The sequence below is a fragment of the Cavia porcellus genome, unplaced genomic scaffold (genome assembly GCF_034190915.1).
Source record: "Cavia porcellus strain 051 isolate PalLab524CR breed Dunkin Hartley unplaced genomic scaffold, mCavPor4.1 scaffold_32, whole genome shotgun sequence".
Lineage (NCBI taxonomy): Eukaryota > Metazoa > Chordata > Mammalia > Rodentia > Caviidae > Cavia > Cavia porcellus.
The window spans coordinates 36,496,824-36,567,261 of NW_026947515.1; the positions used below are offsets into that span (position 1 = coordinate 36,496,824).

At 46.4% G+C, this 70,438-nt stretch overlaps 2 protein-coding genes and 2 long non-coding RNA genes across 9 annotated transcripts in view; 1 reads left to right on the top strand and 3 right to left on the bottom strand.

The window, feature by feature from the left end:
• Nucleotides 1-13,493, bottom strand: part of LOC134474297 (uncharacterized) — a 13,553-nt gene extending 60 nt beyond the window's left edge. Inside the window, exons 1-6 of one of the 4 annotated variants that reach the window (XR_010045040.1) lie at nt 13,187-13,493; nt 11,288-11,505; nt 10,372-11,209; nt 10,176-10,259; nt 2,471-2,706; nt 1-1,852 (exon numbers count right to left, since the gene is read on the bottom strand). The exon at nt 1-1,852 is cut by the window's left edge and continues 60 nt beyond it. This is a non-coding gene — a long non-coding RNA (uncharacterized LOC134474297). Of the gene's footprint in view, nt 1,853-2,470; nt 2,717-10,175; nt 10,260-10,371; nt 11,506-13,186 lie in introns of all 4 variants that reach the window. The other 3 variants (XR_010045041.1, XR_010045039.1, XR_010045042.1) reach the window with 3 other exon arrangements.
• A 1,275-nt stretch (nt 13,494-14,768) lies between these two features.
• On the bottom strand, nt 14,769-18,952 carry LOC100714742 (C-type lectin domain family 10 member A). 2 transcript variants are annotated; one of them, XM_003466186.3, is made up of 10 exons: nt 18,783-18,952; nt 17,925-18,026; nt 17,216-17,329; nt 16,692-16,787; nt 16,533-16,604; nt 16,381-16,452; nt 16,145-16,231; nt 15,900-16,048; nt 15,717-15,823; nt 14,769-15,573 (listed from the first exon to the last, which is right to left on the bottom strand). In XM_003466186.3, the coding sequence occupies exons 2-10, from the start codon at nt 17,989-17,991 to the stop codon at nt 15,420-15,422; spliced, it is 918 nt and encodes a 305-aa protein (XP_003466234.1). In that variant the 5' UTR covers nt 17,992-18,026; nt 18,783-18,952; the 3' UTR covers nt 14,769-15,419. The 2 variants fall into 2 exon arrangements, with proteins under 2 accessions (XP_003466234.1, XP_013004219.1); XM_013148765.3 differs by lacking the exon at nt 18,783-18,952 and adding an exon at nt 18,232-18,662.
• A 9,617-nt stretch (nt 18,953-28,569) lies between these two features.
• Nucleotides 28,570-37,794, top strand: LOC106026852 (uncharacterized). Of its 2 annotated transcripts, none has more exons than XR_010045102.1 (3): nt 28,570-28,788; nt 37,061-37,195; nt 37,613-37,794. It is a non-coding gene; the product is annotated as an uncharacterized LOC106026852 (long non-coding RNA). The 2 variants fall into 2 exon arrangements; XR_010045103.1 differs by lacking the exon at nt 28,570-28,788 and adding an exon at nt 32,648-32,731.
• Nucleotides 37,795-39,304: 1,510 nt separating this feature from the next.
• On the bottom strand, nt 39,305-49,977 carry Asgr2 (asialoglycoprotein receptor 2). Its single transcript, XM_013148764.3, has 9 exons — nt 49,777-49,977; nt 49,211-49,362; nt 43,610-43,726; nt 43,289-43,384; nt 43,050-43,121; nt 42,597-42,683; nt 42,367-42,512; nt 39,877-39,983; nt 39,305-39,673 (listed from the first exon to the last, which is right to left on the bottom strand). Exons 2-9 carry the CDS (start codon nt 49,335-49,337, stop codon nt 39,517-39,519), a joined length of 909 nt encoding a protein of 302 aa, XP_013004218.1. The 5' UTR covers nt 49,338-49,362; nt 49,777-49,977; the 3' UTR covers nt 39,305-39,516.
• Nucleotides 49,978-70,438: the final 20,461 nt, after the last annotated feature.

The window sequence follows — 70,438 nt, forward strand, 5'->3', positions numbered from 1 at the left end:
CTGGCCTTGGGCTCACTTTATAGCCCAGACTGGTCTCAAACTTCCAAGTGATTCTCTTGCCTCAGCCTCCCGAAGGTTGGGACCACAAGAGTACCACCATGCCCGGCTTTTAAGCCAGCTTTGCTCTTACTAAAAGCACAAACCATGAAAGAATAATTTATAAATTGAGTTTTGTCAAAATTAAAACTTTTACTCTGGATAAATTAATTGTGTAATCAAGATCATGCTAGGTGTGTCACATTTGAAAAAAATTTTTCTTTGATCAGATACAAGAAATTCACCATGAATGATTAAAAGTTATGTTTATGGTGAAAAGCATTTTTCAGCCCTGGTAGTTTTATAATGCCACACGGCTTAGATTTTCTGACAAAACTACAGGAAAAGGAACACGGATGGTGGCACACACCTGTAATTCCAACGTGTGGGAGGCTGAAGCAGGAGGATCACTATGAGTTCAAGGCCAGTCAAAGCTACATAATGAGTTCAAGCACAGTCTGAACTACACAGACCTTGTCGCAAAAAGAATCTACAAGTAGATTATATAGGCTTATTACTATTTCATGCTGTACCTAGGCAAATGAATTAGAACAACTGCCAGTCTTCTGTAGTGGCCAAGAATAATGTCTTGAAATTATTTCTGATCAAAGGGGGATTGTTTAGAAAAGCTTAAAACTTAGAGACAAGGATTACAAAAAAATGTAAATCTTTAATTATTATTCTGGAATAATTTTGAAAGGCTAAAGACTAAAAGATAATAATCCTGCCTATTTAGTATTATTATATTTTACAAGAGGAAAGACTACAAGTTAGTTATTGTACTAGCTTCTCTTAGTTTGCTAAAAAAAAAAAAAAAAGATTTGTGCTAATATCATTTGGAGAATCTTTTATGCCCATATCTTCTGCTCTGAGTAACTACTTTGAAGATAACAATATGCAATGTATTAACTATTTATTCCCCTATTGTTTTGCTATGAAATTTTACTTTATTTTTTCCATAATATAAAAAGAATAAATTCTCAAATACAAAAGAAATCTATAGAAAAGCTAATAACAAGGCAAATTATTCTTGAACAGTTACACAAAGCATTTTCTCTAGTTAAAAAATACAGCCAAATTATATTATTATTATTATATTATATTATTCTATAGAGCAAGTAAGTTTTGCATTTAATTAAAGTCCTATCCTAGTAACTTTTCAATTCCTATCAATTTTTCTGTCTCTTCTATACTTCTTAACTATCATCATATTTAATGCCTTCATTAATGAGTTAGGTAAATTTTGATTCATTTTAAACACACGGTGTATCAGTTAGAAAAGTGACTTTGTGTGGGAAAATACAAAATAAAATGTTAAAAACAAGATATATAATTTTCTGTAATGCTTTATGTTATATTGAAACCTTAAAATGCAGGAAGCTTAATTTTTTAAAAGCCTGCTAGAATGAAGAAGAGGATTTGTCCATGTGGCTAGATACCAGGTCACTAAACATGATAGTTACTTCACAGCGAGAGTTCAGTGTGCACACCGTCGTCTCCTTCAGGTTCCCGAGACCTTGTCAGGGGTCCAGAAAGTCAAAGACATCTTCGTGATAATGTCATTCATCCAAAATGCCCGCCAAGGTGCTCGTGGAAGGAAAGGTGAGACCAATGTCTGGAGCCACTCCCGTCGGAGACTTGATGCTCCAAGAGTTTGCGCCTCTCCTGTCCCCTCCTGACTCCACGTTCTGGCCTGGAAATTGTATACTCCATCACCTGTTCTCTTCCTCCTGAATGGAGCAGGAGTGTGACGCCACAGCCAGAGAGCCCGACGGCCAAGGTCCTGGGGGACGCTCGGGGCTGGGGCAGGTTAGGCCTAGAGAGAATAAAGGATGGGCCTGCAGGTGCAGCCTCCAACAATTCTTAGAACCCAGAGGCAGGAAGTGAAAGGAGGTGGTGGCAGGCGTGTGCACAGCTGCGCCCCGTCCCTTCCAGCCCAGCTCCCCCACACAGATGTCAGGAATGAGGAAGTCGTGTTGGCAGAGATACAGGGAACACTGCACATTGTCGGTGGGACTGTAACTTACTGCAGCACTACGGGAAACAGAACATTAAAGAGGTAGAGCCGCTATATACCACTGTTACACCCAAAAGAAATAAAGTCAGTATTTTAAAGAAATACACGCACTCCTGAGTTTATTACAGTGCTTATTACCAACAGCCAGGAAATGCAAAGCACCTAACTGGGGCCAGCTGATGCCTAGACAAAGGGAACCAGCGCCAGCACTCAGGAGAATATTGCTCAGCACATAAAAAGGACGAGATCCTGTCACTGTCAACAACGTGAAACAAACCAGAAATCATTAATAAGTGAAAGAAGTCAGTACAAAATAAAAAAAGAAAGTGTCTGGAACAAAAGTTGTATTTGGATTGAAAAAATTCAAAGGGGCTCAGAAGAGAAAAAGTAGACACACATTGGAGGAGGAGAGCCTACCTGAGCCCAGAACGAGGGCCGCTTACGAATGCTGTGTCCAGGCTCTGTCCTTTCTCCCTTTAATTCACCTGCTGATGCCTGCGGATGGGAGACGTCAGGCTAGGGACTCCGGTGCTCCGTGCAGACTCAGGCCAGGCTTCCCGCCTTCTGCGGCCACGATTCTCCCCAGTCCTCCAGAACTGACTCCTTCCCGACCCCGGTGACTGTGCTGCTTGCCATGAAGCCCTGCAGTCTGTCTGCAGGGGACTCGAATAAGGAGACAGGCCGGGGAGAGAAAGCAAGAGGGTGTCAGGGGAAGGGAGCAAGGATGGAGGAAGAGACTTGGGGTTTGGGCTGGATTCTTCTGTTCCTACTTTGTGTCTGTCGCAATCTGTCATGTTGGCAGAAGAATAAAAGAAAGTGCACTCACACAGGTCAGTACAGTAGTCAGAAGGGGAGGAGAACTTCAGGGACATTTCAAGAAAACTGTAGATGTTCTTTTTGATTCTATACCGCCACTTAGGAAGTGATACTTTTTAAAAAGTTGCAACTTTAATGACACATCAAGGTATTTTTTATTTTATTTATTTTTTATTTTAAAGAGGATAAAATCAAGGATAATAAAACCAATCAAAACAAACCAGCATAAGTGATACAGGACTTCAAAACATTATGAAATCAACAATAGTTACCATAATACCTTCCGTTGTCTTCAAAATAGCTGCAGATACCTTTGGACATAGTAAAAACCAAACAGAACAGAACAGAAACAATAAAAACCAAACAAATTTGCAATAAAAGACTTCAGAACAAGCCAATAGTAAATCCCAAATTGCTACCATAATATATGTTGCTGTCTTGGAAATAACAGCTTATGCCATTGGATTTAACATAATCAACCAAAACAAAGAAGAATAAAACCCAACCCAACAAAAAATGAAAATGATATAGGACTTCAAAACAAGACCATAGGGAATCAACAGTGGCTACCCACCCCTCAGGAGAGCCCTGCTAGATGGTACTCTGCCCGTCACCACCCTCTGAACTGATATCGGACCACTGGCCCTAGACCTGCAAGGTCAGTGGCACACTGAAGCACCACAGCCATCCGACTGCATTTCACCTTGGTAGCTATCATCACAGCCTGTGTTTCTCTGAATCAGCCAGTTGCTAACGGGGAGCAGGGTGGGGGGAATTGGTTTTTCTGTTTACCAGCCCGTGTGTCAGAAGGGGTCTGGCTGCTCCCTGTCATGGTTTATGTCGGTGGCCCCCAGGAACTAAGACACTCCCAGTCCAGCAGTGGCCCGCACTTGGCTCTGGTGTGGCTTTGTTCTCTCTCCCCAGTCTATGAATGGTGCTGACATGGGGAAAGGCTTGGGTGACCTGCATATGGCACTGGTTCCCAGACAGGGCCCTCAAGGTATTTTTTAAATAGATAATTTTAGAGCAGTCTTAGGTTCACAGAAAAATTCAGTACAAATAAGAAGAGACTGCTACATACTCCCTGCCCGCACACATACAAAGACACCCACCCCATTATCAATATTCACTACTAGAGTCACACAGTTGATAAACATACATTTTCACATCCCTGTCACACAGATCCATCAGTTTATATTCAGGTGCTCGTGCTGCTGAGCTAAACCCCTGGCCCAAGGTTCATTCTTGGTGCCACATAATCTATGGTGTTGTTATGGCTCATCCCTAGGTGTCCCCCAGAGCCTCATGCAATCCTAGGCGGGGTGTTTTCAGAGGTGGCTGGATGCAGAGTGCATGATCGACTCGGAGTGTGACCACTGAATTTGTCCCCACGCTAAGCCAATAGCCTCCAAAGAATATGAAAGGGGAAGAATTGTTGCTGTAAGTGACTTTTATCAGATTGAGATAAATTCTTTCTACACCTGTCTTGTTCATGGTTTTTTGTTTTATCACGGATGCATTTTGTTGTTTTTGTTCTTCTATATAAAGGATCATGTCATTTTCAAATAATAATTTCACTTCTTCCTTTCCTGTGCTTATCCTTTTATTTATTTCTCTTGCCTGACATCTCTGGTTAATGGTTTGAGTGCCGTCTTGAACAGGAATGATGATATTGAACATCCTCGTCGTGGTCCCGATTTTAAAGGGAAAGGTTTCAGTTTCTCCCTGCTGAATGTGAAGCTGGCAGTGGAATTGTTGTAAGAGACTCTGATGACCATTTACCTTCAGTTCATTTACCTGCTTTGCTCCCTTCTTGTCACCGTGGCCTTCTGCCATGCCACCCTGCCTTGAAGCCCGTCAATTATGGACGGAGACCTCTACAAACTGTGAGCCAAATAAACCTTTCCTCCTCTAACTTTGGGTGTTGGATATTTTGTCAATAAGAAAAATAATTAAGACAAGTATCATAAAGATTGGTTGCATTGTTCTAAAAATCCTCTGTACGCAATCTAAACCCCCACCCTCCCACCCAATCCATGACTACCACTGATCTTTTTACTGGACCTATAGTTCTGTAATTTGGCAGCATATAGTATTGGAAATAAAGGCAGTGATCTTTTCAGGCTAGCTTTTTTTACTTAGCAATGTCCGTTTAAGTTTATCCCATGTTTTGTGGCTTAATAAATTCATGTCCTTGTAGCACTGAATAATATTACAATGTCTGGAGACACCGTGGCTTATCCAATTACCAACTTCATTACCCATTTATCATCCAGGGTTCAACTGTCACAGAGGACATTTGGTTTCTTCTAATTGTGGGCAATTACACATAAACAAGTTTTTATGTTGATGTAGGTCTTTCCATCTTTTGGGTAAGTACCAAGGAGCCTGACTGCTGGATGGTATTATAAACTATCTTCCAAAGTAGCTGTGCCATTTTACGTCCCCATCAACAGTGAACAAGCGTTATTCTTGGTCTATATTCTTGCTAGCTTTCAGCACTACAAAGGTTCCGGACTGTGGCCATTCTAACAGGTAAATAGTGGCTTTTCACCATTGTTTTAATGTGTGTTTCCCGACAACATATGAGGTGGAGTGTTGTCTTTTCATGTTTATTTGCTATCCATGTTTCTTCTTTTATAAGCTGTCTGTTAAGGCCTCTGCCTAATTGTTTTAATCTTTTCTTGGTACATATTAGTAATGCTTTTAGCATACTGGTACATGCACATATCATATCTTGATGATTTTCATACCCGTTACCCCTGTTAGCTTTTCTCTTCCCTCCCCGGACCCTCTTCCCAATTTCTAAAAGTCTAATGTACAGTTTTTTGTCACCTCATTTATTTATTATTGTTAAATTCCCTTCTTAGGTAGCTCATAATTAGGTCTACAGGGTTTCACTACACAGTTCAGGCTGGCCTTGAACTCACTTTATGGCCCAGGCTGGCCTCAAACTTGCAGCTATCCCCTATCTCAGCCTCCTAAAAGCTGAGATTACAGATGGGTGCCATCACACCCAGCCACAACACTATAATCCAGTTAAATTATCAATCTTCGAGGACGCTGGGAAACCAAGCAAGCAGCTCCCCTCCCTGGTAAGCGGCGGTGGTGGGCAGACTGCGGCCCTTCCAGGGGGAGAACCACCAGCAGCTCCTGAGATCCACGCCATGTTGGAACTTAGGACACTGGGACACCAAGCAACCAGCCTGCCTCCCTGCAGTAGTGAGCCTACCGGTGCATGGCCTAGAGTCAAACATCCCACTTCCCCTGCCCCCTTCCCCTGTCCCCCCGTTAGCAAATGGGAGCCAGAAATCTGAGCATCTCCTGGGAGGCTGACCATAGCAAATAAGGGGGATTTCCTTCTACCATCTCCTTGAAGGCAAATATTTTTATTACTGTTTTGCTTTATTCTGATTAGTGGTACTGCTCTATTCAATATTCTGTTTTGATAAGTTCTATAATATTCTGTATTTTATTTTATTTTGATATACATGATTGAAAGAACAACTATTGTGAAGATAACGAAATATACTGTGATACCTATTACTGTTGTCCCGGTAACCTGCTGTGAAGTTCTGTACCAATTTCACTACACGGTCTCAGTTGGCTTTAAAAATAAATAAATAAATAAAATTAAATTATCAGTCTTTTCAGATAACTTAATTTTGCCCTCTCAGCCTCAGACCCTACATTCAGGAAAGTTAAAAAAATTCAAAAATTCTGTAATCTTAAACTGTCTTTGGAGTTCACCGGATGAAATAACTAACCAAAAAATGTTCTTTTTTACTTTAGAGAAAAATATTCTAACAGGGGTATGTTTATTCTTAATTATCTGAGCACTATTTTTTAAATGGCATGGAAAAAGCTATCCACTTGACAGAGGAATTCAGGAAATATTTTATAATCTTCACTATTATATTTTTACTTTCTGAAAGTTCTTTTTTATAATATGTTTTAAAAATAACACATATTTATCATTTCTTTTGTATCTTTGGGGGAAAAAAGAAAGGAATTCAGCTCTAAGTTAATTATACGGGGCAAAGGTTCAGGGGTTACTACTCTATAACACACGACAGATTGGAACGCACTGGAGACTTGCCGGTGCCCTCAATGTCCATAAAATGTTTCTCCTCTTGGGAAACATCACTCAAATCCTCACAGCACAAGTCTGTATTACTCTTCCACAGGCCGCGTACTTTCCTCCATTATGACACTGCTGGTTATAATTCTACAGTGGTCACCCTACCTTGTATACCTGGTTTCCGTTTTCTAATGATGCTGCCTAAAGACCCCACCATCCGGAACCTGGTTCCAAAAGAACTTCTTCAACAAAGGGCAGTTTCTAAGTTTCCCAGAAGGCATTGTAGCATTTTTAAAAACTGTTATTTCAGTGAACCAACTCATGGGTGTGTTCTTCTAAGCAGACAGCTCCTAGAGAACAGTCAATTCTACCATTAGACCAGGTCGGGATTTCCAGTACCACTCCAGATCAGAATCAGACCACTTCATGAAAACCCAGTGCTAACCTAGCATCCAAAAGAACACAAGTTAACAACGGGTGACAAGAGAAATAAATCGCAGAATTGGAGTATAATTGGCATATTTTAACGTTCTAATTTTGTAGTTTTATAATAAAACACTTCACTTTCTTAATCTGGCACTAGTACTTAATTTAGCAAAATAGTCTTTGAGCTCCTGCCAAGTGCCACCGTTCGTGTGGAATCTCTCACATGCTGGGAAGTGCTGCTGGCGTGGTCCCATCGTTTCTGTGTCTCCACTAAGCACTTTCTGCCAAGATCTCTGTCTGTTCCAGCCTAATAATTTTCATGCAGTGCTAGTAGGCAGGGCGAGGCAAAGGGCACGCTACCTCCCAAGAGCTAATTTTGTCCTGACCGTGGAGTCGCCTTTATTTTTAATGAGCACTAAGTGATACGCTTCTATATGCCAGACAGCTTTGTAATTGCAAGAAGTGCGAGAATGAATGAGCCCTACCTTCCCCTAATGAGCTGCCATATAAACTAGTTCTAAGCTGAGTGACTGCTCCTGGCAATCCGGACTCATTCAGAACCTGGCAATCTCTTCTCTATGCCTGTCTTTTATACAGTATGACTTTGTAGTATCTCCCATCAAAAAGTAGAGTCTATTTTTTCATTCCTTTTTATCTGCTTTGGATAATAAGAGGCAGCAGAAATGGCTCTAGAGTCCCTGCATTGTTCCAATTGCTGTCTTGAAATCCTGCCAACCACTATGTCACTAACCTAAAATGGCTCAGCCACCCGCTTTGTCCCACGTGGCTAGCTAAATGTCAGCCGTGGAAGAGAAGCTATTCCAGAGCAGTAAACCCATCACCAGTCAGCCCCAGCTAACCAAGCACATGAGCAAGCACAGCCTGATGATAAAGGAAGACCAGCTGAGTTATAATAAACGTCAGTTGTAAATACTGAGCTTCGAAATGATCACACAGTGGCTAACCAATATCCCTGGGGATCTTAACCACTTCAATAAGTCCAGGTCCTCAGAGAAATGAGACCATTGCCTTTCTTGGTCATCCTAAATTTACACAGTTTTTAAGTGACAGAAAAGATTTCTATATAACTTCCAAGATCTAGCTATTAATAAATTTTGCTGTTATAAAAATTGGTATGTGGGGGCTGGGGATTTAGCTCAGCGGCATAAGCGCCTGCCTTGCAAGCAGGCAGCCGTGGGTTCGATCCCCGGAACCGATAAAAAGGAAAAAAACCAAAAAAAAAAAAAAGGTGTGTGTATGTCCCTGTAATATAACTAACTCTTTGGGGGAGATACCTAGAAGGGGAAGAGTTGGTTCAAGTAAAATTTCTACTTTTAGTTTTTGAGGTGTATTTGCTCATCAACAGACGAAAGGACAAAGGAATGTATATTTATACACGATGGAGTACTACTCTGTCATAAAGAAACACAGACTTAAGGCATTTGTAGGTAAATAGATGCAACTTGAGAACATAATGTTAAGTGAAATAACACACAAGTTTAAATATTGCATATGTATATTTTTATATATGCAATATTTAAACTTGTGAGATATATATATATATATATATATATATATATATATATATGAGCAAGAGAAAAATAGAGGATAGATAAACAAGAGGTCTGGAGATCTTTTTCTTTTTTTTTTTTTTTTTGGTCTTTTTCGTTTTTATCGGTACCAGGGATCGAACTCCCGACTGCCTGCTTGCAAGGCAGGCGCTTATGCCGCTGAGCTAAATCCCCAGCCCCTGGAGATCTTTTTCAAATGAATGAGGAAACAAGAAATAGAGGGAGTAGAGATAGGGAAAGAAAGGGAAAATGGTGATAGAAAAAATGATTTTGCAAATGAGACAAGGATCAATATTTGGAAGGAGGGAGGGAAGGGGTAGAGGATTCAAGAAAAAGAAGAATCAAAATATATTTTGTGCAGATAACAACTCCCCACAATAAAAGGACTCATTAGGTTCTGCAAGCATGTAATAATAAAATTTTTAAATATTTCTATATGAGAAGAAAATGCTCTGTTCATAAAAGGAAGGATTTTAAAGCCCCAGTTAACTTCTCTATTTTTAGGTTGCCGAAAATCAGGCAGCATCGAACATCTAAGGCTCACGAGGGAATATGTGCTGAGCGGTTTCCTTTATGCAAAATTCTAGAATAGGAAAAACAACAGGGTGAGAAAGCAAGTCACTGCGGGGCCGCGGGTACGGAGGCAGTTAGACAGTGATGAGGAACTTGACGGTGACAGAAATGGCCCAGATCTTGACTGGAGTGGATTTTGCACAGGTATTTACATTTGTCAAAAGTCATCACTAATTTTTTTGTCTTTTCAAGACAGGGTCTCACTATGCAGTTCAGGCTGGTCTCGAACTCACAGCAACCCTCCTGCCTCGGCCTCCTGAGTGCTGGGATACAGGTGCGTGCCTCCACACCCGCCTAGCCACCACTACTCTTTAAATAGGCACATTTGATTGTGTAAAAATTATTCCTCAATAAAGTTTATTTTAGAAGGTAAGGAAAAAGAATCTTAGGAACTCTCTATGGTCTTTTTAAAGTTAAGGAAGAAGAAATTCAAAATGATAGCAATGCTTCCAGCCACCAAAGGCTTGTCGCCCCCTGAGAGAGGTCTTGCAGGGGTCTCTAGGAAAGAGCCCGTTCCACCACCCCTTGGCTAGCTGAGCAGGCCAACAGGAGCATTTCAGTGCCCCTAACTGGTCTTACCCAGGCTGGCCTCATTGACCTCTGGAAGACACTGTCGTCCCACTGCCATCTGGGTAGAAGAGGGCACAGTCCTTACCTCCACCCAGCTGATGCCCATGTCAGCTGTCCAGCTAGTTTGGCATCCGTTTCCTCAGGGAGGAGTAACAGCAATCTAGACAATCTAGAAGGACAGATGTCACAGAATTCAGGCCTGGGAAAGAGGTGCTGGCGGTCAGATCCCCGAGGGGAAGATGTGATGGGGGCCCAGAGAGCAGAAAGCCCAGTGCACTCACTTGAAGTTGGTTTTACACCATTTCCAGACTGCATCAGGGTCACTGAGGCCTGTCTGGGCGTAAGAGGAGCCAGTAAGTCCCGGAAAAAAGTCCTGGAGTGAGAGGCAATGGTGACATCTCACCATCCCGACAAAGCCCGTAGCCCAGCAATTGCGAACTAAGCAAGTTGAGGGTCTGCATGTTTATCCCAGGGCCCAGGCCAGTTAGATCTCTGAGGGAGTGGTTCAAATGATAGCACTCTCTAAAGCCCCCAGGGCGAGCCCGACAAACAGGAAAGGTTGAGAACAGTTTCCCTAAATGCTACATTTTGGGGGAACTAAAGAGCAGAGGCTCCCACCTGCTCCATTAGGTGGTGGTCACCAGCTGGCAGCACCTGGCACCCCGGGCCAGGTCATCGTAGACCGACAGACCCAGGAGCAGGCAGTGGAACCTTTCAGAACCCGAAGGCAGGAGAGAAGAAGAAAGGCTGAGAAGCTGCTCGGTGGGCCCTGGACACCAAGTGGAGCCAGCCACACCCAAGGCTTTGCGCACCGTTACTGTTGTGATCGCCCAGCTGGCCAGCTGGGGATTTCAGACACGCTGCAGCCGCTAGACTCACAAGCACACCTCTGATTGATCTGGGACACACAGAGATGGGCAGGGACACGGTGCTCTAGGTGTGGCCACTGCTGGTGAGCTCCTCCAGCTCAGGTGACCTGCACAGGGCCCAGCCAGGACCCTGTGCTCCCAGCACACCATGCCCGGGAGTGAGAAACTAGTCATCCACTCCACTTTTCATTTCTGCTCCTTTTGTCCCAGGTCCTCTGCAGAAAGACCATCTTCTGACCCACGCTGCAGCCTGAAAAGGGGGTACCTCAGCGTGAGGAGACTGCGCCCGAGTACGTACACCCCACACTGTGGAAACGGGGGCTCTGACCTGCTTGAGATTCTTCCACCTCAGCTTTAGTGTCTTGCAATCTGGAGATAATGGGGGCTTGGACTCGGGAGTCAGCTTCCTACCCACGCCTCCTACGGCCAGAATGCTACGCAAGCCCACCGCACTGCTGAGCGTCAGTTCCTGGATGCTGAGCCACAGTCTGGGGCGAAGTCGCTGAATTCATTCTTCAGATGCCTGGTCTTCCTGTACCTTGGAATCTGATGAGGCGGGTGGGATGACCAGAGCTGGGATTTATCAGGTCCCATCTGTGCCCACACTGAGCAGGGCACGTTTATGCGCTCTGGTCCCCCCAGTGACCCCACTGGAGCAGTTACTATGATTATCTGGTATTTAACACAAGTAATCGAGGCTTAGGAGGCGAAGCAATTAGACTCCATGGCCGAACTAATAAGTAACCAGCAGCTGTGCCAATCACGGCTGTTTCTCTGTCCCTGCAGTGCCCCCTGCCCCAGTTCTCATCAAGGGCCTTTTCAGTTCAGCCCTGTGGCCTTCCTGGCTGGTGATAGTGTGTGCTGTTATGACCCTCACTGTCGTCCCATAACCATACCCACTGTCGCTCTGCTCATGATCCTCACCATCACCCCCACATTGCCTTGCCATGGCACCCCGTGATTTCTCTCTGCCTGCCCACCCAGGGCACCCACGTTGTGTCCAATCATACAGACGACCACCGGCAGCAGAGAGCTGAGATCAGAGAAAGAGAGGAGGCAGGACCCACAGCAGACACTCCCCGGGACAGCGTGGGAGGTGGGGCTGGGGGAGAAACTGTCCCCATGAGCGGGCTGTCACAGGGGCAGCTGAGGAGAGGACCCCGGGACCTGCCTGGAGATGAGGGTCGGGCCCTTGTAGTGCTAAAGATGGAGAAGAGATTGGGGGCCTAGGAAATGAGCAGATCTTCCACTCCTGCTGGACCAAAACGAGTCCTCAGTTACACCTCTGTCACATCCCCTGGGAGCCATAGACATACGGAGCCAGGACAATGGTGATGCTGGGGAAGTCAGAGCAGACCGGAAAGACAGACAGACCCTTAGCAGGCTCACACACATCTACAGGCCTGGGTGTTACGGCTCATGCATGTGTCAATTTGAGAAGTCTAGAAGCTGACCGAGCAACTCGGCAGTTCTCCATCCTGGGGTGGACAGCACATGCCTTGCCCTCTCTCTAGGACATTGTCCACTGTGTCAGTTTGAGAAGGTCAGAAGTATAACTAGGTAGGTGCCAGGAAGATAGTTCAGTGGCACAGTGCCTGCCTGGCAAGTGCAATGTCATGAGTTCGATCCCTGGTACCAATAAATAAATAATAAACAACAGGAAGTTTAACTAAGTGATCCAGCAGGGTCCTCACTTTGTAAACATCCTTGGTCTGTGCAAGAGGAGGGCACAGAGACGGGGTGAGTGGTGCACCCCACCTGAGGCACGCCGCCTGCTCACCCCTCCCTTTTTGCTGGTGTTGCCCTGCTGCCCTCTGGCACCTTGAAGTGTCGCCCTGTGCCGTGCCATCCTGCTTTGGAGCCAGCTGGTTAGGGGCCGAAACCTCCACAGACCGTGAGCTAAATAAATGCTTCCTTCTGTCACTTTGGGTGCTGTGTGTTTTGTCCCAGCAACCAGAGAAAAATAACTAAGACCCTGGGTTTTGGAATTAGTGAATTTACTCCCTAAATCCAACTGCTTCAATGCACGCGTCTCACCCAGAGAGGTCTCCCTCTGTTTTTCTGAGGACTTTAAATCTTCGTAATGGTCCCTCCAAGCCCAGAAAAATGATTCACTCAGAACGCAGGGCGTATATCCTGCTGGACAGCTCAGAGGCACTTTGGAAGAGACCTGTCCTCTTTCTCTGGCCTTTTCTACTCTAGGTTTTTCTCCTGGCTTTCCACATACCTGCTGAAACTTTTCACACTTGATGGCCATACTTGGTCGAACGCAGGGTCTCTGAGGTTACAGGTGCTAAAGTCAAGAGACCAGGTCACAGGCTGGGACAAGTTGGGGCCATGCGAAGCGGAACGGGGTGCAGCTCGTGTCGGAGTGCGGTCTGCCGCCTTCCTCATTAGCACCTCCCCGAGCACTGTGGCGCCCACGTTCACGGAAGGGACTGACCTAGTCTCTTTTTCGGTTTTGAAACTAGGGTAATGCTTACTTCCTGAAATGACTTTTGCAGTACTGCTTCCCTTTCGATTTCATTAAAGACTTTGAGAACTTTGAGGAGTCTTTGGTGTTAGATCTTCTGTAATGTTCTTACAGAATTCAGCAGTGAATCTGTTGGGTCCTTGGCTTTTCTTATTTGGTAGTTTTTTGGGGGAGGTTGTTAATTTTTCAATTTCATTGACTGATAATGGATTATTCAGGATTTTTAAATCTCCATTCAGCTTTGGTAGTTGATATGTATCTAGGCAGTGTGTATGTGTCTAGGAATCTATCCACTTCTTTTGAATTTTCCGTGTTATTCAAGTATAGGTTCTTAAGGTAGTTACGAATCGTCTGGATTTCAGCAGAATCCATTCTGGCTTTCACTGTCACCTCTCATCTCCTGGATTTTGATCTTTATCTTGATAAGATTGACTAAAAGTTTATCTATTTTGTGTATTCTTTCAAAGAATCAATTCTTCAATTTAGTAATTCTTTGTCTTTTTGCCTTAATTTCACTAATTTCTGCTCTAGGCTTTATAATTTCCTTTCTTGTGTAATGTTTTTGTTTGAATTATTCTTGTGTTTTCTAGGACTTGACGGGTATCACTATTTCTTTGGGCTCAGCATTATAAACTTCCCCCTCGGGGTGGCTTTCCTTGTGTCAGTATGTCACACTGACCTTATCATTTGATTGTTACAACTCTCTAATAGTCCCTTAACTTCACCTGTGACCCACTGATTATTCGGAAGTACGCTGTTTAATATTCACTTGTTTGTATAGTTTCTGTGGTTTCTTTTGCCCCTGATTTTTTAGTTGCATTGCGCTGTAACATTCATGGAACAGCTAATTCTTTTGTATTTACTTAAGCATGCGTCAAGGGCTGGTGTGTGGTCTGTTTATAACTAGCCTTGTATTTTGTGCTCTTATGTATTTATACTGATCTTTTCCCTCTTTTTTCCTGCCTTCCTCCAGTCCCCTCCCATCCTTTTCCGACTTACCAGTTATGAGATTTGAACTTGCAACTTCTACCAAGAGCCACCTAAGACTCACACCGCTGACGGTAACAGTGCTGCTCCTCCTGATGTTCCTTCTGTGTCTGAACATATGAACCCTTTCTGCAGTATAAATTAGTGTCTGAAGCTCCTTTATTCTCCTGCATATGTATTTTATTCAACTTTTCCAGAGTTAGTAACTTTTTTTACTAGTCCTGTTTATATTTGTGTGCCCTAGCTCGTTATTTCTTGCTTGTATTTCTATAAATTCCTTTCTTCTGCTTGGAAAGATTTATTTCACTATTCTTTTTCCAAGGTGTTGAGTCAAAAAATTTTTATTCCATTTCAGCCATTTTTATCTTTATTTATTTGTTTGTTTTGTACTGTGGATTGCACCTGTGGAATGCTGGGCTGCATCTCCAACTCTTTTGTTTTTCAAATTTTGAGAGAGTCTTGCTGATTGCCCAGGCTGGCCTTGAATCTGTGATCCTCCTGACTCAGCCTCCTAAGCGGCTAGATTTACAGGTGTACTCCACTGTGCCTGGTACTTCCTCTATATTTAATACAAAGTAACTTGCCCAGGCTCCCACACCTGCAAATGACAAACCAGGCTCCTTACCAGGCCATCAGCCCAAAGCCTGTTCTGTTCTCCGGATGTCACTTCCTGCCCACATCTTCCTCTGGCCAGCCAGGCCCCGCCCTGCTCCAAACCCCCAGGACCCAGATGGTGCATAGGACGTTTGACTATTTCTAATCCTTTTACTTTAAGAAAAAAGGCTGCAATAATAAACTGCATGCTACAAAACGTCATGAAATTCATTCTCCTCACCCTGTTAATCTCACAGTGCCTTTCTTAGACACCAGCATTTCCCTCTCCTTTAAATGCTAGGTGAAACTCCCCAAGGAAGTAAAGGCCCCCAGAAAGGAGGGTTCCTATTCGTTGATCTTAGCATCTCGAGGCATTGAGGCAATCGATCGGTCAAGGAGGCTGCTGTCAGACTTGGCTCTGCTCTGTCTCACAGATCCAGTGGAAGGCTCTCTTACACACGTTGTCGTTCCAACTGCCATCACTGTTGAAGTGGGCACAGTCCTCGCCTCCTCCCATCTCGTGCCCAGACCAGTTATCTGGCTGCTCTGGGCTCCAGTTCCTGCAGACAAGAGAAAACCATGCAGACAAGGAAGTCAGTCTCAGCCCCATCCCCGGGAGTCTGTCTGACCCCAAGGCCACAGGCTGCAAAATGGGCACAGTCCCAGACACAGGACACAACGCTCGGCAAACAAGCACACTCACTTAAAGCCTGGGTCAAGGTCAGACCCATCCACCCATTTCCAGGACCCGCTTCGGTCAGTTAGACCCATCCAGGTGTTTATGCTTCTCGTGTTGCTCTGGATAAATATCTGGGGAGAGAAGAATAAGATGATGATCTCTCCCTTAGACCAGCCAGCCTCAAATAAAGGCCAGGTGGGGCCTCACCTGCTCTCCCAAGGAGTTCACCATCACCAGGTGGGCGTTCTCCATCTGGCAATGCTTGTTGGCCTCATCCCAGGGCTTCTTGGATTGAGAAAACCAGTAGCAGCTGCCTTCGTGAGCTATCCAGTTAAGGGGGCAGCAGGTCCTGGAGCCTGGCAGGGGAAGGGAGGATGGAGGAGCTGGGATGATGCCCAGTGGGCCACCGGCTATAAAGAGAGGCGGGTCACACTCTTACTCCTCCTCCTCACCATTGCTCTTGAAATAAGCCAGCTCACAACTCAGGGACCGTAATTCTTTCACCAGCTCCTGGATTCGTAGGAGAATTTGAGATTGATCTGAGACAGAAACAGATGCGAGTGGGAATCATGCTCTGTGTGTGACCTTCAGTGAGCTCCTGCCCCTCAGGCATCCTGCACAGGACACAGCCCAAGAACCTTGTGCCCCTTGAGGCCTGTGCCCAGAGGCAAGGGAACAGCCATCTGACCTGCTTTGAATGCCGCCTCCTTTTGCTGCAGAGTGCTCTCCAGAGAAGTCACCTTCTGGCTCAAGCTGCGGCCTGGAGAGGACGGGGCTCAGCACCAGGAAGCTGCTCCCCAGCCTGCCCCCCACCGTGCTGAAGATACCAGAGGCTCTCACCTGCCTGCAGCTCCTCCCCATGGTCCTCCACCTCTGCTTTCAAAGACTTTATGGCGTTTTGCAGTGCCCCGCCTGAGGACAACAAAGGGCTTGAGCTCAGGAGGCAGCGCCCCCATCCAGACCCACCTCGCTGCAGGGCCCCTTTCAAGTCTGGCTCACAGTTGGAAGTCAGTTGCTGGATGTTAACCTCGTGGTGTGAGCTGGAGTTGCTGAAATTTGTGCTCAAGGTGACCAGATCTCTCCGCAAATTAGAACCTGGCAAAGAGGAGGGAACGATCAAAATTAAGATTCGCCAGTCCAGTCCTCCTTCACACACGGTGTCTCGTTTGGCCCTTGCACTGGCTCAGTGAGGATGGGACGGGCCCTGTTTTTATCCACTATTGCACAAAAAGGCCCTAAGCTTTAGGACAAGGTGATAGAATTAGACAACTCATAGGTGGCATGACCAGTGGCCACCCAGACCACGGGTCCCGAATTATTTCCATACTGTCCCCACCTCTGCCCTTGTCAGCTGTCCCACCATGGCCCGTCCAGCTGCTGACAGCAATGCCATTATCATAGTCCTCAGGATCGCCCCATAACTGCCCACGGTGCCCTTCCCTGCGCCTGCGTGGTCCTCAGAGTCACCCCAGCACTGCCTCACTCTCATGAGTCCCCTCTCCCTGCCCACCCCGGGAACCCACCTTGGTGTCCAATCACACAGACAGCTACCAGCAGCAGGAGACTGAGGCCCAGGGAGATCTGGGCGAGGTAGGGCCCACGGCAGCAATTCCCCAGCGCGCTCTGGAGAGGTGCGGCTGAGAGGAAAGAGTTTCATTACAAGGAGAACCCAGGTTGTGACCCAGACAGGAGGAAAAGCAAGCTCCGGGGTTCATCACTCAGGGTTGAACGCTGAGCCTTGGTATTGCTGGGATGAGAGCTGGATGAGGAGTTTGGGGAAAGCGATGACCACCTTTGACCCTTCTGGGACTGGCACAAGCCCTCAGTCAGTGACTCACACCCCTGGAAACTTACCTACCCACCCCAGGGGACTCATATCCACAGACATGTACAGAGACAATGTATACCTGAGGTCTTATCAGAGTGGGGAGAAGCAGCACAAGGACAGAGTAGCTGGAGAGAGACAGGTCCTTAGCAGGTTCACACACACCCACATGGCTGGCATACAAATTAACGCTTCTCTTCCAAACTCAAAGCTGCGATGTACCCTCTCCTCCCCTCTCCACAGAGCTCAGGGAAGCAGGTTAATATGTGTTTGTCTGTCTGAGGACCTTAAATCCTCTCCACAATGGGCCCTCACAAGGGCAGCAGAGCAACAAGACCCGCCAGCAGGCCTCCTGCCACACAGATGGTGAGGGCACTCCAGGAGGGACTGTTTCTCCCTCCGCTTACCTTTTCTAATCCCGGAGTTTTTCATCTCGCTCCCAAACTTCTGTAAGTTTTCATAATCTGGGTCCATTGTTGACAAACAGACAGCCTACGAGGCTGTCAGAGCTGAAACGAAAAGCCGAGAGCCCAGGGTGGAGCAGAGCCGGAGCCGGAGCAGAGGCCCGCAGAGCGCGGCTGGGAGGGGACTGGGCTTCGGTGCGGCTGAGAGCGAGCTGTCACTAGGAGTGTGACCCAACGCCCTGTGTCTGCAGCCATCCGTAGACTTAGGGTCAGGTTTGGGCTGTGGGCTGGGGTTAAGCTGAGGCTGTACCGCGTGGTAGGATTGGCACCAGTCCGCGTGGAAGGTCGTGGGTGGAGTCAGGTCTACGCTGGGCACAGAAACTGGAAGAAGAGGGCACTGAGGGGGCTGAGGTGGGTGTTTAGGTGGAAATTGATTCTGAGGTTGGGAAGGAGGAGCTGAGGTCAGAATTGAGCTTAGGGTTGTGGCTAGAATTCAGAGTGAAGAAAAGATTAAAATTGGGCCAGAGACGAGCCTGTGTTTGAGTGTTAGTCTGTGACTCAAGACTGACCACCATAACTCAACCTAGAATATATGAAAGGGCCAGGGATATGGCTCAGTGGCACAAGTGCCTGCCTGGCAAGCACAAGGCTCTGAATTCAACTTCCCGTGCCCTCCTCCAAAAAACGAATATAGAGGATATGAAAGAGAAGGGAGTCTCGAATCCCCACTTGGCAATCAAACTCCACTCTGCCCTCTAATATTTCTTCCAATCCCTCCCACCCAAGACCCGAAGTCTCCCTCCTCCTGCTTCGGCTAACTTCCCGCCCGCCCGGTCTCGCTGGCCTCTCCAACCCAGTTACCTGTGGGTCCTATGAAGGCTGCGGCTCTGGACTTTGTTGCGCAGGCAGGAATGGCCAGCTGCAGGACAGTGGCAGAGGGAAGGTCCAGAGGAGGAGCCACACACCACACGGGGCTGCTGATCTTCGTGCATCAAAGTTCTGTAGCCCGGGACCTCCCATTTCCTCAGCTCGCCTGATAAATAATAAGAACAGACTGAAGTGGAACACGTGCAGAGCAGCGGGAGGGGCTGGTGTGGAGCCAGATTTTCTGTTCGTGCCTGGGGGAGTCCACTTCCTGTCCTCTTCCGTGGAGGTCCCCTGACTTCCCCATTTTACCGCTGAGAGGGAAGGTCCGTTTTTCTCCTACGCCTCATATCTTCTGCCTTGCACCAGTGAACTTTCCAGAGTCCTGGTGATGCTGTCCTCGCCTCCCAGCCCCAGAGCAGCCTCTTCCCTGCTCATGCTCAGCCCTCCCCAGGTCCCTCCCGCAGCATCCTGAGGCCCCACCATCAAGCCCCCGGCTTGACAGTCACTCTCCTCCCTCCCATCAGCAGGAGGACTTTGATTAGTGTATTGTTGGAGTTACCTTCTCATCACTGAGACACAACTTACAGGAGGGGAGATTTCTTTTTGCTCTTTTTTTTCAACCCATCACTGGCTGGTCCTAAGTAGAAACAGCAGACAGGAAGAAAGCTGTGGGTCCCTGCATGGAGGCCAAGGGGCAGAGAGAAGAGAGCAGCCAGGAAGAGAGTTAGGCCTTCCGGCTCATCTGCCCAAGGACTGGTCTCCACCTAGGACCCCCATATCAAGATAGCTCTAGGACCCTGGTGAGCCATCCACCGCTGAAAAGCCCCTCTGGAGTGTGCGTGAGCTCTGGAGTTCATTCCTGGTCTAACCCACAGCGTAAGTGTTGCAGGTTGGCGCTACAGTTGAGAATGTTCTCAAATGATCCATGTATTAGATGCATGGTTCCCAGCAGCTCACTACTGGAATCATAAAATCTCTCAGGGGTGGAACCTAAACCCAGTAGAGGGCACATGTCTGTAATTCTAGCTGCTGAACATGGGGAGGCAGGAGGATTGCAAGTTTGAGGCCAGCCTGGGCTATACGTTTAAAGCTGAGCTGAACTACATAGTGAGACCCTGTCTCAAAAAATAAAGTGATTTTCAGAGGCTGGGGATGTCGTTCAGTGGTGGACGGATTGTGCAGGATGGTTAAGGCCTTCAGTTCAGTCTCCACTAACCAAAATTATTTTGTTTTAAATCTCCAGTAACAAAGACTAAAAAGACAAGAAAGAAAGGCCTGGTATAATGTTTTCCATTCAAAAGCACCCCGCCACCTCAATGCACCCCGGGACCTGAACCCCTCTTTTTTCTCTTTCACTTCCTGACCAGGAGGTTTTGTGCTACTAAAACCTCTGCTGTGAGGTGCTGCTCAGCACAGGCCCAAAGCGTTTGAGTCGATCACAAACTGAAGCCTCTAAAATTGTAAACCAAAGTAAAGGCTCTCACTGTTTGAGTTGATTGTATCCTATTTGTTGTAGCAATAATAAGATAACACATCCGGACTTTTGGAAGCTAATGCTGAAACTGTGTTTGGGGTACGAGCTAATTATTAGGATAAAGGCCTAGGAAAGCACAGAAGGAGAAGCAAAGCTGAGTGAGGAGACTAACCTCGATGTTAGCCAGCCCCACGGGGAGTCTGGACGTTGGAACAGTGTCACCGTGGCAGTTGTCCAGCGTTGGACTGGCACGGGGCCCTCCCTGTGCTCAGTCCCTGTAGAGAGGTGGCTTCCGGGGAAGTTACTTCTGCAGATCACCCTCTTTTCAGTGGGTCACCAAGCCCTTCCAGGAAGGAGGTCTGATATCTATAAGGATCATCCATTTCCCAAAAGTGCCAGATATTTCACTAAAAAAAGAGAACTAGAGCGGACAGCATACGCTGAGTCACAGGGAAACATGAGGTATCATTTCTTGGGAGCTTTGCTGGCTATTGTTAGACATTTATTTTTACTCCAAGTCAGAGGGCAAAGTTTGGAAGGTTTGAAGCAGAGGAATAATTTAACCTGACTTGTATGTAACCACATCAGCGTGGCTGTTATGTTAAGAATTTCATAAAAAGAACACGTTTTGAAGTAGAGTCTAGTTAAAGAGCCATGTAACGCTCAGGTGATAGACGGTAGCATTGTTTGCATGGAGATGAAAGGGGCCAAATTCTGAACGTATAGTGAACAGCAAGTGGACAGTATTGCCAATAAAATGCATGAAGATTCCATTAAAAAGTGCTTCTTGGAGCCAGGCACGGTGGCACACGCCTGTAATCCCAGCGCTCGGGAGGCTGAGGCAGGAGGATCATTGCAAGTTCGAGACCAGCCTGGGCTACAAAGTGAGCTCAAGGCCAGCCTAAACTGCATAGCAAGACCCTGTCTCAAAAACTGTTTTAAAAAGGGCTCGGGATTTAGCTCAGCAGCCTAAGTGTCTGCCCCGCAAGCACAGGGTCATCGATGCCCAGTACCAAACAAAAACGAAAAATTTTTTTAAAAAAGTAGTTCTTGTTCAGGTGTGGTGGCGCAGGCCTGTGATCCCAGCACTGGGGAAGCTGAAGCAGGATTACATAGTGACTTCAGGACCACCCTGAACCACAGAGTGACACCCTGACTCACAAACACAAGCAAACAGGAAAAAAAGCAGTTCTTTCTGGTCCCCCCAAATAAATTGAACATTGAGTATTTCCCATAAATTGCTGACTCTCTAGAAAAGTAACTGATTTCTGCAAGGCTGATGCCTTAAAACACGTGATGACTTTTTGTGAAGATGAAAATCATAAAAGAAGAGGGCTGAGTTTGGCCAGCAAAAGGAGACTCATCAAAACCTGCTGACACGGTGATCTTACAAGGATTCCCATGGAATCTCGGTTTTGGTTTTTTGTTTGTTATGCTTGGCCTGCCGAAGGCTCACCTTTACAAACACTCCTCTGTCCTTCCACTGTGCTTCTGTCTCTAAGACTTTTTTCACGTTAATAGTTAAGGTTTCCTTCTCCCACCAGCCTGGGAACGATTGCTAACCCTGCCCCAGCACCTCAGTGGGTCAGAATTCCTTTTAATCAGCGAGGTGACCCAAAAGTTCATTTCCAAAGGGTTCACATCCTTAGAAGTCCTGTCTTTACCAAGTCATCACAAACTTGTCACTGACCATTTACCAGACCGTAGGAATGTTATATGACACCAGTAAGTCTCATGGATGTCAGAGTTGGTCCTCTTTCCCCCCAATATGAGGCGACAGGCAACGAAATTTCGTCATCAAACTCAGTCACTCTCGAAAATACGACTGCCCACTGCCGAGTGCCGCTGCGTGGTGCTTCTGTATTCTAGGAGCGTAAATCAGCCAGCAGTCAGTCTTAGCTTCCATCAGAAACAGTCCCAAAGCTGTCTCCCCTGTTGGATGGGTTATTTTCTCTGGAGCACTAGAATCTTCCAGGAAGCCCAGATTGTCCAGATTAAAAGCTAAAATTCCTTAAATGCATTATTAGATGTCATGGTAAAGACAGACACCACCTTCCTCTATGTGTTGACTGTTCGTGTGGCCATGGGGTGGACGGGGCCACATTGACCACTGATTTGAGGGTTATATTCACCAACAGTTTGGGTAGTAAAGAAGTGTAACCTCCTGTAGTCCTCAAGTTAGAGACAACCATTTGACATGGGTGTTCCAGAAATATTTCTGTGCTATTTATGTACCTGAAAGCATTTATTTGGGCCTCCATATCGACAAATTCCACCAACCATGAATGAAAAAATATTTTGGGAATAATTGAATATGTACTAGTCATGAACAGACTTTTTTGGTATTATCCCCTGAATAACAATTTACATAGCATTTACATGGAATTATGTGTTACAATAATCTAAAGGTATGTTTAAGTATACAAAAGGATTTATATAGGTTACATGCAAATATGTCACCATTCTATATAATAAACTTGAAAATCTATGAATTAAAAAAATAAAAATAAGAAAATCCATGAATTTCATTACTCATGTGGGTTCTTACAGGGAAGCTGCACACACATGCATGTAGTGGGTTGTGGGGTTTTCATAGATTGTCCTCTATATCGTACTCCTTTCTAAACAAAATTAATCCTGAGGATTTTCAGAAATTCCTGCCCACCTTCCCTTTAAAGGCCATTCATACATATGTCAGGTCTTACTTAATGTTGATAAATTTTTAGACATTTGAATCTTTTGCTTTTATAAATAATGCTTATTTAGAAGGCTTTTATTTTACTATATGGTGTTTTTATTTTATTTTAAAGAGGGTAAAATTAAACAGAACAAAATGGAGCAAAACAGAACATAAGAAAACAATGTAAGAGACACAGATTTCAAAGCAAGAAAAATGGAGATCTTCACTGTCTATCATGTTGTCTCTTGTTTTTTTCCAAATAGTTGTTCATGTCTTCACATACAATGAATTCATACAAAATAAAATAGTATAAACTGATCAGAACAGGATGATGAAGGCATTTTAGGTCTTTAGGACCAGACAATAAGGAAGTCAACAATGGCCATAATGTCTAATTGAACATAGCAGCACATAGCAATATTAATAAAAACAAAACATCGTAGACATTATAAGACTTCAAAAGCAGGTAATAGTCAAGCCAGAGTGGGTATCCAGTGAATCATGTCATCTTCAGAGTAGTGGCCTCTACTCTCAGACTTGATACTATCAAGCATACCAAATTCAAATAAAATCAGTCAAGACAAAACAGCAATCTAAGAAACCAGATTCAAATAAGGTCAGTCATAGTAGGACAGTGTAAGTTATACAGGGCTTCCATTTAAGTTAATAGGAATTAAGGATGGCTATCACAGTATATCCTGCTATTTTTGGAATAGCTGTCTGTGCCCTCAAATCTAGTACGAGTGGACAGACCGGAACAGAACACAATCAGACTAAAGAGAGTGATGAGAATAATGTGGCTTTTAAACCTGATACACTATTACCAATATCCTCTGCCTTCCCTTTTAAGACAATTCCTCCCCTTTCACTTTCACAGGGTGCTTTGTACACTTTGGGTCCCACTAACTCCTTTAGTTTTGAGATTAGGCGGGCAGCCTGCTATTACCTAAGTGGTTCTAAACCTTTTTATCCCTGAGCTTGATCTTGAGCTGTATTTCTTTACCCACAAAAGCCTCAAGGTTTCCCTTCCTTATAGCTGAGGAGTTCTCCACTGCACAAAAGTGGCATGATTTTCCAACCTATCTGCAGCTGCTGGACGAGCTGTCCCTATTTCTCTCTGGTTCCCTGTCACTTAGAGCATTGTTTTCTCATCTTTGACTGTCAGTGTATTAACCCTATTTCAGGTTAATTATATTTCCTATACAGAGCATCTCCATGGACCCCATCTCTAGATCTGCTCTATCTGTGTTTCTTTTTGTTAGTGCATCAAGGCCATCTATGTTAGAGATTATAGCCAACCTTCTCTGTCTCATCTCTGCTATGCTAGTTTTCTGCCATTGGTTGTCTGCTTTTCTCCTTCCTTCCACTGTCTGCCCCATTCATTGAGGCCTCTCTGCCACTGTTCCTGAAATCCTGTAGGACTGGATTGATGATCACGAATTCCCCCAGTTCCTCTTTGTCATGGAAGCATCTTGTTTCTCCATTAATTTTGAGAGACAGTTTTTCAGGATGCATCAATCTGGGTTGGAGGTTATTTTCTTTCAGGACTTGGAATACTTCACTCCAAGCTCTTGATTTGATGGTTTGTGTCAAGAAGGCTATAGTGTTTTTAATGGGTTTTCATTTATAGGTGGTCTGTTTCTTTTTTCTGATGGCTTTTAATATTCTATACTTGTGATGAATTTCTGAGATCTTGATCACTATATGTCTGGGTGTAGCTCTGTTTTGGTTGTAGCTGGCTGGAGTTCTGTATGCCTCATACATCTGAATATCATTTCCTTTTCCTATGCTTGGGAAGTTTTCCTTATTACTTCTGTAAATAACCTTTGTAATTCATCTGTGTTCACCCCTGCTTCTTCACTCACATTTTTTATTCTTAAACCATAGATCCTCTTGTCGTCTTCTAGCCTTTGTATCGTACTTCCTGGTTCCTTGTTATTTTTAAGAGATCTTTCCATTCATGATCACACAATGTAAACCTATTTTCAAGTTTTGTTAATCTATCTTTGGTTTCCTTCAGGCAAACTTGCCAGCTTTCAATGGAGTTTTTAATTTCCTGGTAATCTCTTTGAACTGTTTCATGTATTCTAGATTTTTTATATTCTTTTTTTTAGAGTTTTTTATATTCTTCATTGAAGGTTTCTCTCCTCTTCCTAGTTCCTCCTTTCTTCCATCTGTATCTTCTAGAGAGGTGCTTAGCATTTCTTTCATTAATTTTTCTTATATCTTGCTTTACTTGTATTACTATTTCAGTTTTGAGTTCGCCTATAATGCCACAAAGGTATTTCTTTACGTCAGCCGATGCTGTGTCCGATATTGCATGTTTTCTGCCCTCCATCTGGTCTGTATTTACCTCTCCTGGACCCATATTCTCTGGGTTGGCTGGAAGCTTTTCCTTGTTTCTTTCTCTTGTCATGTTTCTTGTTTCTTCCATACAGGTGTATGGTGGAGGTCCCGGCCCTTCCGTATTGGTTATGGCTCCTCTGAAGCGTGCTGGCCAGGGGTTGCTGCCCTCTCCATTTTGCTGTTGGTCACTAAGGTGCAAGCAGGGGCCGTGTAGGCTGGCCCCTCCCCTCCAAGCCAGTCAACCTGCAGGGGCCTTCACCACCTTAGTGTGTGCCACGTGGGCAGAACTGGTACCGGGCAACTTCAGGGACAAGTTCGTCTCTGGCTATCGGGTCCTGGCCAGGGGCGTGACCCAGCCCAAGCAGATCCCACCAGTCTGCTCTGGGCAGGAAGCAGTCAATTGAAGTCACTGCTATTCCTTGTTCAGGCCCGGCCTGCCCAACTCCAATACGTCGTCCAGTCGGTCATCCCCCTCTCCTGGGAGGACCAAATTCTGAGCACTCACCTCAGGTTAGTGCAGGCCTCCACACCGGCTCTCTTCTCCCCTGGGCTCGCCAACCCCGACTTCAGCATGGCTGCAGCTCCAGCAAGAGCACCAGGACCACGAGTCTGACTGGCTCTGGCCAGGGCGCGTCTGGCTCCAGGCTTGCATCCATGTTTTCCTTTCCTTTCCTTTTTTTCTTTTTCGTTTTCTTTTCTTTTTTTTCCTTAGTTTCTTCCTGGTCATGAGAATCCCTCTCTTTTCATCCAGTCTTCTCCATGGTAATAAATTCCAGCATCTGAGCTGTTTCTCTCAGAGAGAGCTACTTATCGATCGCCATCTTCTCTGGAGTCCCTGTGAGGCCTCTCTTCAAGCTCATGCCCTGTACTGTAACTTGCTATACGGTTTTAAGTATTATTAGTAGTATTTGTGGTATGCTGTGATTACAGTCAGCTTGGGGAACTGCCCTGTGCCACATCTCGGTCACGTTACTCACCTGCTCTCCCCCCACCAGCCCCTTCTGTCCGCTCCCCCCTTTTCTTCACCGCAGTCTCCTTCCCGTCACTTTGCAGGGCTCTTTTGTTTTGCTCCTTAAATTATAAAAATAAACACATTGCCTTTTAGGGGTTACTGGGGATTGAACTCACGGCCTCATGCTTGCCGAGCAAGCTTGTGCTGCTGAGCTGTAACTCCAATCCTGTACTGCCACACTGACCACAGGAGCACTTATCAATTTGTCTTTGTTTTATTTCAAATGAATAACAGATACATTATATAATATACATAATATATATGATATATTGTGGTTTATATTTTCTCCCAAAGAATTTAAGTAAGACTTTTGTCATGTATTGTTATTTATATTTGTATGTTTCTGCATTTTTAGTCTGTTTCACTGATTTGTTTTTCTTAATATCATAAACTTAGGTATTTTCTAACACCAAAAATCAATTCCCTGCAAACACCAGTTGGGTATCCTGTAATTTAATTCAATTCTGATGCTGTTTACACAGACAGCAAACCCAACAGGCTAAGGGCTCAGTGTCACATGATTGCCCTAGTTCAGATGTCCACTGCAAATTCAGGCTATTCACACATCTGGCCAAATGGGTGTAAATTGGAAGTTCCCACAATGCTGCCCTTGGGTTCGGTAACTCACTGAAACAGCTCACGAAACGCAGACACTTTTGCATACATTGATCACTTTATTGCAGTGAGTATCATAGAGATAAGCAGCCAGATGAAAAGGTGCAGAGGGTGAGCTGCAACGGCCCTACAGAGAGACATTTCTGTCCAACGGAGTCCGAGTGTACCACACGCTAGCACGTGGACATCCTTATCACCCTGAACACTCGTGACATTTCAAAGTTTGAGAATTCCCCCCAGATTTCTCTCTAGCCAGCACCCCCACACCCTGGAGAAGCTGAGAGTTCAAACCTTTAATCGGTGCTCTGTCTCATGACCCTCACACTGAGCCTCTCTGAGACCCCCATCTAGGTGGCTTTATTATCATTAACTCAGCTACAAACCAACCATCATGATTAACTTCAACCCTGAAATACAGAACTGTACGGTCCCCTCAACAGCTGGACCCAGCTGACCTAGTGCAATGCTCCACCCAACAACAGCAGGGTACACATCATTTTTAAGCCCCCACGTAACTTTTAACAAGTTGAATCTACCACAGTTTATTAAAAAATTAGCAAATTGAAACAAACAAATTACACAATGTATGTCACCAGATAATCATAGAACAAGGTCAGAATCAATAACAAAAAGAATTTTAAATCCCCAACACTTAAAAATGAAATGACCCATTTCTTTTTCTTTTACTATTCAATTTTGAGTTTATTATACATTTATATATACAAAATGATCCTACTCATCACAAGGAATTTGTACCTGTACGTGATATAACTTGATTCTTTTTTTCCATTGCCCTCCCTTCCTTCATCCCCTCTTCTCCTCTTTATTTACAAAAGCTTTGCTTATGTTTTTCCTTCTTTTCTCATCATGGTTTTTCTTTTCCCTTCCTGCCAAACGATGCATTTATAAATAATCCATAGGTTAAAAAAAGTTTCTGGCAATATCTCCCCAACATAACACTCATCAGTGAATTGTAAACTTATTATTAAAACAAGGAGCAGATCATGCTGTAAAATTCTGAATTGTATCGAAAAAGTTTTAAAAAGTCGCTTATCTTTTTCTAATTATTTAATCAATACTGCAACCAGTGACACTTGTCTATAGTTGCGAAGTGCAAGGCATGTGATCTTCTATTACCAAATAAGACTTTAAAAATTTAAAAACAAAGTCTCAAGAGAAATTAGAAACTGTTGAACTGATCTAATTAAAATACAACATATCAACATTTGCAGCTGCAGCTAAAGGAATTCTCAGAATTGAAACACTACTGGTTCATATTAAGGAAAAGAAAGGTCTATGTCAATAATACAAGCTCCTGGCCTGGGATATAGTTCAGCAGCACAGCACCTGCCTGGCAAGTGCAAGGTTGTGAGTTCAATCCCTGGTACATAATAATAATAATAACATGAGCTCCCACATTGAGAAATTAAAAAAGAGAACAACACATGGAGAAAAAAGGAAATAACACACACAAGAGCAAGCCAGGTATGGTGGTGCGTGGCTGTAATCCAGCACCTGACAGGCTGGGACAAGAGGATCGCTGTGATTTCAAGGCCAGCCTGGGCTACATAGTGAAACAGTGTCTCAAAAGATAAAAATAGCATCTGACCAACTGCAGCGCACCCCTGCCGGACTGAAATAAGCAGACCCCAGCCTCTGCCCGGGGCTCAGCGCCATTCACAGACCAGGGGTAGAGAGAGCAATGGACACATCAGCCAGCAAACCCAGTCTGGGAACCAGCACCCTGCGTGCACAGCCGGCCCCCGGCCCCTTCTGGTGCGCGGGCTGTCAGACAAGAAGTAGTGATCCCCCACCCTTCGCCATAAGCAACTGGCTTCTCTGGAGAAACACAGCTGTGGTGATAGCTGTGCAGGTGAAATGCAATTGGATGCCTTGGTGCTGTGGTGCTTCCCTAACCCTGCAGGGCCAGGGCCGGGGCTCTGATTGTGGGTTCAGAGGACGCGGTAGCAGTGTGGCATGTAGGCAGGTCTCCTTCTGAGGGCTGCAGCCGTTGTTGACTTGCTATGGCCTTGTTTTGGAAGTTCTGTATCATTTTGATTGTTTCATTGGGTTGGGTTTTATTCTCTTTGTTTTGTTTATGTCAAATCCAATGGCAGGAGCAGCTATTTCAAAGATAACAAGGTATATTATGATAGCAATGGATCTACTATAGGCTTGTTTTGAAGTCTTTTATTGCATTCATTGTTTGGTTTTTATTGTTTCTATTCTTTCTGTTTGATTTTGACTATGCCCAAAGTTATCTGCAACTATTTTCAAGACATCAAAAGGCATTATGGTAACTATTGTTGATCTTGTAATTTTTTAGGCCTGTATCTCTTACCCTAGTTTGTTTGTATTGGTTTTATTCCCTTTAAAATAAATTTTAAGAGCTTTTAAAAATAGAAGGAAATATAACAAAATACAGATGCAAATGAGACAAAACAATAATATCCAACATCCAAGTTATAAGAGTTTTAATGGAGAGGGAAATAGTGTATCTTTTTTTTTTCCTTGTGTCCCTGCCCTCCCTCAGCCACTCCTAATGGAGGGGAAAATGATCAAATCTAATAATGAAAGAATTCTCTAAGTCTTCAAACTGGAAAGGTTCAAATGGTGGTCAAGTGTTAAAACTTTCTTTTTTCTCCTTTTTTTAAAAGGATAAGACAATGTAACATTCTCAGAAAATTTAAGAATCTAACAAAAATAGATCTGAAATACTTTTCAGGAAATAGGTGAACAGCTTCCCTACAAAGTTTTAATGATTACACTAACATCAGACTAAAGAAAGACTAAAGAAAGCAGTGTAATATTCAAAACATGAGGAAATTGTTTTTAGTGTAAATTAATATGACCAACCATTAGCTACTCATTCAGATGTGGAGACCTAAGAAAGGTGTCTTTAGTCATGTAGCAAAGTTTCTACCAGGTCCTGTTTTAGTAAGCTAATGATGGACTCAGTAACACAGGGGGTAAACCAGATAGATGATACAGAATCCAGGAAGCCAGAACAAGTCAGACCATCGAGGGAAGTTTAGATGACAGCTGTGTTCATTCAGTGCAGTTCCAGAGAACCCTCAGTCCAGCTCTGAGGAGGAAGTGGGGGAGAGCTGTGGAAGGGATGGCTCAGGAAATACATAGTATAGTTTAAAAATATGCTAGGAGAAAGCACATTATACAGCCCTAAAAAGAAACAATGTAAGAAAAAAAAATTGTGCAAGAAAAATATGGTAGCCGGGCGTGGTGGCTCACGCCTGTAATCCCAGCACTCGGGAGGCTGAGGCAGGAAGATCGTTTCGAGTTCAGGACCAGCCTGGGCTACAAAGTGAGCTCGAGGCCAGCCTGAACTGCATAGAGACCCTGTCTCAAAAAAAGAAAGAAAGAAAGAAAGAAAGAAAGAAAGAAAGAAAGAAAGAAAGAAAGAAAAAAAGTAAATGTTAAAAAAAAAGAGAAAGAAAAATATGGTACGAATAAGACATCATTTAAAATGTGGCATGATTTTAATCGTCATTCAGAATTTAAAGAAACAGAATATATCCTGTTAAATATAATATCTTGCAAAAAAAGGATAAAAATAATAACATACCAGAAATCAATCAAAGTGAAAAAAAGAACAGTAGAAAAAAATCAATGAAACAAAAAACTAGTTCTTTGAAAATATCAATACAATAGATAAACCACTAGCAAGGCTGAAATAGAAAAAACCCAAATTATTAACATCTAGAATTAAACAGAGAATTTTTACTGCCAACCCTAAAGAAAATTACAGGAACATGATGAAAAATTGTATGCGTAAAATGTCAGGAACTTCAATGAATTTTCAATACAAACGCTCATATTAAATAAGTAAATTAAAGGCCTATAAAGAAAGGGCTGAAGATTTAGTGGAATAAGCTCCTGCATGACCAGGGCCAGGTGGTGAGCTCAATGCCCTGTACGCCCCCTAAAAAAAGAAATTGAATTCAAACTTCACAGCCTTCCAAAAAGGAATCCTCGAGGTCAGACAGTATAGAGAATGCCATCAACTATTAAAGGTGAAATATTACAAACCCTGAAAAGTGTTTCCAAAACATGAAAAGGGAGGAATATTTCCCAGTTGAAGTTATTAGGCTAGCAACTTCCCTAGCCCAAACCCTCAGCCTAACCCCCAGCCTAACCCTAACCCTAGTCCTACTCTAACCGTAACCCTAATGATGAAACTTAGAGACCGAGTCTGCACATTGCAACACAAACCCACCTGTTCACTGCAAACTGCTCACACTACAAGTAAACCTGCATGCTGAGGTTTTAGTTTAGAAAGAAACAGCTGACCTCTGATGCTCAGCTGCCGGTGACCTGGCTGGTACGCTGACTGAGAGGGCTCCCTGGGCCTGCCACGGCCGCAGGGTCACCACCACTGCTCAGCAAAGAAACTACAAGGAAAGCACCGACCAAACGCCACATGAACATAGACACAGAACTGTCAACAAAATATTAGCGGTTTGAGTCTAAAAATAAGACACAATGAAGTGGATTTTATGCCAGGACTGCAAGTCTAGCTAAATTTTCAGAAACCAGTGATATGATCTAGTATATTAGAAATCTATAAAGAAAAACCACAGCATTGGGTCAACTTGTGCAGAGTCAACATTAGACAAAATTCAATACCCCTTCATGATTCTTTTTAAAAGACCTCTCAGTACATTAGGAACAGAGGGAGCACCCCAAATGACACGCTAACACAGTTACTAAGTGAATATTTTGCATTTCTTTCCTATACGTTCGGCTGTAGTAACAGTGTTAATTTCAGGTCCCAAAATTCCAGTCCAGGCTAAAGCCAGACTTACACCTCACACCCCCCGGAGCTGTAGGGAGGGTTGGCTGGGGTGGACCTGCCGTGGAGGGACCACGGGCTCAGCTGGGACCCTTGCAGGTCCCTTTCCCTGCTCTCTGGCTTCCCCTGCAGGTCTGTCTTCACAGCCAGCATCCGTGTCTCTCCATCTGACCAAGGCCCTCATTCGTCCCCTGGGCACACAGTGGGCACCCGGGGTGCACACCCCTGCTGTCAACCCATGACTGAGGTGCCAGCTCCCGCGTTCCTAAGAGCGTAACTCTGAGCTGTGACCTCAGTCATCCCCATTGCTCTCCTGTGGGCCTGGGCTAAAGCAGCACAGTGGCCACCACCACGGCACCAGTGCATCACTTAGTTTGAAATTGCTGAAAACTCTTTCTAACGAACAGCTTTTAAGGAATCTTCACCTCGCAGTCCGCTTCTGGGTCTGCCCGCCCCACCCACCGCCTTTCTCTTCCGCAGCCTGCTTCTCCATCCCACCGCCTGGCTTTCCTCAGAACACTTCTTAGTGAATCACTTCCAAGCGAATTTTCACCTCACAGGCTGCCCCTTGAGAAGCCAGGACACCCCCCTTCCCTCTGGGGCACAGGGCCCTGCCCGCTTCTCCGACCCTCAGGGCAAAGGAGAGCAGATTCAGGGACACAGGCTGGTGCCACAGTGGTGGCCCGGGGTTAAGGTGCCCTTCAGGCCAACCCTCATGGCCTCCCACGAGTGCCCAGGGCAGGGCCTCAGGGCCCCCCACACCCTGCTCCGCGGCAGGCTCGTGAAGCTGGGCTTCTCCCTGACTTACACCAGCTCACACTAGGCTTCTTTCAGCCCCACTCTGCCAGGCGGACTTCCGAAGGAGGGTCGGACCCCACATCTGGGCTCCAGAGTCCTCTGACTCCCTCGCCCTGCCTAACTCCCCAGCGCAGCCCAATCAGCTGGTGAAAAGGGACACGGGCTTGGTCAAGGGTTTGTCTTCAGAGTTCCCGGTCAAGAAGCAGAGGTAAGTTTATTTTGTTGTAATTTCCACAAAGCTCCAAGGCACATCCACGACCTACACTAAAACTCTTTATGTACTTCTTAAGTGCAGTTCATGGAGATCTCAACAATACCACAGTTTAGAGCCCAGAGTGGTGGCACACGCCTGTAATGCCAGCAATCTGAAGGCTGAGACAGGAGGATGAATCCGAAGCCAGCCTGGGCGACATAGTCAGTTCAAGGCCAGCCTGGGCTACAGGGTGAGACCTGTCAACACACACACACACACACACACACACACACACACACACACGCACACAAGCACACACCCGCAACTCAGCTGCCCTGCCAGATGACTCCCTCGCCCTCTAGACACAACCACTGGGCCTGTGACTAGTTCCTTTGAAGGCACTTTCGTTTGTGGTGTGTGTGTGACAAAGCACCGCCCTCCCTTGCCCCGTGCAGAGAAAAAGTTCAATGTTTCACTGCACCTAAAAACCCCCGCAAAATAATGTCAGTGATGGCCTGTTGGTCACTTCTGGTCCTGACTCACTGCCTCCAATTCCTGTCGGCTTTAAATACATCGCCACGACAACAACGTTCCCAGCTTAGGGACCCAGCCACGCTGCTATAAAAACAGGAAAGGGTCGTGTGGTCCTGCCACACTGCTCAGTTCCTTAACTGGACCTGCCAAGTAGTAATCGTGATGGTCTTGGCAGAAATGAGACTCTGTTACAGATGTGGAGAAAATATTACAGTCCTCCGATCCAACAAATACCTGATGGCTGGGCTAGATAGTTCTGAAAACCCAACAATTTAAAAGTCCCCATTAGAAAATGGCAAACAGCACAGAGAGGTCCTGAAGATGATGTGCAGACAGCCAACAAGCAGATGGAAAGGGAGACCTCGTTAGCCCCCGGGAAATGCAAGGCACAGTTACTGCACCGGCCGGCAGGCACAAGCCTGTAACTCCAGCACCCCGGGAGGGCGGCGCAGGAGGATAAATACAGTCCAAGGCCAGCCTGGGCTGCACAGTGAGACAGAAACAAACCGCAGGGGAAACACTGCCCAGAACCAATAACTGGGACCAGTTCTTATTAAAAAGTTTCTGCACCTCAAAAGAAATCTCCAGCGTAGTGAAAAGAATCTACAAACTGGGAAAAAATCTTAGTGAACTGTCCCTCAGATGAAGGACTTCTGTCTAAAACATATAAAGAATTGAAAAAAATTAGCCCCCCAAAATTCAAAAATCCAATCCAAAAATGGGCATCTGAGATGATTACACACTTCTCAGATGAAGAAATACAAATGGCAAATAAATATATGAAAAAATGTTCATCATCATTACTCATTAGAGAAATGCAAATTAAAACCACACTGTGATTCCATCTCACTCCTGAAAGAATGGCCAAAATCAAGAAAACCACCAACAACAAATGCTGGAGAGGAAAAGAAACTCTCCTGCACTGTTGGTGGGAATGTAGACTGATGCAACCTTTGTGGAGGTCAGTCTGGAGATTTCTCAGAAAGCTGGGACTGGAAGTCCCATTTGACCCAGCTATTCCACTTCTAGGCATATTCCCAGAAGAACTGAAAGCATCATACCACAGTGATATATGTGCACCCATGTTTATAGCAGCACAATTTGTAATAGCCAGATCTTTGAAACAACCTAAGTGTCCATAAACTGAGGAATGATAAAAAAAAGTTATGGTATTTCTATACAATGGAGTACTACTCAGCTATAAAGAATGATCACATTGAGATATTTATAAATAAATGGACGCAGCTTGAGACCATACTATAAATGAAATAAATCAAACTCACATGTATAAATACCAAATAGTTTCCCTAGTGTAAGAAAGGGTAAGAATACATAAAAGTATGTGGTAATCATGATTCCCCATTATATTGCTCTGAAGCCTTACAATGTTTTCATTCATTAGTGGGAATGGTTTTATTCTGGGTTGCTTGATTTTACTGTCCGTGATGGTAGGAACAGCTATTTTGAAGAAAACAAGACAATATAATAGCTAGTGCTGATTTAGTATCATCTTGTTTTGAAGTCCCACCAAGCTTTTGTTCTTCTGTCTCCATCAGTTTTATCATGTTGTATCTTACTGGATTTTATTATATGTGATAGTATAAACAAAAATTTTTATAGACAAGGAGATCATATAGAAACCTTTTTCATTTCCTGTTAGTTGGTTCTAAATACCCTGTAATACTTTCATTCTCTTGAACGGTTTTACACTGTTTTGTTATGTTTGATGTTATAGTATATGAAGTTACACTCAAATATTTCAAGGAAAGAGACACTATAGTAGCTACTGTTTTGTCGTGTTATCTTGTGGTGAAACACTATGTTGCTTAAATTGTTCTGTTCTGACCTGTGTTGTTGTTATGTCCTCTTTTATCTTAATCTCCTTTTTTAAAAAATAAAAAAAAAAACAAATCCTAGTGGAATAGGGAACCCGGTTTTTTTCAGTGAGCAGGGAAGTAAAACCATGTAGGACCTCAGGGCCTGTTAGTTAAAGACAGGTTTACGAGCACCTGCCATTGTGCAGGTGACCATTGTGACGCTGTGTTGGCTGCTGTATTTCTTTCTTTCTTTTTGTTTTTTGGTTTTTTTTTTTTTTTTGGTGCACTGGTACATTCACACTGTGGAATACTACTCAGCAATGCAAAGGAATGAACCTCAGACATATGCATCCATGTAGGGAACCCTCTCGAGGGTTGTGCTGGGAGAAAATAAGCCAGTTCGAAGGGGTCACCTACTCTACGACTCCACTGTATGATATTCTTGAGATGACACAAGCAATCATTGTTGTCTGACACTCATTTTCCTGAGGTTTTCCACAAGAACCTTGGAGAACCAAGTAGGGCTGACACGGCCCACAGATTTTTGAGCAGAATCCTCACCATGGCCCGGAAGAACCCTCCTGGCTCTGACCACTTCTCTCTCCACATCCCCTTCCACTCTCCCAGATTTAAAAAAGGAGGTATACTGAAAGCCTGATTATAATGAAAAAGAAAGAAAGTCCCTTTTTCTAAGCCGGTTTTCCATCACTTTAACAAAATTCCTGAGAGAATCAGGGAACTAACTTACAAAGAGGGAAGGGCTTTTTGACCGACAGGTTTGAAGGTACCAACCCATGAGCAGCTGGCCCCACTCACTGCTTTGGGTCTGGGCATCACATCTCAATAGCATCATGGGTAAAGAGCCAAACTTTTAACACACGAAGCTTTGGGGAACACATCAGTCCCAAACCATCACCACCCCCTGGATTAAAGAGATTCACACACAAAACATTCAGTCTAAAAGACAGGGCTGGACACCTTAACAGCACATCAAAACTAGAAAATACGGAGCGAGGCCAGGCACGGTGGTGCACACCTGTAATCCCAACACTCAGGAGGCTGAGGCAGAAGCATCGCTGAGAGTTTGAGGTCAGCCTGGGCTACAAAGTGAGTCCAGGCCAGCTTGAACTATGAAGCGAGCTCCTGTGTCAAAAATTCACTAGATAGATAGATAGATAGATAGATAGATAGATAGATAGATAGATGGAGCTATTTGACCTGGAGCTTTATATTTCCCAAATAGTCAGTCTATCAAAAAAAAAAATGTTTCTCCTTTTGTTAAACAGAATAAGGCACAGAAAGACCTGATATTCTCATGCACATATGGAAGCTAAAATAGCTGATCTCATAGAAGTAGAGATAAAGTCACAAAGGGCTCAGGAGGCGGGAGGGGAGATGAGAGGGACCTGTTAGCCCACACCAAAGCACAGGTAAATGAGATGTTTAGCATTCTGCAGCACAGTACAGTGACTATATTTACCAGTTATTTACTGTGCATTTCAAAATAGCTAGAAGATTTTAAATAAGCCCAACACAAAGAAATGATAAATGTCTGAGATGATGTATATGCTAATTTCCTGATTTGATCTTCACGCAGTATATACCTGCATCAAAACATCACATCTCACCCTGTAACTGTGTTCAATTATTCTGTCAAGAAATAAAAACTTGAGAGACTGGGCGTGTCTTTTAGCTATGTGCTAGAACAGTTTGCCTGCCATACATGAGGCCCTGAATTCTATCCCCAGTATGACAAAAAAGTTTGTTTGTTTGTTTGGTCTTTTTTTGAGACAGGGTCTCTATGCAATTCGGCCAGGCCTTGAGCTCACTTTGTAGCCCAGGCTGGTCTCAAACTCACAACGATCCTCCTGCCTCAGCGAGAGCTGGGATTACAGGCGTGAGCCACCACGCCCGGCCAAAAAAAAGTTTAAACAAGACAAAAATAATATATTAATTAGTAATAATTAAATTTTTCATTTCTTTCCATACACAGATTTTTTAAGAGAGAGGATGCTCCAGCCAAACCAGCCTCATACCAAGAAAGAAGACACAAATCCTAGCAAGAGACGACCCGAACCGAGAGAAGAGAAGGGCCCGGCAGCTGCCCAGCAGGCGCAGGACGTTTCAGGTACGGGACCTCCCCGGGCCGGAGCGGGGACACAGGCTGGAGGGCGGTGAGCAGGCACAGAGTGGTTCATGTGAGCCTAACGGAGCTCGAGCTGGAGAACACTCCACGGCACGCCTGGGCCGTCGCTCCCTGACAGTGAGATCCCAGCAGGGCTCCACGAGACATCAGCACGGCTTCAGGTTCTGTGTTTCCTCGGGACTGTTTGCGGTGCCCGGCGGTGGACACCCTCGTGGGTGTACATGATACAGCTCAACGTTGTAGTCTTCCTCCCCTCCTCCCCTCCCTCCACCTCCTGACACCGTTTGGAAAAGATCTCCTCTTCCTGTTCTGTCCCTTGGCTTTCACTGTAATATGAGCTTCTCATGTAAGGAAAACCGTGTGACACTTAAGCTCGTGTGTCTGATGTCTGTCGTGCAGCACTGCGGGCTGCAGGTGCTTCCATCTCCCTGCAAACGACCCCGGGGTGTTCTGACTGCGGACTTGGACTGCACTGCGGTAGAGATCAGTCATTGATGTCGCTGATCCACCAGCGATGGGTGACAGGTGCAGGCTGCTTCCCCCACACTCAGCGCCCTGACCCCTCCCACCCCAACGTCCCCTTTCCAGGCTTGTTTGGGAAAGAGGTTGGTTGGAAATACATCTGGCTACAGCCAAGAACCGAGGCATGCGGGTCATGTCGTGTCCGTGTCTCTAGTTTGTCCCCCAGAGAAAGCATGGTTTTCTGGGTACTTTTGTTATCCGCTGAGCAGATTCTCTGTGCCCCGGTGGAGGGGGGCACAAAGGTGGGGCAAGAGCCCATGGGCACCCGAAGGCCCGAGGGAACCGTGCTAGCCGGCCCCGCATCGTCTTCCCCTCTCTCCATGAAAAGCGACATTCCAAGTCTTTGCCAAATATAAGCAAAAAGTGAGGGGGAGATCAGTTTTAGATACATGTTGGAAGATTGTCAAAAAAAACCATTTTTCTGAATTTTGTGCTGTTTATGGTAGCCTTTGGCTTTTTGTCATTTTTAAATTAATAGTAATGTTTATGCTAAATTTTTATTCATTATTTTGTATTTTTCCCTACACAAGGATTCTCAAAACTGTGTACACCTCAGTTTTCAGGCCTCATAAAATTTAGGTCCACCTCCCCCCAGCTGTAGGGAAAAAAGTACAAACTAAAACACTGATTTCATAGCTGGGTGCAATGATGCACGATGTCATCGCAGCCATTTGGGAGGCTGAGGCAGGAGGATGGCAAGTTTGAGGCCAGTCTGGGCTACAGAGTAAGACCCTGACTCAAAAATCAAAACCAAAAGAAAAAATCAAAAATCAGCCATAATTTACTCAAATTCTGAGTCAGGAATTAAATAAGAATTGTTGCAGACAAAAATAGATGCTCTTAACTCCTCTACACTATCGGAAGATTAAGGGCGAGCTATGTGGACCCCCCAGTGCGGGTGCAGAGGCCTGCGGGAGCATTTGAAACGTTGTAACAGTGTGCATTACTTTGTAACTTAAAATTTGGAGACACAAAGAATGTAGCTCAGTATGCAAAGAATGTAGCTCAGTGTTAGAGCCCTTGTCCAGCATAGGAGAGGCCCCAAATTTCATCCTTAGCACTGGAAAAAAAAAAACAGCTTAAAATGAAATTGCCTAAAGATCCTTTTAAGGCCAGTTTCTAAGTGACCGAGGAGGGCAGTGTGCCCACTGTGGAGTTGCTGGTGACGCTCTGTGCCGGTGATGGGTCTAAACCTATTTAGGGTTCAGAAGAAGCCAAGCCTCCTCTCTGGGGAGAAACATTTTCTCTGGAGTCTAAGGGGGTGGGAGCAGGGGAGGATGCCCTGCAACCCAGTTGGGGGGCGGGGAGAGAGCCACAGCTGCAGGGAAAGCTCCTGGGGGGCAGGTGACCCCCCAGCTCTCAGGAGTCCCAGCCGCGGAGTGTTTATGCTCCAAGCTCTGCTCCCCGACCCTGAGCGGCGTCCCTGGGGACCTGGTGTCCCTGAGGACCCGCTGGGTGCTGGGAGCAGGGAGCAGCCGCCAAGCAACTGGGCTTCTCTCCTTCCAAGCTCTCCCTGCTCCCTTTTCTTTGCTCCCTTCCTGTCCCAACTCCAAATAACCAGACCATGCGGAGTTTCGAGTGTTTGCTTCTTCTCCTCCTCCTCCATTGAAGAGGATGAAAATGACACCAATTACATGAATTGCAAGAAGCAGGACCTCAGTTTCCCCGGGTCCCTCGGCCCCTCCCCGCGGCCAGGGCTCTGTGCTGCTGCTTCCCAGAGATCCTTAGGAGAGGGCTGGGCTGGCGCAGGCCGGGCCCAGGGTCCTGCTGGAGCAGGGCTCCTAGCCAGTGCTGTTCCGAGGCATCTCACACACCCAGCGGTTCACCTGCTGGCAGAAATTGCCATTCCAGTAGCCGCTCGACAAGATTTCAACACAGTCTTCGTCTCCGCCCACTTCTCGGCCTCGCCAGTGGTCTCGCCAAGAGAGAACCCAGTTCCTAAGAAGGCAAAGCCGAGCTCAGGTCTGCCCTCCCTGCCGCAGCTGGGGACCCCATCCCCAGGCCATCAGAGCACAGCCTGGGAAGTGGGGAGGTGAGGAGGAGAGGATGGAGGCGTGTGGGCCTTGGGGGACCCCCCAGGGGTGCACGGGAAGGGGTGAAGGCCCAGTGGCCGTTCCAGACGCTGGAGGGAGGCCCCTCACCTGTAGCTGTGCCTGTATTCGGTTCCGTCCACCCACTTCCAGGTGCCTTCGATGTCCGTGAGGCCGATCCAGGTGTGGAAGGGCTCTGTGTGCTGTGTGATGAACTTCTGGAAAGACAGTGGGGAGCTGCCAGCCGCCTGCACCTTCCTTCTCCTAGGCAGGCTTCATGAGCCAAGTGTTTCACCAGAATGATGTAATGCAGACCTCAGAAACCGTTAAGTGATTCATATTTCTCAGGGCAGTTGTTGGAGCCAAGAGCCAAGCCGTGAACTAGGCCGTGAACCCAGATCCTCGGTTCCCAGCCCTGGCCTCGCATCCCATTCCATTCCCCTCAAGCCGCCCCCCTAACTCCGGGCCTCTCCTGTCTTCCCACAACCTCCATCTCTTGAAGTCTCTGCCCTGCTGCCCCAACAGGACCTATTAAGGGTCTGTTTCGCTCACTCTCCATATCTCTGCCCTGGATGCTCCTGCTTCTAAGGGTAGCTGCCACTTCCTAAGGTTTGCCAAGGCTCAGGGGTTCCCAGGACCCTTGGCATGGACCTCCGTCATGACCTGGCCACATGGCTGTGGCGCCTTGTGCTGCAGGCAGGAGGGTGCCCTGAGAATGAGGGCATCCCAGTCGTCCGGCCGGCAGGGTTGCAGGCAGCTTCCCAGAAACGCCTTCCAAATAGGTTTCTCTTACAGATATTACAGTTACTAAATCTCTACTCCTAGAGATTTAAGTCCCATGGTTTAGTAGGCCAAGATGCGGTCACCCAGTTTCTGGAGGAAGCAGAAATTCTGCAATCCCCTTTGATACCACATGAAGGTCTCTTTCTTCCATCTGGAGGGAAATGTCTGATTCCACTCATCCTCTGTAGAGACATAACTAAGGTGTCCTTGGGTCACCTCACCCAAGGACATAATCAGGTACAGCAGCATCCCTAAGTTCTAGGGTCCTAAAGTTAGGACAGTTCCTGTGCATGCAGACTGCTCTCCACACATAGAGGCGTCAACAGCGCTGGGAGGAAGGGATCTGGGGGGAGCACATTTTACTTGCTGCAATCTGCTGCCCTAGTCACCTCATCTGTCTGCAAAAAAAAACTGAGTAAAGTATCCACATCACCAAACCCAGGCCTCTGTCTTGAAGACTAGGGAGGAATCAAATTGTGCTACACAGTCAGAGAAAATTGTGTAGGACCATTCACTGCCTCCTCTTCCTGGGTGAAATACAGAGAAAAGTGAACTGTACCCACTCATAACAGTGACAGAGGAGGAGCACTGTCGTGGGACTCATCAGGGCTCCAAAGGACAGATGAGAACTTTATTACTTCCTGCTGTAAACAGTGTGTCACCAGCATTCGTGAAGGATTCCAAAAGAGCCCAGAGAAAACATGCTTAAAAGCTATTGACTGAATAGCTTTTGGGGAGATCACACCCCAAAAAGTGTACTAGTGTCCTTTTCCTCACCTTACGTGTGCAAAGTTATGTAAACTCTTGGTTGTCCTTAAGCTACTGAAGTTCAATCAGCCACTTAAAGTCATAAAAGTGATCATTAGAGGTCAAATCACGGCATTCACTCCATAATGATGAACGCACAATCTACCAGGAAGATGTAACGGCTAGGAACCCGGGAGCCACGTGGCAGACGGCTGAAATCTTAGGCCGATGACACAAAGTTAATGTCTTATAGGTCAAAATCAGTTGAGTACTGATGATTTCAACCCAATCAGTAAAGCAAACTGTTTGCCACCACTTCACATGTGAAGCGCTTACAGCGCACCATGGGTAGATGCTCAGCAAATACAGTCCTGGCTTCTGAACCTCGTGGCTGAATCTGCGTTACAGCTCTTTCAAATTCTCATAGCACAAGACCCAGACACCTTACACGTCCAAGGCAGCGGGCAGTATTTGGACACGTGAGCCAAGGAGGTCAGACAGACCTGGACTCTGGCTCCATCACGATGAATGGCTAGGTACAAACCACCATTTCTGTTCTTTAGAGGCCTCTCCTCACAGTGGAGATAAAAAGGGCCCCTGCCCAGCAGGGTGTGAGGCTTGGCAGGAGTACATGAAAACATCTAGAACATAGTAAGTAGTCACGAAGTGCTGCCAATATTACCCTCCTTTTCTCCAAAAACATCCTGTCTTCCCAGGGGTTCTCACCCCAAACTTGAGTGGTCAGGATGGCTCTCTCCTGGCCACAGGGAGACAGGGGGGGACACGCTGACCCCCTGCAGGAGCACTCTGGGTCTCGCTCATTCGATTGCTTTAACCCAAGTAACAGACACATCCAGAGGTCAGCCCGGCCTCCAGGTCACTCAGGCTGGCGCTCTGTCTGCCGGCCAGCTCTGACCATCTGGCTGCTGGCACAGTCTGCCACTTCCAGAGCTCTGCCACCTCCTGCTTCTGGACTCTTCTTTAGGTTAAAAGAGAAAAGCAAGCCTGACCAGGCCTCCTGACGAAGCCTGCATTGGAGATTTCCTCTGGCTTTGCGAAGCATGGCCTCACCTGCTCTTCCCAAGAGTTGATGACCACCAGGTGGGCGTTCTCCAGCTGACAGTACTTGCGAGCCTCGGGCCAGGTCATCCCAGAACGAGAGAACCAGTAGCAGTTGCCTTCGTGCTCCACCCAGTTAACGGGGCAGCATTCTGTGCCTGAGGGACCAAAAGGTGTAGAGAGGTGAGATCCAACTGGAGGGACAGACACAGGGGACCAGAGGCTCCCGCCCCTACCCCTACCGTTGCTGTGGAGATACGCCATCTGACAAGTCAGGGTGCGCAGATCCACGGGAAAGTGCTTCAGGTGGAGGTGTAAGGCGGCATGGTCTGGGGAGCAGATGTGTGGGTAGCAGTGTGCCAGCGGCAGGTCCCCTCCCGTCCACGACCAGGCACAAGGCTTCCGCTGTGGGCCAGGGAAGCTCACACCACACCCCACACCGCAGAGCCCGCAGGTGCCCACGCCCCACCACGCAACACACATACACCACACACTGTGCAAAAGGGTGCACACCCCAGACACACAGTGCACGCTTTGCCTACACCACCCACACGCAGATTCCGCACACGGCACATACCGCACACGGCACATACCGCACACGGCACATACCGCACACAGCACATACCACACACCTCCAAACACACGGCGAGGCTGCACCCAGCACACACAGACCCGCTCGCTGGGAAGCCGCTGACCTGCTTGGAGGTCTTGCTGCTTTTTCTCCAGCCGGGCTCCCCAGGACGTCAACTTGTCATCTGCTCTGCCCCCTAAAAAAGTTGTTTGGCTCCTGCAGGAACCTCCAGCCCCACACTCCTGGGGCACCAGCTGGAGTTCTCACCTGGTCCCCGGTCACCGTCTGACCCCACAGCCCACGAACACGCTCCCTTTGAGGACTCAGCACAGGGCCCAGAAAGCTCGTGCGCTGCCCACTCACCATGGGAGCCCAGAGCCTGGATGTCCATCAGGGTGCTGGAGGAGAAATTGCTGAAAGCTTCCTTCAGGGTCTGCAGCTCCACCTGCAGCTGTGAGCCTTGTCAGGAGACGGCGGGGACAGGACAGGGCGTGAGGCTACCCACAGCCCTGCCGCTCACCCCCAGCACCGCCAGCACTGTTCTCTCCCTCACCCACCCGCACTGACCCGCTTGGCCCAGCACACGCCCCATGCCGTCTCCACCTCTTCCCCTCTTGCTGTTCCCATCAGTGCCCATAACCCTTCCCCAGCTGGCCCCGTCCCTGCCAGCCCTGTGACGCTCACTTTGGGACCCAATCACACATATGGCCACCAGCAGTGGGATGTTGAAGCCCAGGGCCAGCAGACTGAGGCGGAACCTGGAGCAGAGGCGCTGCGGGAGGGTCCGGGGAGCAGACGGCTCTGTGAGAGAGGGGGTGTCAGGGGCCGGGCATCCGTGGAAAGGGCGCTGGGGTGGAGGCGCAGTGGAGCAGGAGGGCACGGGCATCTGAGGAGGCACAACGCAGGCGGGGGAGGAAACCAGGGCGGGGCTGTGGGGCGCGATGGTTTTTGACTGTGGAGGCATTGAAAACACACTGACACCCCTGGCCCAAATGAACGTGTTTAAGCGCACCTACACCGCTGCCCAAAACACGCATTCACATGGTGCGCGATATACCAGCTGGGTGCAAAACTGAGGTGTTACACCTGGGACAGCGGGGTCTGGGGAACAGGCCCGGGGTTCACTAGTCACACACCCTAAAAAGGAAGTCTGTAAAGGTTTCCCCTGCGGCACCACCTCCATCTCTGGTTTTAGACTCTGCCCTCCCACATTCCCTGTCCCTTCAGACTGGGATCCCTCGAGGCGAGGCCCAGGGTTCTCTCTGAGATCAAAGGCTGTGTCCCTCATACAAGTCCAGCATTCTGGGAGCCTGAAGCAAGAGGATTGCAAGTTCGAACCCAGCCTGGACAACCCATCCATCCCCAAATCCACTGGGCTACTTCAGCCCAGAGGCCCCCCAGAGTAAAGCCCAGGTCTTCTCAGGTCCTCACTCAGAGCCCTTCCCCAATTCCCACTGTCCTTGTCCCCCACACCCCAGAAACCCAGGCCCCTCCAGAAGCATGGAATCTCAGCCCTCAGTCACCCATTGCAACCTCTTCCTCCCGCTGACCAGTCTGTGTGCTGACCACACACACTCTTACACACACACACACACACACACACACAGCTTTCACTCCCACCATCGTGCATGCACATTAACACGCAGTCTCTCCTCCCACTCTCCGTCACACGCTGATACACTCATCTTTTTCTTTGCTAAGACAGAATCTTGCTAAGTTGTCCAGGCTGGGCTCGAACTTGCAATCCTCCTGCTTCAGGCCCCCAGAATGCTGGAATTACAGGCATGCACCACAACTCTCCGTAGACGCATACATTCCCCCACCTCACCCACGTGCACAGCAGCAGGTTCACACACACCACACGTGAACTGCCCGCCCCTCTGCCGGCCCACCCGGCCCTCAGCTCCCGCTTTTGTGCCATCCACCTGTGCAGTGATTCCTCCTCTCTGCCCGGACACCGACTCTGTGGACCTCCCTCCCTCGTGGCAGTGCCATCCCGGCATGCCCAATCCTAGGAGGCTCAGCGGATGCTGCTCCTGTGAGTGTCCACCCAGACCCCTTCCACACCAGTGACTGTCAGCTGCCTCCACAGAAGCCGTACTCAGAACCCCATCTCGATCCGCAGAGGCTGTTTCCGATATGTCCGTCCTACCCACCGAACACAGCCTCCCTGCCTCTCACTTCTCCCACACCCCTTCCCTCTGCACCGAGGGTAAAGTGTGCCCTTGAAAGTGTGGAGACTCGATCCCCAGTGCACAGTGTTGGGAGGGGTCCCGATGGGAAGGGGCTGTCCTCATGAATGGATTGATGCGTATTGCGGGAGTGAGCTGTTCATAAAGCCTCCCCTTTGGCTGTCTCTCTCATCTTCCCTTACGGTTTGTGTCTCGATGTCACCCCAAAGCCTCATGCAGTCCCAGGGCTTTTTCAGGATTAAGGGTGTGTGGTGAGCAAATCAGTCCACCGATTGGTTTGGTATAGCCCTGGGTAGCATCAAGGCTGTGAATGCTACAGCCGCCCTAGAGTGGCATCCTGCACACCAGAGAAGGGTCGGAAGAGCCTTGTCTCCCTGGCTTGTTGCGGTGCTACTTTCTCCCACCGTAACTCTCCCCTCGGCCACGCCACTCTACCGTGGAGCCAACTGATAAGGACTGAAACCTCTACAGACTGTGAGCTAAATAAACCTTTCCTCCTTTAACCTTGGGTGTCAGGTATTTTGTCTCAGCAGTGAGAGAAAAGTAACTAAGACAGCCTTCCTTGGCCCTTCCACCATGAGGTGACACACTGAAAAGTCTTCAGCAGAGGGAGATGCAGCCTGCCAGCCAGTGAATCGTGAGCCGATAGATCTCTGTGCTTACAATTACCCAATCTCAAGTCTTCTGTGATTGCAGCACTAAACGGGCAACGTCGCGCTCCTGCCGCGCTCTCCGTGCAGACTTCCCCGCCCAGCCTGAGACCCCACAGCTGAGCTCCTGACTGTGCCCCTCGGCACTGCCCACAAGAGGGGCCTTTCCCTGCTCTGAGACTGGTGACCTGTAAACCCCAAGTCAGCTCATCTCCAGCTGTCCCACCAGCTGGCTCAGAAATCCAGAGCCCATCACTCAGTTTCTTGGTGTCTCCATGTTTTCAGGCATAAAATGTCAATAACACAAGCAGCATGTAAAGTGCTACCTGAGCCATTCGAAAGTTAAAGAAATGTTCTGCCCAAGATGAGCACACAGGAGCCAGACTTACCCTCTGCCCGAAAACAACCAAAATGAAAAGCAAACAGCTATAAGATGCAATAGTTTGCAAAGACACCGGATGACAGTGACCCTTGAAAGACAAGAAATAGAAGAAATAGGTTTTCCAATCGCCCCAAGTTACTGCGTGGAGAAGTTTTCGGGTCCGGGAGCAGGAGAGGAAATCGAGGTAGAGCCCTGCAGACTCCTGGAGTTGAGGAGTCTGAACCTAAGACAGTTAAGAGCTCACAGGATCAAACTGATCCCAAGTTACTTTCAAGAAAAAGCTGAAGAATATTTAGAGCAAACCAAAAATATCTAGAATCCAACAAGACAAAACTTATAATACCTGCCATCCAATCCAAGGTCACAATGCTTCGATGAAACAGGCAAACTCACAATGAGGAAGCTAATGATGGAAATCTATGGAAATGGGCTGGGGTACGACTCAGTGGCAGAGCATTTGTCCAGCACACGTGAAGCGCTGAGCTCAGTCCGAGCTGGGAGAGAGGACGTAAGCACATCCATGAGGTCGTTGATCAATGTGAGCTATTTATATATACATAACTGGAGTCCCGGACAGAAAGGAAAGGGGTGGAAACAAAAAAAATATTTGAGGAAACAATGGTCAAAACATTTCCAAATTTGCTGTAAAATTTGGAAATGGGAAGCACCAATGGGAGGCAATCAGCAGCGAAATCTACAAATCTGCTCCGCAGTGACTCCTCCAGGAGGCAGCACAGCAGGAGGAGGATGTGTGATTGTTGTGACATCTGAGCTGGTCCCTCGGTGTTGGGCCTCAGTCTGTTTGAGCATGTTCCCACTCTTACTAAGTTCAGAAATTTGGGGCTTTCTCCACGCCCCCTGCTAAACCCTGCATCCTCTCAAAGGTCTGGCAATCACCAAAGCCATTTCTGAAGGTTCATGGTCCCAGACACCATGTGGATCCAAAAGCTGCGGAGGACAGCAAAGGCAGACATGGCCTTTGTCCTCATAGAGCCACAGATGGAAAGACTGCCAGCCTACGCCAGGGAAGGAGAAGCCATCAGTGGAACACCGACCCCTCTGCCCATTTCCGCTCTGCTCAGCACCAGCTCCAGATCCTCCTGCCCGGCCCAGGAATGCAGGGATTCCTCCAGCCCAGGCTCATCAACCCCCTTCCCTGAGCTCCGAGTCCAGGCTCCATCACCAGCACCCACACAGAGTGCTCTCCTCCACCCCTGGCTCCTGCATTTTGGCCTAGAACCACTTAGCCCTCTCTCACTTTAACACCTTTCCCCAGCCACATGGGACCTGCTTCAAGATCTAGTAAAGGTAAGCCACCTTATCCTTGACAGAGGTGCCAAACACATCCACTGGAAGAAAGACAGCCTCTTTAACAAATGGTGCTGGAGGGGCTGAGGATTTAGCTCAGCGGCATAAGCCCCTGCCTTGCAAGCAGGCAGTCGTGAGTTCGATCCCCGGTACCGATAAAAATGAAAAAGACCAAAAAAAAAACAAAAACAAAAAGCAAAAAACAAATGGTGCTGGAAAAATTGGCTTTCCACATGCTGAATATTAAACCTAGACCCATATCTTTCACTATGTACTAAGCTAAAATCAGAATAAATCAAAGATCTAAATATTAAAACAGAAACATTAAACCTGCTGGAAGATAGAAGAGGTAAAACCCTGGAAGACACTGGTGTAGTCAAAAACTTTGTGAACAAAACTCCAATTGCACAGGAACTATCACAAATAATCAACTACCAGGATCTCATCTTATTAAAAAGCTTTTGCACAGCCAGAGAAACCACCACTAGAGTGAAGAGACAACCACAGTGCGGGAAAAGAGTTTTAGCCAGCTGTTCCTCAGACCAAGGATTACTACTGAGAACACATAAAGAACTCAAAAAAATCTCATCTTCCAAACTTAAAAACCCAACCCAAAAATGGGCATCTGAGATGAACACACTTTCAGATGAATAAATATAAATGGCAAATAAATATATGGAAAAATGTTCAACGTCACTGTTCATTTGAGAAATGCAAATTAAAACAGCACTGAGATTCCATCTCACCCATAAAGAATGGTTATCATCACCAATAACAAATGCTGACGGGGCCATGGAGAAAAAGAAACCCTTTTTCACTGTTGGTGGGAGCGTAGACCGGTGCAGCCACTCTAAAATCACTGTGGAGATTCCTCAAAAAGTAGGATTGGAGGCTCCATTTGACCCAGCTATTCCCTTTCTGGGTATTTTCCCAGAAGAATTAAAAACATCGTACTATAGTGATATATGTGCACCCATGTTTATAGCAGCACAATTTGTAATAACTAACATCTTGGAAACAACCTAAATGCCCATCAACCGAAGAACAGATTAAAAAGATATGATATTCTTATACAATGGAATACCACTCAGCCATAAAGAAGAATAAATTTGAGACTTTTGTAGGTAAAGGGATGCATCTAGAGAACATACTCATAAGTGAAATAAATCAGACTCGCATGTACAAATGTTGCATTATCTCCCTAGTGTGAGAAGCTGACAGAAATAATGTATGTGTAATATACATATATGTAAATAGATAGTTAAGATGCATATTCTATGAATTTCTCTTAGTTCAATGAAAAGAAAGGTTTGGGGCTGGGGATATAGCTCAGTGGCATAAGTGCCTGCCTGGCAAGTGCGAGGTCATGAGTTCAATCCCTGGTACCCCCCCCCCAAAAAAAAAGAATAAAAATGAAAGATTTGCTCCAGGAAGATTCAGACCATGAGCATAAGAAAAACAGGGCTCCCTGTGCCCACCTCCCTCCCCACCTCAACCCAGCTGGCTCTGCATCCCTCCTTCCCACAGGCACACAGGCAAACACACAGCGCATGGGAGAGGAGGAATCCACCGGCACCTTCCAGGTGTCCCCACCCGGCCGCCCCCGCAGCCCTTGGAGAGCAGCTCTCCACAGCTCACACCTAGAAGGACTGGCCCCAGCTCAAGGAGTGATAGGGGCAGACCCCAGAGGGACGGAGCTAGCCACTGGAGCGCGGTGCGGGGTGCGGATAAAGCCCAGGAAGCTGACACTTGCCTTTCCAAAACGGATCTTCTCTCCTGGGATTCTGCCCACGAGTGCCAGGCTCCTCACCACCGCGGAGCTGATGATGGTCATTGTCCTCAGGGTCCAGCTGCTGGATGTCTTGAAAATCCTTGTCCATGACGGGCCCAGAGCTAGAGTCTGATCTGGGACCGAGCAGAGGCTGCTGTTAGAGCCGGGGCTCAGGATAAGATGCAAATTCTCATGGAGGCTGATGGTCAGATTGAGTTCAGGGTAAAGATTTTAGATATTTCAGAGTCCTGATCCTTCTTAAGAGATAGCATAGGACTCAGGAGGCTGAGGCAGGAAGATTACCACAATTTGAGGCCAGTCTAGGCTACAAACTAAACTCAAAACTGGCCTGCACTACAGTGAGACCCTAACTCAAAACAAACAAACAAAACACAGACGGTTTGACCTCTGACATTGCCGGGAACCATCTCTCTGTACTCCCAAGGCTCAGACTACCCACGTCTTTCCAACCGGCCCCACTGCCCCTAAACCAAGGTCTCCTTATTTTGAAACACCCCCACCCGCCTGCCTCCCCCAATCTTGGTTACCAGTTAAACGTGGGAAGAGCTGGCTCTGGCTCCTGCAGCAGCCCAGGTACTAGGGACACAGAGGGGTTAAACCAGAGAACTTGGGCGGGCGGTGGGTGCAACGGAAAGAAGAAACTGGTCCAGGCCTGGGTCCTGAGTGCTCGGATCACTCTAACCTGGCATCTCCTGGCCCGGGGACTTTGGACAGTAAATAGAAGTGGAGACACGGTTGGAACTCGGACAATGCGCAGTGGTGGAGGGGACACACCACCTCGTCCCGTCCCCCTGGGAAGGGGTCTGGCCCCCTCCACCTTCCCATGCCTGCCATGCCATTCCTTACTGCACCATGGGGAGTGGGGGGGACCCAGGCCCAGGCGCTGGGGTGCAGCTTTGATCCTCCCTCCCCCTTTCACTTCCGGCCTCTAGATTTCTCAGAAGTGTTGGTGTCTCTAAATATCTCTGACCAGGTTCAGAGGGACCGACATGCCCCTGTTCTTGCCCAATCTGGTTGTGTGACTCTGGAGTCCAGATAGCAGACCGAAACTTCCTGTGAGCTCGGCCCCAGGCCCCCCAGCCCCGGCCCAACTCCCTCCCTCTGCTAAAGGAGCAAAGTTCCTCAAGGTACAAAAGAGCCAGGGGAAGGAAGCAGGTCCCCTGCGGCGGGAGGAGCTCCACTCCAGGAAGCACCTTCCTAACCTAAGCTCTGCACCAGGTCCAGGGACACAAATATTTGTCTTCACCAGCCATTGTTGTGAATTTTCCACAGATCCTGTCTCTTCTAACCCTCAGTACAGCGGCCCCAAGAGGTAGATAAGAAACCCAGGAGGAGTTTCTTCTCCCAGTATCATAGGGGAGGAAAGGGAGCCTCGAGAAAACTGTAAGATGTGCTCCAGGTGGGAGTGCAGGACTTGAACCCAGAACATCCCCCCAGAGGCTTGGTCCCCAGATTATAGCACTACTGGGAAGCAGAGGAAAAGTCAGGAGGTGGCGCCCCCTGGGAGGTCCTCCAGCCACTGGGGGCTGCCCCTGAAGAGGGTGGCAACAGCCAGGCCCTCGGCTTCCTCCCTCAGGCCCAGGGCAGCCATCAGCAGCTTTGCCCCCACCGGGATGTGCTGATTGATTACAGACCCAAAGCAAAATGAGGCAGCTGGCCATGCCGGAGTCCTCTGAAGCTGTGGCCAAACAGGTTTCCTCTCGTTTATTTTTTCCCACTTCCAACTGAGTGAAGTCTTTTTATCCTTTGGGTAATCTCTGCCAGGGTTCACTACTTCTGTCGTAGGTGAAGACGTATGTAAGGCTACACTTCAAATGTTGGCACTGCCGTCACAACAGAGTCCTTTTCCATCCCTTCACTGCAGTTCAGAATTAACACTGTGCTTCTTGTCTTATGTTCCAGGCTTGGGAGCAGCTTGCACTGCAGAAGTCATGTGAAGAAGGCTCATTCATGCTTTTAGCCGCTCTGTGACCAGGCTCCACCTTCTCCCGGCCTGGAGCCAGCTGGTTACGGATCAAAACCTCCACACACTGAGAGCTAACTAAACCTTCCCTTCCTTCATGTGGGTGTCGGGTATTTTGTCTCAGCAATGAGAGAAAGGTAACCCAGACAGCAACACTCAGGAGAGGAGCACTAGTGGAAAGGAAATCAGTTTTATTCAAGAGCCAGCGCCCCGGAAGATGGAGGGGAGCTATGATCTCCAGGGCCTCCTCTTAATTATTTTACTTTTAAATGTGTATTTTAGTTTACTTTTAAAAGAATACAACCAAACATAATAAAGCCAATCAAAACAAAACAATGAAAGTGGCACAAAATTTCAAAACAAGATAATAGCCGGACGTGGTGTCACACACCTGTAATCTCAGCACTCGGGAAGCTGAGGCAGGAGGATCGTTGCAAGTTCAAAATCAGCCTGGGCTACAAAGTGAGCTCAAAGCAAACCTGAACTGCATAGTGAGACCCTGTCTCAAAAAGACAAAAAAAAAGATAATAGGAAATCAACAATGGCTGCCATAATGTATCTTATCTATGAAATAGCTGCCCAGGCCATCAGATACAATAAAATCAAACAAAACAAAACAGAATAAAATGCAACCAAACAAAACAATGAGGACACGGTGTGAGGGGATGACCTCAGCTCTTCTTGTCTCCCAGCCTGTGCACTCAAAGGGGCTGGCGTCTGGTTCCCCCCACAGCGGTCTGCGCATGGCGCCAACTCACAGGGAGGGCTCGGCTTCTTGTTGACTTCTTGTTCTCCCCCCCGCCCAGTCTGCAAATCAGTACTGATTCGTTTTATAACTTATGTCTTTTTAGCTCCTTTGCCTGGAGTAGCTCACCTTGCAGTTTAAAATGCAGAACCAGGAGAAGAGTAGAAAGCAGCTTTGCTTGGAGAGCAACTTTAACTCTTCAGGCAGCAGATGTTCAGTCTACATCAGGCTACAGAAAGACTACAAACATACTGTTCTGGGGCTGGGGGTTTAGCTCAGTGGCATAAGCGCCTGCCTTGCAAGCCTGTGGTCATGAATTCAATCCCTGGTACCGGTAAAAATACAAAAAAAAAAAAAAAAAAAAAAAAAACCCACACATTGTTCTGCTGCGCTGCCTCTACATTAGTGGGCTTTGAAGTCAGCTAAAAGCAAATGAATTTGGAGAGTTTATTTCAGTTTTTCCCTTTCTTACATTGATAGAAACCTGATAGAGAGACGTGGGCAGTCATCCCTGCGCCAGAGATCCCGGGAGAAAATGTTTGGGACTAATTTGCCAGTAGAGTTTGAAAAACTTTGCAATATCATATTTTGCAACAGAAAGCCAAGAATCCTCAGAAGATCAGACAGCAACGCAGGCAATAAAAGCTATGCTGATGAAGCTTCAAACAGCCATGAAAATTCTGTTGAAAGTTAGACTTTAGGTCACTCATGGTACTCTGCGGCAAAGAATTTGGTCTCATTTGTCCGTTCCCTGAGCTCAGAAGCGATGAACTAGTTTATCTAGCAGAGGAAATTTCGCTCTTTTTTTTTTTTTTTTAAACTTTTTATCGGTACTAGGGATCGAACTCACGACCGCCTGCTTGCAAGGCAGGTGCTTATGCCGCTGAGCTAAATCCCCAGCCCCTAGCAGAGGAAATTTCAAGGCAGCACAGCAGTGGACTGAGGCAGGAGATGATGGCTGGAGCAAAACCCACCAAACAGTGGGGCAGGATCTACCAAATTCCTGCAGACGCAGGGGCACCCCCACAGCATGGCACCCAGAGTCCAGAGCCTGAGCACTGCACACAGAACCAGTCAGAAAAGGGCTGAGCTTAATTTTCCACTGACATTTGGATGAAACCAGAGCAAATCTTCAGTGTGATAGTTTAAATCCGGTGCCAGGCCAAGAGATGTATGATGGGCAACAGTGTCAATGTATTATTTGCATGAGGAAAAAACCAACCCCTGAATCCCCAGTGTAAAGAACCCTCTTCCCTGTTCTCGTGGCTGCCGTAAGTCCGCTCACCGCCTGCTCTCGGGCTGCAGAGCCTACTTCTCTCCTGCCTCCATTAATATGTATTCCCATCACTCTCCTGAGTGTCTTGTATACTTCATTGTTCGATTAGCAAGAACCTAGAGGAATTTCCCTGGGACTCATTAATCAGTAACAGCATGGTATTCCTGGCAACTATAAACCAAATTTAGAATTGGGAACAGAGTGGAAGAGTTTAGAAAACCTGCAGTTTGATCAACTCTTCAGGAGTAACAACCAAGTTCAATTACACATAGGTAGCAGCATCTGTGTCACAGCCAGCACCTGGATAGAAACTGCTGTAAGAAACCACCAACCACAAAAATCTCAGCCTCGGAGATGCTCATGTGAAAAAATGTAGACCACACACGTGATGAAATATAGTATAAGAAAATAAGTATACAACATAGAACCAGGACATCCAAGATACATATAAGAATTATAGAAAAAGAATGGAAGACAATAAACAATACCCTAAAAATAACTTTTTTTGTCAGTACCGGGGATCGAACTCACGACTGCATGCTTGCAAGGCAGGTGCTTATGCTGCGGAGCTAAATCCCCAGCCCCCCTAAAGAATAATTTAAAAAAAAAATTTCTCCATGCTGTGTAGAGCCCTAGTCTCCTATTTCCATGGGTTCTTCTAGAAATTGGTTTCTAGTTTATGATACAAACACAACTCCACTCCTTATTCATTTGCTCATGTATTTGATCAACAAACACTAAGAACCTACTATGCAGGGCCAGGGAGGTAGCTCAGTGGCACAAGTGCCTGCCTGGCAAGCACAAGGTCCTGAGTTCGATTCCCAGGACCACCCAAAAAAAAAAACTAAGAACCTGCTATGCTTCAAGAATTACCAGCAGGGCAGAACACTTGCACTCCCTGAAAAAAAACAGAATACTCCTTCCTCCTGATGGTAAGCACCACGTAACTTTCATTTCGGTTTCGGGACTCACAGAATGAATCAAGGGTTCAAACATTAACAACTTTGTGAATCCTTATGGCCTGCATTACTCTGCTCATCTTCTACTCAAAATCCTGACTTTCTATTTGTATTTCTGTTGTCTGTGGTTTTTAATCTTAGTTACACTTTACCGTATCTCAGGTGTGTAGGTAGGTAGAAGGTGGTAAATCTCCCCAACACTTGTGCACGCATCCACCCCTCCCACCAGCTGCCCTGCCCCTCCTCTGCCCTTGTGCAAAGCCCCAGGAAATAGACTGTGGAGCAGAGTGGATGATCCCAGGGAAAGTCAGTGAGAACTCGTCTGGGTGAGCAAAAGAAATCCGCCCCACAGGGCCAGTGCAGACCACCACCGGGGCTGAGGACAGAAGTGCGTCCCCCATAGGGTCGTCAGCGTGACAAGTCAGCCACTCATCACAGAAATGCCAGGTAGGGTTAGACTTGCTCGGGCTGAATAAGTGCTAAGGAATTCCAGGTTTATCTCAGCTGCTGAGTGATGGAAGGTCTCTGCAACTTCAGCCAGTGTGCATTATTCCGCGTATTCAGATCCACACAAAAACATGGAATATGTAATCCAGAGAATGTGACTGGCAGTTCAATCCCATCTTGAGAGCGTGGACTTAGCAAATACTAAAATAGGACTCCCACACCCAGGGCTCAGGAGATTCATCCTGCCTATAAGCAAGCACCAAGCCCTACATCAAGTCTCAGAACTGTGTCCCATAATGCAGCTTCAGACAACCTCTAACAACCCAGGTGACATGCGATAATAATGCTTTTTCTTCTGGGAAATGTATTCTAAACTAAGAAGGTTTAAACTAAATATACCCATCCCACAGTATCTGAGTATGATGGTGCGCTCCAGTAGTCCCAGCTGCTCAGAAAGCTAAGGAAGGAGGATCACTCAAGCCCAGGAGAGCAAAGGTTGCCTGGATCGCATATTGAACCTCACTTCACAAATTAATTAATACATTGATAATAACAAAACAGATGAAAAGGTATTAAAACATGATATTAATATATTTGTGCTAAATTTAAGAGCAATCTGTATTTGGCATTATAATGTACAAGGAAATTTGGTATGTTAAAAACTCCAGTTAGCCTTACGATATTAAATTAAACTACAAAACTGTGTTAATTTTAGACTCTTAATTTCAGTTGAAAAGCATGAAACAATCCAATCATAAATACTAATAGAATGTTTGAGCCTTGAGATTCATTGTGTCTATTAATTTGACTTATTTGATAATCAAAAGCAACAAGAGCTGTTATAGTCGGAGTCTGGATGACCCCCTAAAGCCTCATGCAGTCTTGGGGCAGGCTTCTAGAGTTTGTGAATGACTCGTGGTCTATGCTGGGATCACGGGTGTGAGTGCTGCACCCAAGTGGGTGGCCTGCACACAGTACAAGGGACAGAAGGAGTCTTCTCTCTGCACTTGCTTGTGCGGCTTTCTGCTGCATGAACTGTTACCCTCTGCCATGTGCCACGCTGCCTCGGAACCGCTGAAACCTCCACAAACTGTAAGATAAATAAACTTTCCCCCCTTTAGTTTCAGCATTGGGGTTTTTTGTCCCAGCAATGAGAGAACAGTAACTAACACAAGAGCAAAGCTGGAGGTATCAATACCAATGTCAAACTGTACTGCAATACCTAGAAGAACAAAAACAGCATGATGCTGGCACAAAAACAGACATGTCAATGCAATAGAATAAAACAAACCCAGGCAACAACAGTCATCTGATTTTGACATTGGAGGAAAGCAACCTCTTTAACCTCGGTGCTAGGAGAACTGGCTGTCCATATGCAGAAGACTGAGGCTAGATTCCCATCACTAACCCCATCCAAAAACCAATCCAAAAGGAATCAAAGACCTAGATATAAGACCTGAAACTACTAGAAGAAAACATAAGGGCAGCACTTGAAGTCATAGGCACAGGCAAAGATTTTCTGAATAAGATCCAAATAGCATGAGAAACAACACTGAGAATCAACAGTGGGGCTACAGCAAATTAAAAAGTCCCTGCATTGCAAGAGAACCAATCAACAGGGTAAAGAGCCTACAGAATGTAAGAAAATCTTTGCCAACTACTCTTCTGACAGAGGATTAGTAACTACAATAAAGAAAGAACTCAAAACCTCACACCAAAAGAAAATCAAATAATCCAATCAATAAATGAGCCAATGAATTAAATAGACACTTCTCGAAAGAAATACAAGCAGTCAATAACTCTATGAAAAAAAGTTCAACATCATTAGCCATTACAGAAATGCAAATCAAAATTATACTAAAGTTCCATGTGACCTGAGTCAAAATAACTATCATCAACTGGGTATGGTGGAACACATTTGTAATCCTAGCACTTGGGAAGTTGAGGCAGGAGGATCACTGAGACTTCGAGACCAGCCTGGGCTACATAGTGAGTTCAAAACTAGCCTGAACTACATAGCAAGACCCTATCTTAAAAAAAATACCTGTCATCAAGAACACACACACAGGGCCAGGGATATAGTTCATGGCATGGCACCTGTCTGGCAAGTGTACAGTCCTGAGTTTGATCCCTGGTACAAAGAAAGAAAGAAAGAAAGAGAGAGAGAGAGAGAGAGAGAGAGAGAGAGAGAGAGAGAGAGAAAGAAAGACACATACAATGCTGTGAGGATGCCAAAAAAGGAACATTTCTGCCCTACTGATAGGAATGTAAATTTGTACAGCCCCTTCTTTATGGTTGAATAATATCCTGTTGTGTGTATGTACTGCATTTTCTATAATTGTTCATATTGATAGGGAGCTAGGCTGGTTCCATATCTTGCTATTGTGAATTGTGCCACAATACACATGGATCACACATACACAGGTATCTTTATGTAAGCTGACTTTAATTCTTTCAGGTATATAACAAGGAGTAGGAAATTTGGGTCATATGGTAGTTCTGTTTTTAGGTTTTTCATCCCACTGTCTGCCCAGTTCATTGAGGTCTCTCTGCCACTGTTGCTGGCATCCTGGTGGATTCTCTCTCTCTCTCTCTCTCTCTCTCTCTCTCTCTCTCTCTCTCTCTCTCTCTCGAATGTCCTTCAGTATTTTTTGTAGGGTTGGATTGGTGGCCATGAATTCCCCCAGTTCCTCTTTGTCATGGAAGCATCTTGTTTCTCCATTAATTTTGAGAGACAGTTTTTCAGGGTGCATCAATCTGAGTTGGAGGTTATTTTCTTTTAGGACTTGGAATACTTCACTCCAAGCTCTTCTTGATTTGTTAGTTTGTGTAGAGAAGTCTGTCGTGATTCTGGTGGGTTTTCCTTTATAGGTGATCTGTTTCTTTTCTCTGAAAGCTTTTAATATCCTGTTCTTGTGATGACTTTCTGGGATCTTGATTATTATCTGTCTGGGTGTGGCTCTGTTTTGGTTGTAGCTGGCTGGAGTTCTGCATGCCTCATATTTCTGAATATCATTTCCTTTTCCTATACTTGGGAAGTTTTCTTTAATTATTTCTGTAAATAGCCTTTGTAGTTCCTTTGTGTTTACCCCTGCTTCTTCACTCATGGTTTTTATTCTTAAGTTATAGATCCTCTTGTCATCTTCTAGCCTTTATACTGTTACTTCCTGGTTCCTTGTTATTTTTAATAGATCTTTCCTTTTGTGATCACACATTGCAACCTATCTTCAAGTACTGAAAGTCTACTTTAGTTTCTGTCAAGCAATTTTGCCAGATTTCAAAGGAGTTTTTAATTTCCTGGTAATCTCTTTGAATCTGTTTCATGTATTCTAGATTTGTTTATATTCTTCATCGAAGGTTTCTCTCCTTTTTCTGGGTTCCTCCATTCTTCCATCTGTGTCTTCTTGAGAGGTGCTTAGCATTTCTTTTATTAATCTTTTATATCTTGCTTCACTTGAATTAGAATTTCAGTTTTAAGTTCATTGATGATGTCACAAAGGCATTTCTTTCTGTCCGCTGATGCTGTGATGGATATTGCATGATTGCTGCCCTGGATCTCTTCTGTATTTACCTCTCCTGGACTTATTTTCCCTGGGTCAGCAGCTGGAGGCTTTCTCTTGTTTCTTGCTCTTTGTCATGCTTCTGGTTTCTTTCAGACAGGTGTATGGTGGAGGTCTCAGGCCCTTTCCGTATGACGTACAGTTTTTCTGGAGCGTGCTGGCTGGGGAATTGCTGCCCTCTCCAGTTCGCTGTTGATCTGAGGTGCACACAGGGATGATATGGGCTGGCCCCTCTCCCCTGACTCAGTCAACCAGCGAGTGCCTTTGGCACATTAGTCTGTGCCATGCAGATGTCACAGGTTTGGGACAGTTTTGTCCCTGGCTATTGAGTCCCAACCAGGGGTGTAACACAGCCCAAGCAGATCCCACCGGCCCACTTTGGGCCGACTGACACCACTGCAGTTCTGGATTCAAGTCCATCCTGCCCAACTCCAATATGTCATCCAGCCAGCCACTCCCTCCATGGGACCAAATTCCGAGCAGTCACCTCAGGTTAGTGCAGCTCTCCACACTGGTTCTGTTCATTGTGGCACATCCTCCGCCAAGGGCCTGGGGCTCACCAACCCCCCGATTTCAGCATGACTGTGACTTCAGTGTGACTGTGAGTCATCTGACTCCCAAGGTGCCCAGCACAGCACAGAACCAGCTCCAGTGAGAGTGTGTCTGGTTCCAGCCTTTTGTCCATGTTTTTCCTTCCTTCTTTTTTTTTTTTCTCTCTTTTTCTTTTTCCTTGGTTTCTTCCTGGGTCATGAGAATCCCTCTCTTTTCATATGGACTTCTCCATAGTGTTAAATTCTAGCATCTGAGTTGTTTCTCCCAGAGAGGCTCTCCACCCTGCTACCTATTGACCCACCATCTTCCACCTACATCGATACGTATGATTTAATAAACTAATAAATCTCATAAGACCAAATAAAAGGGAAGCACCTTTTTTGTATATGAATCCCATGGCACTCTATCAAACACTCATCTTGCATTGGGGTCCACATGCCAAAGGCTTGAGTTGAAAACAAGCTGCCCAAGAGACCAGAGCGCCTGTGCCAAAAATACCTCCCACACCCTCAATTCCACTCTTGCCAAGCAAATGGACCAGGAAAAACGTCTGCAGCTCTACCAGTGCCAGCCTGAGAGGCCAAGAGGACGAGAGGGCGAGCCCCCATCGCAGCCGCCTGTTTCCACACCCTCCCTCTCCTCCCCCTCCTCTGCTCCCTTCTTCTCCATCACACTTCTCAGTATTTAATGTATTATGATTGTACACATTCAGGTTGTTACCTTTCCATGACCACATGACGTATTAGCTTCCCACCACTATGACAGAACACCTGGAAAAGCAACCTAAAGGTTTATTTTTTTTCTTACCTTCAGAGGTTTCTGTCCACAGCAGAGTTGATGGTTGCTTTAGGGCCTGTGGCGAGGAAGACAATCGTGATGGAAGGACACACGAAGGAGGTCAGCTGCTCACCTTTGTGTCAGCCAGGGAGCAGAGAGAGCGTGCAAGAGTCCACACGGATGGGGCCAGGGACCAAACATACTCTCCAAAGGCACCGCCAGTGGCCCACTGGGCCCCACGTGAGGTGAACACGCTTTTGATCCCATTACCTTTCCGGGCTCCACCTCTGAGACATTATTGCTCTGGGCGTCAAGCCCTCAGCAGACGACCTTTGGGGTGCACTTCCTGTTTAAACCACAGCTCTTGAAGCTCAGGAGAACAGGGTCCTTGGCCTCATTTAGTCCTGAATCCTTGGCACCTGGAACAGGCTCTGCACAAGGTCTGCTCCCAATAAACACGAGCCGCGTGCAGCAAAGGGTGGTCTTTGTTTCCCACTTCTGTTTATGTGTCTCCCTACCTAGAATGAAGGAGCCTTGAGCCTTGAGCAGCCGGAGCTGCCTTATTTATCAGTCAGTCTCACTGCCCGGTACTACATCAAAAAGAAGAAGAATCCAAACTATGTGAAAGTGAATCCCCATTGGAAGGAAGGTATGACCTCTGGAGTCAAGCGAAGTTGAAATTCTGGACCTGCTGTTAGGATCTTCTGTTGAACAAGCTACTCAAGATCCTTAAACTTAGCCAGGCACGGTGGCACACACCTGTAATTCCTGTAATTCTTGGGAGACTAAGACAAGAAGACCCCAAGTTTGAGGTGATCCTGGGCTACATAGCAAGAGCAAAGCCAGCATAATAAGACCCTCCCCTGAAGAAGAGAGCGGGGGAGCTCTGAACTTTAGTTTCTTTAGCTAGAAACAGGTATTATCGTACTTTCATCCATTGTGTCCTTGCAGGAATTGAACAGATTGAAAGTATCCAATGCTGAGCCTTTACACAAGTCCTTTCCAAGGTAAGCGCTTAGTGAAACTCAATCCCTTCACTTTTGGCCTCCTCCACTTGCTGCAGGGAAAGCCCTACTCCCCACCAAGCTTCAGGGGCTGGGCCTGAATTTACTTCCCGCAGAGCGACAGGAATCAGCACCTGGCCAAGATGGAGGCCCAGAGGAAGACCCAAGCCCACTGTGTGTCCACTTGGGGAATGGGAGCAGAACGAATTCTCCAGTAGGGTTTGGAGACTCCAACAATTTGGGGAACTTCAAGGGCAGGAAGTGAAAGGAGATGTGGGCTTAGAAGGGTTTCTAAGTCACAAAAAAACAAGGAAGCCAGGAGCCCCACAGGAATCAGCAAGGGAGGAGACACTCTGAGGACCAGTCAAGACGGCCTGGCTCCCCCTGCTGGACCGGCCAGAGCCAGCCATGCCAGAGCCAATACAAGTCAGCGCGTCTGTCAGCCTAGACTCCGAGTCTGCTGCCCACCTAATGTTAGGTCAGTTCCAGCAAAGCGAAAAATGGGGGGTCCTACGGGATCAAAATAAGAGCCGAGGGCCCTGCAGGATCAAATCACAAAGGGGTTTCCCTGGTCTCCCTGCCTTTTATTTCTATCATTGTCTTTCTCTATGTATCTGTTTGTCTATGTGTTGACTTCTCTCCCCTCCTTGGGTCTCTCTCTCTGATTCATTCTCTCATGTTGCACACAGAAGATAGTTGTTAAACATAAATTTAGGGGGATTTTTAAGAATTTATTAGTACATGTGTGCAGTGTATAATCATTGCATTCCTCAGGGAGAGCTGGTTTTGTACACAATACACCTTGACTGTTTTCATCCTTTTCCCTTTCCTGCCTCCCATCTCTTGATTCCTTTAATTTTTTATACATGTTTACAGTTAGGAGAGATTCCGAGCCCCTGGTAAAGTCTTCAGAAGGGAGATCGGAGATGTGAATCGAAATTATACACTATCCCAGCTGGTCGGGAACAAGGCTTCTCCCGGTCACCAGCTTCCAGCCATTCAGAGGAGACTGGTGCCCAAAGAGGAGAGGGTATGTCCAGGATGCTAGAACCCCGGCCCCAGAGCTGTCCTAGGAAACAGACCTGGACTGCGTACTGAGAATGAGTGTGGGCTTTTGTTTTCTAAGACTGCCATAACAAAATACCACAGATGAGGTGCACAAACAACAGAAATTAATTTTATCACAGTTTGGCAGGCTGAAAATCTGAGATAGAGGTGTCCAAAGGCTTGGTTTCTCCTGAGCTTTCTTCTGGCCATGGGGTTGCCTAGCTCCTCCCTGTGTCTTCACATGATCCTTCTTTGTGTCTGTTTCCTAATCTCCCCAGGCGTATCGGATTAGAGCAGCCCCAACCCCGATAATCTCATCTCACCTTAATTGCCTTTTTTTAGCACAACCGGAGATTTTGTGTGTATGTGTCTTTTTCCTTTTTATCAGTACCAGGGATCGAACTCACAACTGCCTGCAGGCGCTTATGCCGCTGGGCTAAATCCCCAGCCCCGCAACCAGAGATTGAACCTAGAACCTTTGCACTGGTCTCTGGTGTTTATATGGGATAAGCAAGCAGGACGCACAGAAGCAGAGTACTTAGCTGTCTTTGGTGCTTACAGTAAGCACCGCAGTGACCAGACGGTCCTAGCGACAGACGTAACAGGACTTTTATCAAGAACTGTTACTTGGGCAGCTAACAAACTGGCTGGCGGGGTGGGTGGTGGGCATTTTCTGTTACACCAGCACTTGCAAGGGCTGAAGCAGGAGGATTGCTGAGAGTTCAAGACCTAGTCTCAAAAAAATGTATAAAATAAAAAATGTCCATAACAGCAACCTTCATTGTAATAACCCCAAATGAGACATGGACATGACCCAAATGTCCCTCCACAGTTCTGGATAAACACTTTGGGGTACACATGCACACAATGAAATACTACACAGCGGAAACATCAATCATCTATAGCCATCTGTAACAATACAGATAAATCCACAATGATACATATAAAGAACTGAAAAAAATCAGGCCCCCAAATTTAAAGTCTCCATCCAAAACTGGGCATCTGAGATGAATATGCACTTCTCAGATAAAGACATACAAATGGCAAATAAATATATGAAAAAATGTTCAGCACCACTGGTCATTCGAGAGATGCAAATTTAAACAACACTGAGATTCCACCTCACCCCAGAAAGAATGGCTGCCACAAGAAATCAACCAGTAACAAACACTGCGGGGCTGGAGGGGAAAGGGAGCCTTCTCCACTGGTACAACCACTGTGGAAATCAGTGTGGAGACTCCTCAAAAAACTAGAATTAAAGGTTCCATTCAACCCAGCTATTCCCCTTTTGAGTGTTTTCCCAGAAGAATTAAAAACATCATACCACAGTGATATATGCCCAACCATATTTATAGCTGCACAATTTGTAATAGCCAGATCTTGGAACAACCCATGTGCCCATCAACTGAGGAATGGATAAAAAAGATGTGGTATTTTTATACAATAGAGTACTACTCAATTATAAAGAAGGATAAACTTGAAGCATTTATAGATAAATGGATGCAACTTGAGACCATACTCATAAGTGAAGTAAATCAGACTCACATGTGTTAGCATTGCATGGTCTCCCTAGTGTAAGAAACTCACCAAATAAATAGGATCCAAAATGTATAATGAGAAGAAACTGTTCAAAATGAAAGAATAGGGGGCTGGGGATTTAGCTCAGTGGCATAAACGCCTGCCTTGCAAGCAGGCAGTCATGAGTTCGATCCCCGGTACCGATAAAAAGGAAAAAGACAAAAAATAAAAAATAAAAAATAATTAAGGAATAACAGAGATAGGGAAAAGAAGAAACAAAGGAAGGAAAAAGAAAATATATACAAATGCTAGATAAGATAATTATAACACTAATTTCTATTAATTATTGAAAAGAAAGCTTTGTGCTTATATTATTTGATGAATTTTTTTATGCCTATATCTTGTAATTTGAGTTCGTACATTGAAGGTAACAATACATAATGTATTAACCACTGTTCATCTCCTATTACCTTGTTTTGAAATTTTGTATCATTGTTTTGTTGTTTTTCTCTTTAAAAAAAATCCACAATGATGAACAACAGAAATCAGCTCAAACATGTATACGACACAATTCTGTTTACTTAAGAGCACACACAGGCAAAACCTAATCATTAGGCAATTTAATCATTGTGTGATTATCATGGTGAACTCAGCTACAAAGTCCTAAGCAATATAGCTGGGGCCAACTATCTTACATGCAGTTTGTCTTTGACTGAAACATCATTGTTAGCTATAGATTATGAAAGTGCTTTTTAGAAGACTTTTTAAATGGTGGCACTTCAAAAAACACTTTTAATTACAGTAAAAGTCCACTTCTAGGTATGTACCAAAAGGCTTGAAAGCATGCATTCAAAGAAATATTTACATACCTGTATTTATAGCAGTACTATGCACATGTATTAGACACTATACAGGACTTAGCTCAGTGGCACAGAACCTGCCCAGCAAGTGCAAGGTAGTGAGTTCAATTCTCGGTACCAAGAAAAACAAAAAGCTAGAAGCCCCTGGTTGCCCACCAACAGCTAAATACACAAAATGTGACGCATACATACATCGATCAGATAGTACGCAGCTTTTGGTTTGGTTTGGGGTTTTGTTTTTGCTTCTTTTGTTTTTGCTTGAGACAGGTTTCACCTGAGGTTCAGGCTACTGTTGAACTCACTGGGTACCAGGCTGGCCTAGAACGCGCAGAATCAGCTTCCTGAGCGCTGGAATCACAGGAGTCCACAACCACACCCGGCTTACTCAGCTTTTTGAAAAAGGAAATTCCAGCACACGCTGTAGTGCAGACGAAACTGAAGCCATTACACTACGTGAAATAAGCCAGTCACAAAAGGACACATTTTGTGATTCCATTTTTACGAGATACCTACAATCGTCAAACTCATAGAGACCAAGGAGAAGGGTGGTTACCAGGGCTTCGGCCAGGATAAATTGGGAAGTTATCCTGTAACAACAGAATTCTACACAGTGTTAATTTTGCAAGATGAAAAGTGCTATGTATAGTGGCACAATAGGAACTTAAGGCCAGTCCTGTACTTCAAAAGACTTACGGTGATAAACGTTTTGTGTACTTACCACAATGTTTAATTGAAGAAGTTTAATTATTGCAATGGTGTTAAATATCACTTCAGGTTTTAGGGTTCTTTCTATGGTCTTAGCTGCTCCCTTGCCAGCATCCAGGATGGCAGCGCCACCGTGTGGTCCCCGCTGAGGCCAGCGCCTTCCCGCCCATGAGCGTGCAGCAGCGGTCAGCATTGGAGCTCTCATGAATAACTGAGGCGCAGCAGGGAGCGTGTTCCAGTAACTAAACTTCTGAGAACACCTAGGAAACATTTGCCTCCCATCATTTTCCTTTTTATTAACTCTTTTTCGGCTCCAATCACAGAGCCTTGCCCGTTACTCTTGGAGCTGATAAAGAATTGCAAAAACCCTGAAGTTGTCCAAATAATTTAGCATCAGAAAAGCGGCGACTCCTCCCTGTTTCCGTGCCAGAGCTATTGGATTGGAGTTCGCAGACCAGGGGCACTGCGCCTCCCAGGCCAGGTTTGCAGGGCTCAGCCACAAGAGGCCTCCCGGTTTGACCTTGCAAGGGAGGAAGCACTTCCTGGGATCTGCAGCTCTGCCTCCCTGAGGTCTGCCCTGGTCCCTGCTCCCTCTGAGCCAGCCAGCAGGGCCTGGGGAGGCAGGAAGCTCAGCGCTGGTGCAAGACAGGCCAGCCCCCTCAAAGACCTCCACCCTCTCTGGACTCGGGATTTTGCCTGAGGGTTCCATTCCTGTGCCCCAATAATCCTGGGTCTGTCTGAGTGTAATCCACCCTCCGGTGTCAACCCCAGCCTCCCTGGAGAATCTCAGCCCCCTGACCTGCCTGTGAACTGTGCTGGCTTAAGGCAATGGCCTTTATTTTGTTTTTTGATAACTTTTATTTGCATGAACTTTTAATGATCAAACACGGTGTCCAGTTACAGATAATTGAATTTGTTTTAGTGCCCAAGCTGACATGTAAACTGCTAACCACTTCCCTGTCCAGGTGAAGTCAGCAGATGACCTAGCAAGAAATCCTTGTTCTGCTAGAAGCAAGAGCAGCTCCCCTCAGCTGTTGGTAGAAGCCAGCGCTGCTTGAAGAGTGAGCCCTGGGGCAGGGTGTGTCCAGGGCCTTGGGAGGGGCTGCCTGTGGTGCTGCCAGTGTTGTCAGAGCTGAGCAGAGATAGCCTGCTTTTCATAGGCGCCAAAGAACTTGTAACAAAGAACTTGAGTCCCCAGCGTCTTTCTTTTGAAGGTTTAATGTCGTTAGAATTTCCCTAGTGGACAGAGATGGTTCTAGCTAAAGTCTACTGGCAGGAAAGGGTGCCTAGGGCCCCAAGGAGGAAACACAACTAGTGACCCTCAGGTAAGCTCAGCTGCTATAACAAAATACCACAGGCGGGGTAGTTTAAACAACAAACGCTTATTTCTCACGGCTCTGGAGCTGGGAAGGGCTGACTTCCTTGTCTACAGACAGCCGCCTTCTTGCTGAGGAGAATAAACTGGTTTGTTCCCGTCAACTCTTTTCCTTCCAAGCACACTATTCTATTCAGCGTTCCCACATTTGGGCCACAGTACCTCACCCACGATTTAAAGGAGAAGAAGTTTATCCCAGCCCTTGGTTCCAGAGGGTTCAGTCAATGGCTGGCTAGTTCTGAGGCAGACATGGCACAGCAGAAGGGGCCTGGTGAACAGGCGCTGCCCAGTCCACAGCAGCCAAGAAGCAGAGAGAGAGCAGAAGACACAGAAAGAGAGGAAAGGGCCAGGAACCAGCACGCCATCCCGGGTCATGCCCAGTGACAGGACCCCTCCAGCCAGACCCTACGTCCTAACAGCTCACTGAGCTGTAGCTCACACATGGATTAATCCGGATGAGCTTATCATTCCAGAAACCCAGTTACCTTCTGAGCACCCATCTCTAAACACATCAAACTCTGGGGGACCATTTCAGATCTAAACTATCAACGAGTCTCCCTGATTGCCCAGGAATTAGGACGAGGGCCTTCTGAATTTATGAGCACTTAAGAGATACAACCTCAGTGGTACCCAAGCTGACGAAGCCAGTCATGAGTGACAGAAAACGTGGCCTGTTTCCCGCTTCGATCATGTGAGGATGCTGGTTATCATGTTGGAGCCAGAAATAAGACCCAGCTTCCCAATCTGGTCTACACCCTCGTGCAGCTGAGTGACCGTGGTGAAGTCCATTTACAAATGGACAGAAGGGAGGGAAGGGGGACATAAAAGGAATTAGGACACGTTTTATCCATGTACCAACTCCCTGTGGTGCATACGATCATTGCATACTGCAAACAAGTACTCATAAAAATAAAAATTTTTACAAACGTTGCTTCTCTTCACCTATAAAATCCTACTAGTCTCCCCTTCCTGGTTAGGTTGCTGTAAGAATTAAAGCAGAATGCTAAGGGCACACCAGGCATTTAACTACCTCCCGCAGATGAGCTTCCTACCACAGGCGCACAGTACTGTGTTCCAGCCGCAGCAGGACCCGATGTATAACTCACCGCAGTGAGGCCTCTGCATTCCTGCCCATACCAGCTGTCCCGAGAATGGAATCACACACCCCACCAGACTTAGGAGCCTCAGGTCGTTGAGGTGACAGAGGTAGGGTTTTCCGGGCCTTTTCAAGGTCAGACACTCGTACCCAGGCTGCTAGCAGGTCCTGTCACCTCTGCTGTCCTGTGTGTGTAGCCTCCCACTGTGTCCAGCTGGGCGGCTTGTCACTCCCTCCTTCCTGGCCAGGACTGGGAGTTGAGCCCAGGATCAGGTCTCTGCTCTCCCGCTGAGCTAATCCCCAACCTGTTTTGTATTTTACTTTTGAGACAGGGTCTCTCTAAGATTCCAGGCTATCCTCAGACTTGTGACCCCTGGGCCACCCTCGAGGGCAGCTGGGATTTCAGCCATGTGCCACCGACCAGGATGCTCGGTTTCTCCACAGCTTTGTCACTTTCCAGCACTGCCTTTGACAGCTGGAGATCTGGGCCTCCGGAGCCCTGGACCTCACCCCCGCCATGTCTGCCGAGGGGTTTTCAGTCTGCTTGCTGTCCTTACCTTGGTCCTCTCCACCACTGCTAAAGTGTTCCGAGTCTGTAGCAACATCTCGTTCTCTAGGCACAGTGACACACACCTGTAATCTCAGCTGTTCAGGAGGCTGAGGCAGGAGGATTGCAAATTTGAGACCAGCGTGGCAACTTAGCAAGACTCTGCCTTAAAATAAAATAACTAGGTTGTGGGTGTAACTCAATGTTAGTATTATAGACAGCCAAGTTAGACAGAAATTAATAAACAGTCAGAGAGGAATTGGACCCGGTGTGGGATTAACTAACGGCCACCTGGAACACCCACCTGAACTGGAACAGCGTGGTTCTTGGTGTGGCGGCCACCTGAAGACTGCTGCTGACCATGTAAAAGGAGGAGGGCAGGATGGTGCGCTGGTGATCCCTGCAGAGGCTGGTCGTGCTGGCCTCCTGACATGGACTCAGCTCTTCTCGTCATCTGAGGAGCCAGGGTCCTCGGGGCGGCTGAGGTGCTTCGGTTCATTGCTTTTTGCTCCCCCGGCTCCCTCACCCCGCTGGTGCAGACTTTCGAGCTCCCACCACTGACCTGTGAACCTTCCCGGGACAGACACTTGATACAGACTTGCATGAGACACTGTCATGGCCTCCAGCTGGACTCATGGAGGACATTGCTTGGGCTCCAGGTCTTCTGCTGGACTTGTACAGGACATTGGAGTGGAATCCAGGTCCCCAGCTGGATTCTTTGGGTCTCCAGCGTGTGGACAGATTTCCTGCATTTGCATTTGACTCTTTGAATATTATAAAATAATCTTATAAGTTATTGTCTTATATTAAACACATTCCCTTGTAGACTTTGACTACAACAGATCCTCAAGGAAGTCAGCTCAAAAAATTAAGATCTCGGGGAAGAGCACCCCACTGCCAACAGGATTAAACACGAAACCAACTGTGAACATCTTGTGTTTAATTTTCAGGATCACATTTTCCTGGCAAGTGAACGGCAATGTGTCGGGGGAGCACGAGGTGTCACTTTTCTGCAAGCCTTTCAGTGTGAGGGGAGACCGGGCTAGCTGAGAAATATCTAAGAGGAAACTGAGAACTGAGGCCACAGAGCTGCTGGAAAGCAGAGCTGGTGAGAGCGCAAATGTGGGTCCATCCGGCTCGATGCTGCTGCTCCCCGTTTGTATTTTCTAACCAATCAGAAAGCGACCCTGAACCCAGAACTCCGGATACAACCAATTGTATGAAAATGTGTGAAGAAAATCCAGGAGCACAGAATGTACTGAAATACCCCGCGGTATTCCAGCCTAGGGTAGGAGCGGGAAAGGGCCGTTTATTTTCCTGATAAAATCATGATGGGGGAAGACCAGCAGCAGCCATGGACGACACTTTTACTCCGAATTGCCCAAAGCGGAACTTCATGCCCACCTGAATGGGTCCATTAGTGCAAATACCATGAAGAAATTAATAACCAAGAAGCCGGATCTTAACATCAACACCCAGATGACTACGTCTGACAAAGGAAACAAAGGAACTTCAGAGGAGTGTTTCCAGAGGTTGTTTCGAGTCATTCATCAGCTGACCACTGGCCCTGAAAATTCCTAGTGGTCACAGAGAGGCCATTAAGGAATTTCCGATGATGGTGTCAAGTCCCTGGAACTGAGAAAACGCTCCTGGGATGACTAAAAAGCCTCACGTGGAATCCATACTTGAGGGTATAAAGCAGAAAATTTAGACATTGGTGCCAGAACTCTGTTTGACTCCACACGTCCGAAGTCTGATGGTTTACGACCAGCATCACTTCAGATTCTAGCACAGCATTTCTCACCCATCTGTGACCTGCACTGATGATGGGGGCGGTTCTGCAGTACGCTTTTCTCACGGGTGCCAGCTGGCAGCCGAAACATTTACACTGACCACGTCCACGTCTCAGGTGTGGGATCGGTCTTAGGAGCCCGTCAGCTACACCTTTGCTCTGACGGCACCGGATGGGAACACGGGAAGAAGTGGGGTGGTCTGAGGTCCAAAGTGTTGCACTTTTAAGCTGTAGCAAGGTGAACTACTATTGAGAATGTTGCAAGATCTCCCTGCCGTGTTCTCAGCAAACTCCAGCCAGGGCAGGGGGGTTAGCTCAGTGGCACAAGCGTCTGCCTGGCAAGTGTGAGGGCATGAGTTTAATTCCTGGCACCAAAAGCACAAAAAGAAAGAAAAAAATACAGCAGCCAACACAATGTCATAATGGTCACCTGCACAATGGCAGGTGCTCGTAAACCCGTCTTAAACTAACAGACCCTGAGGTCTTACATGGTTTTACTTCCCTGCTCACTGGAAAAAACTGGATTCCCTATTCTACTAGGGTTTGTTTGTTTGTTTTTTTTAATTTAAAAAAAAGGAGATTAAGATAAAAGAGGACATGACAATACAGGTCAGAACAGAACAATTTAAGCAACATAGTGTTTCACCACAAGATAACCCGACATAACAGTAGTTACCACAGTGTCTCTTTCCTTGAAATATTTGAGTATACCTTGATGTACTATAGCATCAAACATAACAAGACAGTGTAAAATCATTCAAGAGAATGAAAGTATTACAGGGTATCTAGAACCAACTAACAGAAAACAAAGATTTCTATATTATCTCCTTGTCTATACAAATTTTTGTTTATACTATCACACATAATAAAATCCAGTAAGATATAACATGATAAAACCAATGGAGACAGAAGAACAAAAGCTTAGTGGGACTTCAAAACAAGATGATATTAAGTCAGCACTAGCTC

Coding starts and splice junctions, on each gene's coding strand:
- Asgr2 (XM_013148764.3), bottom strand. CDS start 49,337: ATGGACAAGGATTTTCAAGACATCCAGCAGCTGGACCCTGAGGACAAT. Junction 43,122..43,288: donor CCAGGCTCTGGGCTCCCATG/GTGAGTGGGCAG, acceptor CAACTTTTTTAG/GGGGCAGAGCAGATGACAAG. Junction 42,513..42,596: donor GGCGTATCTCCACAGCAACG/GTAGGGGTAGGG, acceptor TTGGTCCCTCAG/GCACAGAATGCTGCCCCGTT.
- LOC100714742 (XM_003466186.3), bottom strand. CDS start 17,991: ATGGACCCAGATTATGAAAACTTACAGAAGTTTGGGAGCGAGATGAAA. Junction 15,824..15,899: donor TGAACTCCTTGGGAGAGCAG/GTGAGGCCCCAC, acceptor TTCTCTCCCCAG/ATATTTATCCAGAGCAACAC. Junction 15,574..15,716: donor GACCTTGACCCAGGCTTTAA/GTGAGTGTGCTT, acceptor TCTTGTCTGCAG/GAACTGGAGCCCAGAGCAGC.